The 61,255-nt window shown below is 43.7% G+C and overlaps 2 protein-coding genes across 4 annotated transcripts; both read right to left on the bottom strand.

The window, feature by feature from the left end:
- Positions 1 to 6,462: 6,462 nt before the first annotated feature.
- LOC144675992 (uncharacterized) lies at positions 6,463 to 39,224 on the bottom strand. Its single transcript, XM_078536508.1, has 4 exons — positions 39,004 to 39,224; positions 38,751 to 38,875; positions 19,695 to 19,817; positions 6,463 to 7,535 (listed from the first exon to the last, which is right to left on the bottom strand). The coding sequence occupies exon 4, from the start codon at positions 7,465 to 7,467 to the stop codon at positions 6,463 to 6,465; it is 1,005 nt and encodes a 334-aa protein (XP_078392634.1). The 5' UTR covers positions 7,468 to 7,535; positions 19,695 to 19,817; positions 38,751 to 38,875; positions 39,004 to 39,224.
- A 9,062-nt stretch (positions 39,225 to 48,286) lies between these two features.
- Positions 48,287 to 58,350, bottom strand: LOC144675991 (uncharacterized). Of its 3 annotated transcripts, none has more exons than XM_078536505.1 (7): positions 58,224 to 58,350; positions 57,418 to 57,789; positions 57,172 to 57,296; positions 56,613 to 56,735; positions 54,028 to 54,288; positions 50,960 to 51,186; positions 48,287 to 48,577 (listed from the first exon to the last, which is right to left on the bottom strand). In XM_078536505.1, exons 2-6 carry the CDS (start codon positions 57,467 to 57,469, stop codon positions 50,974 to 50,976), a joined length of 774 nt encoding a protein of 257 aa, XP_078392631.1. In that variant the 5' UTR covers positions 57,470 to 57,789; positions 58,224 to 58,350; the 3' UTR covers positions 48,287 to 48,577; positions 50,960 to 50,973. The 3 variants fall into 3 exon arrangements, with proteins under 3 accessions (XP_078392631.1, XP_078392632.1, XP_078392633.1); XM_078536506.1 differs by having other exon boundaries at positions 57,418 to 57,627; positions 58,224 to 58,319; XM_078536507.1 differs by lacking the exon at positions 54,028 to 54,288.
- Between the last annotated feature and the right edge of the window lie 2,905 nt (positions 58,351 to 61,255).

The following is a 61,255-nucleotide window of genomic DNA, read 5'->3' as shown; positions in this document are numbered from 1 at the left end:
TTAGACTGAAGATCATATGTATTCACTCTGAAAAACAGCTGCATTTACAATGTTGATTAGCTGTATTTACACTGATGATCAGCTGTATTTACACTGAATATCAACTGTACTTACAAGGAATATCAGCTGTATTTACACTGAAAAACTTTTGTATTTAAACTGCAAATCAACTGCATTTACACTGATGATCAGCGGTATTTACACTGAGGATCAACTCTACACTGAAAAACAGCTGTATTTAAACTGCAAATCAGCTTCATTTAAACTGATGATAAGCGGTATTTACACTGATGATCAGCTGTATTTACAGTGAATATCTACTGTATTTAGACAGAAGATCAGCTGTATTTACACTGAAAAACGTTTGTATTTAAACTGCAAATCAGCTGCATTAACACTGATGATCAGCCCTATTTACACTGGGCATCAGCTGTATTTACACTGAAAAACAGATGTATTTACATTGAAGATCAACTGTATTTTCACTGAAAAACAGCTGAATTTTCACTGATGATAAGCTGTGTTTACACTGATGATCAGCTGTATTTACACTGATGATCTGCTGTATTTACACTGAATATCAACTGTACTTACAAGGAATATCAGCTGTATTTACACTGAAAAACGTTTGTATTTAAATGCAAATCAACTGCATTTACACTGATGTTCAGCAGTGTTTACACTGAGGATCAACTCTATTTACACTGAAAAACAGCTGTATTTACACTGAAGTTTAGCTGCGCTTACACTGATGATCAGATGTATTTATGCTGAAAAACAGCTGTATTTAAAAGCAAATTCAGGTGCATTTACACTGAAAATCAATTGTACTTACACTGATGATCAACTATATTTACACTGATAATCAGCTGTATTGACACTGATGATCAGCCGTTTTTACACTGAAGATCATATGTATTCATACTGAAAAACAGGGGTATTTACACTGATGATCACCTGTACTTACACTGAAAAACAGCTGAATTTACATTGAAGAACAGCGGTATTTACATTGAAGATCAGCTGTTTAAACTGAAGATCAGCTGTATTTACACTGATGATCAGCTGTATTTACATTCATGTTCAGCTGTATATATGAAGACGTTAAGCTGTATTTACACTGATGATCAACTTTATTTACACCGATGATCAGCTGTATTTAAACTGAAATCAGCTTTATTTACAATGAAACACAGCTTTATTTAAAAGGATGATGATCTGCATTTACACTAATGATTAGCTGTATTTACACTGATGATCAGTTGTATTTACACCAATGATCAAATGTTTTTATGCTGAGAAACAGCTGTATTTAAAAAGCAAATTAAGGTGCATTTACACTGCAAATCAGCTGCATTAACACTGATGATCAGTGGTATTTACACTGATGATCAGCCCTATTTACTCTAGGTATCAGCTGTATTTACACTGACAATCAGCCTTATTTACACTGAAAAACAGCTGCATTTACAATGATGATCAGCTGTATTTACACTGAATATCAACTGTACTTACAAGGAAGATCCGCTGTGTTTACACTGAAAAGCAGCTGGAATTACACTTATGGTAAGCTGTATTTACACTGATGAGCAGCCGTATTTACAGTGAAGATCATCTGTATTTACAGTGACGATCAGCTGTGTTTCCATTGAAAGCAGCTGTATTTACTCTGTTGATCAGCTTTACTTACACTGAAGATCAGCTGTATTTACTCTGATGATCAGCTGTATTTACACTGATGATCAGCTGTATTTACTCTGATGATCAGCTGTATTTACACTGATGATCAGCTGTATTTACACTGATGATCATCTGTATTTACTCTGATGATCAGCTGTATTTACACTGATGATCAGCTGTATTTACTCTGATGATCAGCTGTATTTACTCTGATGATCAGCTGTATTTACACTGATGATCAGCTGTATTTACACTGATGATCAGCTGTATTTACTCTGATGATCAGCTGTATTTACACTGATGATCAGCTGTATTTACACTGATGATCAGCTGTATTTACTCTGATGATCAGCTGTATTTACACTGATGATCAGCTGTATTTACTCTGATGATCAGCTGTATTTACTCTGATGATCAGCTGTATTTACACTGATGATCAGCTGTATTTACTCTGATGATCAGATGTATTTACTCTGATGATCAGATGTATTTACATTGAATATCTACTGTATTTAGACAGAAGATCAGCTGTATTTACACTGAGAAATGTTTGTATTTAAACTGCAAATCAGCTGCATTAACACTGATGATCAGTGGTATTTACACTGATGATCAGCCCTATTTACTCTAGGTATCAGCTGTATTTACACTGAAAATCAGCTGTATTTACAATGATGATCAGCTGCATTATCAATGAAGATTAGCTCTATTTACACTGAAGAACAGCTGTATTTACACTGAAAAACGCATTTATTTAAAGTGCAAATCAGCTGCATTTACACTGATGATCAACGGTATTCACACCGAAGATACACTCTATTTACACTGAAGATCAGCTGTATATAGACTGATGATCAGCTATATTTAAACTGAAAAATAGCTGTATTTACAGTGAAGATCAGCTGTGTTTTCACTGAAAAACAGCTGTATTTACACTGATGATCAGCCGTTTTTACACAGAACATCAGCTGTATTTACACTGATGATCATATGTATTCACACTGAAAAACAGGGGTATTTACACTGATGATCAGCAATATTTACACTGAAGATCACCTGTATTTATACTGATGATTAGCTGTATTTACACTGAAAAACAGCTGAATTTACAATGATGATAAGCTGTATTTACATCGAAGATCAGCTGTTTAAACTGAAGATCAGCTGTATTTAGAACTAAAAACAGCTGCATTTACAATGATGAACAGCTGTATTTACCTTCATGTTCACCTGTATATATGAAGATGTTCAGCTGTATTTACAGTGACATTAAGCTGTATTTACAGTGATGATCAACTGTATTTACACTGATGATCAGCTGTATTTACACTGATGATTAGCTGTATTTACACTGAAGATCAGCTGTACTTACACTGATGATCACCGGTTTTTACACTGAACATCAGCTATATTTACACTGATGATCAGTTGCATTTACACTGAAGGTCATATGTATTCACACTGAAAACCAATGGTATTTACACTGATGATCAGCAATATTTACACTGAAAAACAGCTGAATTTACACTGATGATAAGCTGTATTTACATTGAAGATCAGCTGTTTAAACTGAAGATCAGCTGTATTAACACTGATGATCAGCTGTATTTACATTCATGTTCAGCTGTATATATGAAGATGTTCAGTTGTATTTACAGTAACATTAAGCTGTATTTACAGTGATGAACAGCTGTATTTATACTGATGATCAGCTGTATTTAAACTGAAGATCAGCTTTATTTACAAAGAAAAACAGCTTTATTTAAAAGGATAATGATCTGCATTTACACTGAAGATCATATGTATTCACACTGAAAAACAGCTGTATTAACACTGATGATCAGCTTTATTTACATTCATGTTCAGCTGTATATATGAAGATGTTCAGCTGTATTTACAGTGACGTTAAACTGTATTTACACTGATGATCAACTTTATTTACACTGATGATCAGCTGTATTTAAACTGAAATCAGCTTTATTTACAATGAAACACAGCTTTATTTAATAGGATGATGATCTGCATTTACACTGATGATCAGTTGTATTTACACCGATGATCAGATGTTTTTATGCTGAAAAACAGCTGTATTGAAAAAGCAAATTCAGGTGCATTTACACTGCAAATCAGGTGTATTTCACTGATGATCAACTATACTTACACTGATAATCAGCTGTATTGACACTGAAAATCAGCTTTATTTACACTGATGATCAGCTGTATTTACACTGAGGATCAGCTGTATTTACTCTGAATATCAGCTGTATTTACACTGAAAAACGTTTGTATTTAAACTGCAAATCAGCTGCATAAACACCGATGATCAGTGGTATTTACACTGATGATCAGCCCTATTTACTCTGGGCATCAGCTGTATTTACACTGAAAAACAGCTGAATTTTCACTGATGATAAGCTGTGTTTACACTGATGATCAGCTGTATGTACACTGAAGATCAGCTGTATTTACACTGAAGATCAGCTGTATTTACACTGAAGATCAGCTGAATTTACAATGATGATAAGCTGTATTTACATTGAAGATCAGCTTTTTAAACTGAAGATCAGCTGTATTTACAATTAAAAACAGCAGCATTTACACTGATGATCAGCTGTATTTACGTTCATGTTCAGCTGTGTATATGAAGATGTTCAGCTGTATTTACACTGACGTTAAACTGTATTTACACTGATGATCAGCAGTATTTACACTCATAAACAGCTGCATTTACACTGAAGGTCATCTGTATTTACATTGAAAACCAGCTGTATTTACAATGTTGATTAGCTGTATTTACGCTGATTATCAGCTGTATTTACACTAAAAAACGGCTGTAATTGCACAGATGATCAGCTGTATTTACACTGAGAAGCAGCATTATTTACACTGATGATAAGCTCTATTTAAACTGATGATCAGCTGTATTTACATTGAAAAACAGCTGCACTTAGACTGATGATAAGCTGTATTTATACTGATGATCTGAAGTATTTACACTGACAAACAGCGGTATTTATACTGAAGATCAACTGTATTTACACTGATTATCAGCTGCATTTACACTGAAGATTTGCTGTATTAACACTGTTGATCAACTGTAATTATGCTAAAAAAACACCTGCATTTACACTGAAGATGAGCTGTATTTACATTGATGATCAGCTGTATTTACCCTGAAAAATAGCTGTATTTACACCAAAAAGAGCTGTATTTACATTGATGATAAGCTGTATTTACACTGAGGATCAGCTGTATTTAAACTGAATATCAGCTGCAGTTGCATTGATAAACAGCTGTATTTACACTAATGATCAGCTGTATTTACACTGATGATCAGCTGTATTTACACTGAAAAACAGCTGCATTTACACTTAAGATCAGATGTATTTACACTGATGATCAGCTGCATTAACACTGTTGATCAGCTGTATTTACACTGACAAACAGCTGCATTTACACTGATTATCAGCTGTAGTTGCACTGAAAAACAGCCAGATTTATACTGATGATCAGCTGTATTTACACTGAAGATCAGCTATATTTACAGTGAAAAACAGCGCTATTAAAATGATGATCAGCTGTATTTACCCTCCATGATCAGCTTTTGTCGCGGAAAAACAGATTGAACACTCAGACCCTGGAGGTTTGTCTAGGAAGTCTTTATTAAAGTTGTGATATCACGGAGAGCCTAGTTGCATACAACGGAGCGAACCAGTCTCTGACTAACACCTCTTTACACACATAGATATAGCAAAAGATTCGTGACAGAAACTTGGGCAGTTACAAAAGTTTCAAATGGCTTCAAAGGATAGTGATCAGTGTTAATGGTTTAACGATTAGACAGGACAATGTCAAAGGTTTAGCTGTTAGACAGGACAATGTCAATGGTTTAGCCAATAGACAGTGATAATTGGTTACACATCCTGGGCAATGCACACACACAATAGTTTTTTTTCTTTCTTAGATTTTGCCACTGCATATGACATCTGGAGCCCCTTAGTCTGGGAAGGTAGCACTGGCCCTTTGATTTGCTAATTTATGTGCTGGCTGCATGACTGTTTGGGGACAGGTTACAGTAATTTCATTATACATGTACTTTAAGTTTATTTCTTTCACAAGTATCGGTGTATCTTATATCATTCACAATTGTACGTGTATTTTATTTCATTCACAATTATACGTGTATTTTATTTCATTCACAATTATACACGTATTTTATTCCTCCACAGCTTTATTTACACTGATGATCATCTGCATTTACACTGAAAAACAGCTGAATTTAAACTGATGATTAGTTGTATTTACACTGGTGATCAGCTGTATTTACGCTTAGAAGCAACTGTATTTACATTGATGATCAGCTGTATTTACACTGAAAAGCAGCTGCATTTACGTTTAAGATCAGATGTATTTACACTGAAGGTCAGCTGTATTTACACTGATGATTAACTGCATTTACTCTGAAAAACAGCTGCATTTACACTTAAGATAAGCTGTATTTACACTGATGATCAGCTTTATTTACTCTGAAAAAAGCTGTATTTACACTAAAACAGCTGTATTTGCACTGATAATCAGCTGTATTTACACTGAAGATCAGCTGTATTTACACTGTAAAACAGCTGTATTTACACTGATGATCAGCTGTATTTACACCAGTGTTTCTGCACAGATTTTCAGGACATTGCGGCCCATCACTTTCTTCAACAATACATTCTAAGAAAACCTGCCTTTTACCTTCCTACTGCATTTTCTTATGATTCATTGCTATCTGATGATGATTCACTGCTTTCTGATGATGATGATGATGATGGTGGTCTGGTTGTTGTTGTAGTTGTTGTTGTTGGAGTAGTGGTTGTTGTTGTGGTTGTTGTTGCCAGAGTTGTTGTTTTCGGAGTTGTTGTTGCCGGGGTTGTTGTTGGTGTTGTTGTTTGAGTTGTTGTTGTTGGACTTGTTGTTGGAGTTGTAGTTGGGGTTATTGTTGGAGTTGTTGTTGGAGTTGTTGTTGGAGTTGTTGTTGGAGTTGTTGTTGGAGTTGTTGTTGTAGGACTTGTTGTTGGAGTTGTTGTTGTTGCTGTTGTTGGAGTTGTTGTTGGAGTTGTTGTTGTAGGACTTGTTGTTGGAGTTGTTGTTGTTGGAGTTGTTGTTGTTGTAGGAGTTGTTGTTGTTGGAGTTGTTGTTGGAGTTTTTGGAGTTGTTCTTGGAGTTGTTGTTGTAGGACTTGTTGAAGTTGTTGTTGTCGGAGTTGTTGTTGGAGTTGTTGTGGTAGGACTTGTTGGAGTTGTTGTTGTTGTTGGAGTTGTTGTTGGAGTTGTTGTTGGAGTTGTTGTTGTTGGAGTTGTTGTTGGAGTTGTTGGAGTTGTTGTTGGAGTTGTTGTTGTTGGAGTTGTTGTTGGAGTTGTTGTTGTTGGAGTTATTGTTGTTGGAATTGTTGTTGGAGTTGTTGTTGTTGGAATTGTTGTTGTTGGAGTTGTTGTTGGAGTTGCTGTTGTTGGAGTTGTTGGAGTTGTTGTTGCTGGAGTTGTTGTTGTTGGAGTTGTTGTTGTTGTTGGAGTTGTTGGAGTTGTTGTTGATGGAATTGTTGTTGGAGTTGTTGCTGTTGTTGGAGTTGTTGTTTTTGGAGTTGTTGTTGTTGGAGTTGTTGGAATTGTTGTTGTTGATGGAGTTGTTGTTGTTGGAGTTGATGTCGGAATCGTTGATATTGTTGTTGGAGTTGTTGTTGTTGTTGTTGGACTCGACATTGTTGTTGGAATCGGTGTTGAGGTTGTGAAAGTTGTGTTTGTGCATTGCAATATGACACTGATGACACCCACAGCGCGATTAACTGTGACGAGGCTGATGCAAGTAGCAGTTTTCTACAGATGTACAAGGTGAGATTATAATTCAGTAACACTGCTCCAAATCACAGTGAATTTTGTAATAGTGAGTGAGCATCAGCAGTGGAATATTGAACTAATGGTCACACGCCTGAGTGCCGGGATAATGTAAACATCAAGGGGTTTTATTAATACAGGATATTGTTTACTTATCAGGGTAAATGTTACATTCCATATTAATGTGATATTGTGATCGTTTTACACTGAGGGAGAGCTTCCAAGCTGTGGGAGACTGAATCAGTGTTATTCCTTTTAGTTCCTTCAACTTCACTGTCAGCTGCAGGAATTTTCATTGGGAGCGATGGCAGGACTGCCCAGAGACAGATTGTAGACTCTGTCGCCTGGCATTTTCCCATTGTGAACAACACTGGGTATCAGGAATGCTGTTACATCCTGATATCCAGCATTGTTAAAACAGTGGAAGGGAGAGTGTAAAAAATTAAAGCGCTGTCTCCTTATTGGAAATGATCACTGAACTGATCTGACTGGATCAGAAAAATGAGATCACTGGAGTGCTGTTTTGGGCTGCAGTAGAGTGCTTCAGTTGGAGTTTGGTGACTGAGGGAGTTCAGTGAGGAGGGAGAAGGTGCTCCTTTTCTACCCTTCCTCAAACAGAAAAGAGGCGGCCTTGGTAAGTAGGTCCTGGTGAGTAAATTAGAAACGTAATATTTTTAAACAATTTGAATTTAACTGAGAAGCACCAAGCATAAAGGAAATTTAGGGCCAATATATTAAAGTAATATAAAGAATCCAAAATAGAATAAAATTAACATAAGGGAAGTAGAGTTAAGACATGGCAGGGCAGATCAGTCAAATGGAATGCATGTCCTGAAATATGTGCAAAGTCATGGACGCTACCGGTGTCCTAGACGACCACGTGTGCAGGAAGTGCTGTCAGCTGCTGAAACTTGAGCTCCGGGTTTCAGAGCTTGAGCGGCGGCTGGAGTCACTGTGACACATCCATGAGGCTGAGAGCTACGTGGATAGCACCTTCAGAGAGGTGGTCACACCGCAACTTGAGGGCAGGAGACAAATAGGGAATGGGTGACCACCAGGCAATCCAAGAGAAGTAGGCAGGTAGTGCAGGTGTCCCCTGGGATCCCACTCACAAATCGGTTTTCCATTTTGGAAGTTGGTGAGGGCACTGGTTCCTCAGAGGAGTGCAGTCAGAGCCAAATTTGTGACACCACGAACGGCTCGGCTGTACAGGAGGGGAGGAAGAAGAAAAGAAGAACAAAGCCAGAGGGGATTCATTGGTTAGGGGAACAGACAGGCGTTTCTGTGGCTGTAGACGTGACTCCAGGATGGTACATGGCCTCCCTGATGCCAGGGCCAATGATGTCACTGAGCGGCTGCAGGACATTCTTCTGGGAGAGGGTGAACAGCCAGGGGTCATGGTCCACATCGGGACCAATGGCTTAGGTAGGAAGGAGGGGGTGAGAACCTGCAATCAGAATTTAAGGAGCTAGGTAGAAAATTAGGCAGCAGGACTTCTAAAGTAGTAATCCCTGGATTACTTCTAGTGCCACGTGCCAGTGAACACAGAAATAGGAGGATAAGGCAGATGAATGTGTGGCTGGAAAGATGGTGCAGGAAGGAGGGCTTTAGATTCCTGGGACTGGCTCTGGGGGAGATGGCACCTGTACAAGCTGGATGGGTTGCTAGTGCTGTTGGGAGGGCTTTAAACTGACTCAGCTGGGGTGTGGGAATCAGGGCAGAGTATTCGAGAGAAATATCAGGGTGCACAGAATGCTGGGAGGGACAGGGAGCACTAGAATAGAGAATAGTAAAATAATAGGTAAAGTGGGGGTGAGGGAGAAAGTAATGAAATCTACATCAGGGTTACTGTGCATGTGTGTGAATAGACGGAGTGCAGTAAATCAGATTGGGGGAGTTACAGGCACAGATTGTCATGTGGAAATATGGGGGAGAGTTTTCACCCTGTTGTGCAGCTGGGCAGGAACGGGCACAGAGCTGATCACCACCCGCGCAATTAAGGCCCACCCAGCGTGACACGTGCCCAGTAGCGCTGAGCGGCCCCTGTGCAGTCGGGGGGAGGAGGGAGAATCGGGGCCAGCGCTCTTTCACACTTACGCATGAAAGAGCGCAGGAATCTCCCTGAGGCACAGAGCTACCTCGGGGAGATTAAGTTGAGTTTGACACTTCAAAGTAAAAAAAGTTAAAACACATTTGCACATTCTGCTCATGTGTTCAGCATCACATGTTTATCAAACATTTGAAAAATATTTATTAGTTTAATAAACCCTTCGTGACCGTGGACAAGGTTTTATGAGAAATGCCAGGGCCGCCTGGGCCTTTCACCTGCCCGACAACCTTAAGGTTGGACAGGCAGCCCCGTCAATGACTGTGTTCAGTTGCTGTGTTAATGGCCTTAACAGGCCTTTGACAGTTCAGTGGGTGCACAGCCAATTCCGGTGCCCACCCTCCAAACTGAAGATCAGAATGATGCGCGGTTACATTGGGACACAACCGCACGGCATTTTACACGTCAGCGTGCAGGCCCTGCCCCCGCTCACCGAACAGGAAATGCTGGCCATGATGTTGTAGCAATAACAGAGACCTGGCTCAAGGAAGGGCAGAACTGGGTGTTAAATATTCCTGGGTACAAGGTGTTCAGGATAGATAGGAAAGGAAGGAAAGGTGTAGGGGTGACAGTATTGGTTAAGGAGAGCATTGCAATGCTGGAGAAAGAGGATGTCCCAGAGGGTTCAAGGGCAGAATCTATTTGGCCAGAGCTAAGGAACAAAAAGGTTGCAATTACATTGCTCAGTGTAGTCTGTAGACAATTTATTTTTAAATTTGAATTGTAGTGGGGTCTGTGTCTATGTGTGTCTGCGTGTGTCTTAATTGGATTAAAGCCAGCTCGTCTGGGTGCTTTGATGTATAGAAAGAAACAGGTTTGAAATGGTAATTAGATAAACAGTAAGGAGGATAAAAGGTAAAATATAAATTTGCATTTAATGAATCACCTAGTATTGGTAACAGGAACTAACATTTTCTCTCCAGAAACAAAACTGCAAGCTGTCGCTTTCTTATCTGCCTTCACTTTCATCACTTGCTGTGATATATTTAAATGTTCCCTAGCCAAATCACATGTTCTGTTCAATCCTTCCCTGAAATTTGATACATAATCTAGGAGAATAGTTTCTGAATTTTGACCCACCAATTTCTCCTGAATCAATTTCAGTGGTCCCCTTACCTCATGACCATAAACTAGTTCAAAGAGGCAAAAACCAGTCGATGCATTAGGAGTGTCTCTAATAGCAAATAACAAACATGGAATTCCTGTATCCCAATCCTGTACATAATCCTGACGGTATGCTCTTATCTAGTTTTTAAAGTTTGATGCCATCTTTCCAAAGCTCTTTGTGACTCTGGATGATAAGCTGTTGACTTAAACTGTTTTACCCCCAAACTGTTCATTACTTCCTAAAACGGCTGTGACATGAAATTTGACCCCTGACCTGATTGTATTTCTTTAGGTAAACCATATCTCGTGGAAAATTTAATTAACTCCTCCACAATCTTCTTAGTTGCATTACTTCTTAGAAGTTTCACTTCAGGAAACCTGGTAGACACATCCATTATTGTTAATAAGTACTGATTTCCACTTTTAGTCTTAGGGAGGGGACCCACACAATCAGTCATGACCCTGGTAAAAGGTACTTCGAACGCTGGTATTGGAATTAATCGCTGCTTGTGGTTTCCCTGTTAACTTACATATATGACATGTTCTACAGGATTTGGTTATATCCCTATGCAATCCTGGCCAAAAAGGCACCTCTTTATCTTTTCCTGTGTGTCCCTAATTCCTAAATATCCCCCCATTGGAATTTCATGAGCAATCCTCAGAATCTCATTTCAATACCCAACCGGGATAACAATCGGATGCTCCTCCCTCCAGCTTTCATTTGCTGAGACATGATCCAGCTTCCATTTTCTCATTACAATATCACCCTTAAGGTAATAACATACTGGAATAGATTTTGCTTCTGTTTCTTGAGTAGGCTGTCTGATAGAAACGTTTTAATTGCAAATCATTTTACTGTAACTCCACCAGCCTCCTTGAGTTAAACACTTCAGCTGAATTGGCCTCCATTCCTTCCTCCTGAACAATGTTATCAAATATAGTGCCAGCTCATTGGATTTCAACACCTTCTCCTTGCCTTTGAACTGCCTGCCCTTCTTATTTGTCTCCTTTCAATCTATGAGCCTGTGATTTCATTACCAAACCATCTGGAAACAACCCAGGATGCTCTCTCTGTAACACCTCTGTTGAAATCACTTCTACAGGCTGATCAACTAACAAAGGCATCACCCAAATCTGTGACCCAGCTATATCATTACCCAAAATAAATTGAACTACTGCAATGGGCAATTTTTCCGCTACTCCAACAATAACTTCACCCTGACTTCCATTTGCTCTTTAAATTTACCTTCCACAAGGGGATAGGTTTAGCATCTCCATGATCCCCGCTTATTATCACCTGCTCTTGCAATACTCTCTCTGAACAACAAATGTCACTATCCTACAATATTAAGGATTGACTAGTCCCTGTGACTCTTAAAATTTTTAAATCTTCACCTACTCCACCCTGTACACATGGTAAGACTTTTCCTTCACACAAAAAAGGGAAGAATTGTGCCCTCGGTGTGCGGGCTTGGCGTGGGCAGGCAGGGGCGTTTGGGAAGTCAACCCCCACCTGCAATCGGGCCCGGAAGGCAATTTCACACTGGCGGGCCAATTAAGGCCCACCGAGCGTGAAACGTGAGCAGCAGCGCTCAGCTGGTGGGACGAGTGTGAGCTGGGCAAGCGCGACCTTTGCATGATTGCGCACTACATAATCTCCCTGAGGCAGAGAGCAGCCTCAGGGGGATGAAGATATAGGAGGAATAATTTTAAAAATAAAAATGTAATGAAACATGCCCCTTCATATGACTCTGTCACATGAGCTGGGGCATGTTATTAATGAAAAGTTAAAGTTTTTATTTTATTTTTACTTGCTTTTGGAAACCTCCTCCCGCCCGTGGATGAGGTTTCCAAAAAATTGCAAAGGCTACTTGGCCTTTTCGCCTGCCCAGCAAGTGTTAGGTTGGACAGGCAGTGAAAAGTTTCTTTTAATTAACTTTTTAATGGCCTTAAGAGGAGTTTTAATTCCCGGCGGGTGTGCTGCTGACTCTGGCACGTACCCGCCAACTGAAATAGCGCGTGAGTGGGCAATGATGTAATAGCGCGTGAGTGGGCGATGATGTAATAGCGCATGAGTGTGCGATGATGTAATAGCGCGTGAGTGGGCGATGATGTAGTAGCGCGTGAGTGTGCGATGATGTAATAGCGCGTGAGTGTGCGATGATGTAATAGTGCGTGAGTGGGCGATGATGTAATAGTGCGTGAGTGGGCGATGATGTAATAGCGCATGAGTGGGCGATGATGTAATAGCGCGTGAGTGTGCGATGATGTGGGGTCACACTCGCCTGACCTCATGGCATGTCATTTTACACTCGCTCAGGTCGGGCACGCGCCCACCCACCGAACAAAACATTTTGCCCAAAGTCTTTAAACATTTCTGCAATTTGCCCCTCAGAATTCTCTTGGGTGAATTGTGCACACATTCCCACTTCTTTACCCATCACTGATTCTCCCTGTTTTACCTGTACACAAACCATTAGTTTTTCCTGTGCCTGAACCTCAGAACCCACAGCACTTTTACTTCCAGAACTTTTCTGCACCCCAATAATTCCAATAGGTTTTCCCTGTAATTGCCAACACACTGAATTTGTGTGCCCCACTTTATTACAATGAAAATATCTCAATTTTCTAATGTCACTCCTCCCCTCAGCACCTTCCTTTTCATTCTGAGATAAAGCTTTCTGGGAATTTCCAGCTCGTCTTTCTCTTCCCTGCTCACCCACCTTCCTTTCACCTTCCCACTTTCTATCCGTTTTGGATTTAAAAGGGTGATGGATAAAGGTTTAGCTTTATGAACTAACTCATAACCATCAGCTATCTCTGATGCTTGTCTTACCATGTGTTCCTCCACATGAGTTCTCACTACCCAAGGAATCGAACCTTTAAATTCTTCCAAAAGAATTACCTCTCTAAGAGCTGCATATGTTGTCTCTATCTTTAACATCTGTATCCACCAGTCAAAATTACGTTGTTTTACTCTCTCAAACACAATATCAGTTTGCCCAGGCTGTTTTCTCGTATTCCTAAATTTATGCCTGTGTGCTTCAGGAACCAACTCATATCCACTCAAAATAGCCCTTCTCACTACATCATAATTCACCAATACCTCTTCAGATAGCCAAGCGTATACCTCAAGAGCTCTACCCACCAACTTAGACTGTTACAATAATGTCCAATAATCCTGTGGCCATTTGATCTGTTTAGCTATCTTCTCAAATGAAATAAAGAATGCTTCAACATCTCTTTCCTCAAGCTTTGGAAGAGCCTGTACAAATTTAAAGTTATCCCCACTGGGTTTTAGGTTAAAGGTTTTATCACCATCAGAATCCGAGATCTCTTTTTTAACTTCGAGCATTTTAAGCAGGTTTTCTCTTTCTCTCTTGCCTGCAATTCCAGTTCCAGCTTTCTTTCTTTCTCCTGCCTCTCTGCTTTCTCCCTTTGAAATGCCCTTTCTCTTTCCTTTGCTTCTAATTTAAGTTTTTTTTTCAGTTCCTTTACTTGTTCAAGCTCAAGCATCTCCATTTGAAACTGAAGTCTCACTACCTCCAGCTGTGATTCACTAATGTTGGGTTTCACTTCCAACTGTAGATGCTGTGCTTTACCTATAATTATATCTGCTTTCTTCACCCCGACAGGTAACCCTAATTTTAACTTATCTGCCAACACTCAGTTTATTCTTGGATACCTTTCTGTAACCCAATCAGAGTTATCTCTTCTACTCCCAGACAAGTCTTAGCAATTTCCAAAGCCATCTTACAGTCTCACCATCTCTAAAAGAGCTCACCAACTCCTGAATTCAAGGTGCCTCTCATACTTGTAACATTAAGATTCAACAGTTCCAAACCAATCAGGGAATTACAAATATTATAAAAACAGAATTACCTGGAAAAACTCAGCAAGTCTGGCAGCATCGGCGGAGAAGAAATCAGTCAACGTTTCGAGCCCTCATGGCCCTTCAGCAGAACTGAAGCATAGTTTCAACAAGGGAGAAATATAAATTGGTTTAAGGTGGGTGGGGGGGGAAGAGACACATTGAGGGTGTGGTGTGAGCAGATAATCAAAAGATGTCAGAGACAAAAGGGTCAAAGAGGTGTTGAAGGTGGTGGTCTTTGTCTGAGAAAAGTGCTAATTAAGAATGCAAGACAGGATATTCAAAGTACAGCTCTAGTGGGGGTGGGGTGGAAAGACTAAAGGTTTTAGTTTTAGATTTAAAAATAATGGAAATAGGTGGGGAAAGAAGAATCTATATAAATTATTGAAAAAAAAAAGCGGGTGGGGGGGGAAAAGAAACGGGGTGGGGATGGGGGGAGGGGAGTTTAAGATCTAAAGTTGTTGAATTCAATATTCAGCCCAGAAGGCTGTAAAGTGCCTAGTCGGAAGATGAGGTGCTGTTCCTCCAGTTTGCGTTGGGCTTCACTGGAAAAATGCAGCAAGCCAAGGACAGACATGTGGGCAAGAGAATGTCTGTCCTTGGCTTGCTGCATTGTTCCAGTGAAGCCCAACGCAAACTGGAGGAACAGCACCTCATCTTCCGACTAGGCACTTTACAGCCTTCTGGGCTGAATATTGAATTCAACAACTTTAGATCTTAAACTCCCCTCCCCCCATCCCCACCCCGTTTCTTTCCCCCCCCACCCGCCTTTTTTTTCAATAATTTATATAGATTCTTCTTTCCCCACCTATTTCCATTATTTTTAAATCTAAAACTAAAACCTTTAGTCTTTCCACCCCACCCCCACTAGAGCTGTACTTTGAATATCCTGTCTTGCATTCTTAATTAGCACTTTTCTCAGACAAAGACCACCACCTTCAACACCTCTTTGACCCTTTTGTCTCTGACATCTTTTGATTATTTGCTCACACCACACCCTCAATGTGTCTCTTCCCCCCCACCCACCTTAAACCAATTTATATTTCTCCCTTGTTGAAACTATGCTTCAGTTCTGCTGAAGGGCCATGAGGGCTCGAAACGTTGACTGATTTCTTCTCCGCCGATACTGCCAGACTTGCTGAGTTTTTCCAGGTAATTCTGTTTTTATTTTGTTTTGGATTTCCAGCATCCACAGTAGCTTTTAGCTTTTTGTTTTTATAATTACAAATATTATCCCACCAAGAGCCCCCAATTGTTATGGCGCTGTCGTTGGTAAATTGAGTTGTTTAAATCCCAGAGGGAAACTGAACAACTGTCATAACCTATATTTTCAATTGGTATCTTTGAGATGCAGCTCTGAATTCAGGAATAAGACCACCAAGGCTCAAGAGGCTTTTTATATAAAACTAAATTAAACATTTATTAATTTAACAACAGATTAAACACATACACATGTTTCTACAAATTACTACCATAATAATTTTTTAACAAATCCCCAAATTAATCACTCCCTGGTAAATTGCCACCAAGGCAACAATAACCCAAAGGGGCGAATTTTCTCCCCACGGGGGGAGGGGGGTTGGGCGGGAGCAGGCTTAGACGGGCGCACAGCCTATTGCTGCCCGCAATCGGCTGCGTGCCGCCATTTTGCATGGGCAGGCCAGTTAAGGTGTGGGTGGGAGGGGTGGCGGGGGTGGGGGTGGGGGTTAGGCTGTCTCAGGGAGATGAAGATATAAAAATATAAAAATGAAGAATTTTAAGATCTTAAAAACATGTCCCCTCTTGTGTGTCTCTATCATCTGAACAAGGACATGTTAGAAATTAGTGTGAATCCACCCGTGGATGAGGTTTCGCAATAATGGTAAAGGCCACGTGGCCTTTTTGCCTGCCCACCAACTGTACGGTTGGACGGGTAACGAAAAATTAAATTCAATGACATTATTCATGTCCTCAATAGGCCTTTTAATTGTCGGTGGCCATGCTGCCAAGTCCTGCACACGCCCACTAACCAAAATATTGCAGGAGTGTGTGATGACATCAGGACACTCGCCCAACATCATCACGCGTCATTTTGCGTTCATTCAGGTTGGACGCGTGCCCACCCACTGAGCTAAAAATCCTGACCCAGGTTTATCCTTCTCCCTGTATTTGAGCAAGGGTATAACATTTGCAAACGTCCAGTTCTTTGACACCATCCCTTTGTTTATGGGGCAATTTCTACCCTTCATTCCTGCAGCTACTGTGGATGCATCCATGTAACCAAGTAATTTATCTACTTTAATTACTGCCGGCCTTTCTAGTACCTCCAAATTTGCCCCAGTACCCTAACAAGTTGATAAAGTTGTTAAAAAACATACAGGAGCCTCCCTGTACATGGACGATGTCGCCGTCTTCTGCTCGGATCCGCTGTCGGTGCGCAGACTGATCCACATCTGCGACTGGTTCGAAATGGCCTCGGGAGCCAAGGTAAATCGTGGGAAGAGCGAGGCCATGTTCTTTGGGAACTGGGCTGACCGATCCTTTGTCCCCTTCACCGTCAGGGCTGACGGCCTGAAGGTGCTGGGGATATGGTTCGGAGGGACCAGGGCATGCGTTAGAAACTGGAAGGAGCGAGTGTCTATGGTGAAAAGGAAACTAGGCATGTGGGAGTGACGCTCCCTCTCCATTGCGGGTAAGAACCTGGTCATCAGGTGTGAGGCACTCTCGCTGTTGCTGTACGTGGCGCAGGTCTGGCCCATTCCTCACTCCTGCGCGATGGCGATCACTCGAGCAATCTTCCGCTTTATCTGGAGGTTGAAAATGGATCGTGTCCGCAGGGACGCGATGTACAAGCCTCTAGATAAAGGGGGAAAAAAACGTGCCCAACATCGCCCTCATACTGATGGCCACCTTTGTGTGTGGCTGCATCAAGCGGTGCGTAGACCCTCAGTACGCAAACACCAAGTGTCACTACGTGCTGAGGTTCTACCTGTCCCCGGTGTTGCGAAGGATGGGTCTGGCCACGCTGCCGCGGAACGCTCCAAGTAGTTGGACCGTGCCGTACCACCTGTCCCTCATGGAAAAATTTATGCAGAGAAACACCTTTGACCACAAGTCCATCAGGCAGTGGTCGGCACGTAACATCTTAGAGGCCCTGAGGGAAAAGGAGACGGTGGATCCTGTGGGATGGTTCCCCGAGCAGACTGTCAAAGTCATTTGGCAGAATGCCTCATCGCCAGAACTTTCCAACAAGCACCAAGATGTAGCTTGGCTGGTGGTGAGAAAGGCCCTCCCCGTCAGATCCTTCCAACATGCCAGGAGTCTCACCCCCTCGGCACGTTGCCCTCAAGGTGGCTGTGGTGGGGAAGAGACAGTTGTTCACCTCCTTGTGGATTGTGCCTTTGCAAAGAAGGTCTGGAGAGAGATGCAGTGGTTGCTGTCGAGGTTGATCCCGAGCAGTTCTGTGACACAGGACTCTGTGCTCTACGGGCTGTTCCCAGGGACTCACACCGAGACAAACATCAACTGCAGCTGGAGGATCATCAACTCGGTGAAAGACGCGCTTTGGTCTGCCCGAAACTTGTTGGTCTTCCAGCGCAAAGAGTTGTCCCCGCCCGAGTGTTGCAGACTGGCACATTCCAAAGTCCAGGACTACGTGCTGAGGGACGCACTAAAGCTTGGGGCAGCTGCCGCAAAGGCGCAATGGGGAAGGGTCGCTGTCTAAGACCTTTCTGCCACAGTGCACCGAGGGACTGGGAACTGTTTAAATCCCCTCGGACTGTACAGCTCGAAATGAATGTCTGTATTGAATACTAATTGTATTATAATTGTATTGAAGCACCTCAGAGAGCAACATGATGTATATTGATAACTCCAATCCCATTGTCTGATTGTCTGCATTGACCAGATTGAAATGATTGTAATATTCATTAATTGTATTGATGCACCTTGTGGTACATGTTGTAAAAGTTGAATCTGATTGGACTTATGTGATGGTGATTTTGAAATGGTTTGGAATGTTCTTCCAGATATTTGATGAATGAAGTATATTTTTCAAAAACAAAACTTCTGAGCAGTTCCACTAGGCTAATTCCTGGGAAGAAGGGCTTGTCTTATGAGGAAAGTTTGAGCAGGTTGGGCCTGTACTGATTGGAATTTACAAGAATGAGAGGTCATCTATTGAAACATATCAGATTCTGAAGCGGATGGACAGGGTAGATGCTGAGAGGATGTTACCATTCGTGGGGGAATCTAGAACTAGGGGGTACGGGGAATTTGTGCAAAAGAGACTACAGGCATCAGAATTTTGAATGAGCTGATTTTTAGCTTGGAGCCAAATTGGTCTGTGGGCAGTCTAGTGCAGTTTCAGTGGATGGGAAGAGGGGTAGACTCATGGACAAGGCTACAGAGTGAGGATGGAGCAGTGAAGACAACTGCTTCAGTCTTCACAATGTTTAAATGAAGCAAATTGTAGCCCATCCAGGACTGAACGGTGGGGAAGCAGGCTGACAGCACAGAGATGATGGAAGGGTTGTGAGAGGTGATGGAGAGCTAGAGCTGGTGTCATGAGAAGACATGTTTGAATTTGACACCATGTTTTCAGAAGATGTAGCCAAGGGGCAGCATGGAGATGTGGAAGTGTGGCATACATCCCACACGTAACTGTGCAGAGGCAGGGAGTGAAGCCATTGCTGGAGATGCCAGGTCACTATCAGGTCAATGAGAGAGGAGCCAATGGAAGACGGTCCTGTCCAGATGGACAATGGAGGAGATTCATTGTGAAGGCTCCTGCATCAAAATCAATGGTGTAGTTGATTGTATAATTGCCCAGTCACTGATCCAAGCTTGTCCCATGTTGGCACCATTGCCTCCCAAAACTGTCCCTACACCACTGAGACACAGTGAGCTGCTTTATTGGCTTCTGCTGTGTGAGGGCCAATCAGAAATATTAACCAACAGTGGACTAAATCTCAAATACTCCATGGGTGGTCGTTGTACATTTTACTGTCAGACGAAAGCTCCCAGTGAAAGGATTAATTACAACGGAGAAGCGAATGACTAACATTGGAATACTCACAGCGTCCGGGATAGGAATCAGTGAACAATTTGCCGGATCCAATCCAGAGCTTCTGTTGCACACAGTTTCCTGGACATCAACAGTTAAGTTGACGCGGAATATACCTTCTCCGAAATCCTGAACCTAACCAAAGGAGTAGAGTCACAGTTAATGAAGAGTTTTTCACATCACGTTTATAAATAATGAAATGGTGTCAGACAAAAATATTCAGATTTTCCAGGACATTATTATGCACTTGGGAAATGTCTTGGGATATTTCATTATTTTAAAGGTGCTATTCAAATTCATATTATTGCATTGCAATCAGTTAGTAGAAGCATGTACAGAATTGTTGTGGTGATTATTTAACTTGGGTAAATTCCATATTGCACAGAGTGATTCATAGATGATTTATTAACATATTCAGATATTTATTAACATATTCAGATATTCACATGGCCAATAACATGAGTTGATATTTCCTGGTGCTGGACTTTACAGGGATGCGGAATCATAATGGTGACGTTCTGGGATTAATAATCTAGAAGTTTGGATGATGAGGCTCCTCATCTGCACATTGATTTATTGATGGATTAAATAACCCCTCATTTTATTCAAACAGGAATCCCATCACATTTATTAAATAAAATGAAGAAATAAGATACAACTCTGCTAAAAGGTACTAATTAAACAAAAGGCTCGGGTTTTTAACCAAACCGGATTTCACTAAAATATGTCAGTGAGATAAAAGGAGCAAATCCATCTTTCCCCAAGTTGTGTGAATAAAATAAAAGCTGCAGTTGTTACTAACTGAATTGTCCAGCCTCTAGGAGCAGGCTGGGGACACCGACTGGGCCTGGAGTCAGACACCATTGGACCTCATTTGTAATACATCTCCATGTCATTATTAGGCCAGAATCATCCCCTCCCACTGGATCATCCACCCACATTGGCAGAAAAACACGCCGACATGTTTCACTACGGCATATATAAGGCATGCACCTGGTGAGCTGTACTTCACTCAGGACTTTGAGGTTTGTTTGCCTATCTTGCTTCAGTCAGCGCTGGTGGTCATCAGCGCCAGGCTTCACAGGCAGCACCACATCACTTTTAGGGGGTCTCACGGGCAGGTCTCTGCCTACCAGACCAGCCATATGTGGCTGGCTTTTCACCAGCTGCAGGGCAAGGTCTTGCTTGGGGAAGGAGGAGAAGTGGCCTCAGGCAAGGGAAGAGGCTGCAGGGCGAGGGCTATACTGGGGAAGGGGGGTATCCCAGGGTGTGTGTGGGGGCACATGTTGATCTGTGCAAGTGGCCTCAAGAGGGTAAGGGCTGAGGGGGCAGTCTCCGGAGGAGATGAGGCTAGATGGAGATGTGAGGGTGTGTGTGTGTGTGAGAGAGTGAGTAGTGATGTCCCTTGAGTTGGCAGTGAGTGAGATGCCAGTGAGTGTGTGGTGGGCTTGTGAGTGTATGAGTTTAGAGCGATGAGATGGTTGCCTTACCCTGGCTGCATGGATGAGATCATTCATCCTCTATCTGCATTGGATGGTCAACCTCTTCTGTGCAGCATTGGCACTGACCACCACTGCCATTGCCTACCAAGTTGGTGGGGTAATGTAGCTGCTGGAGAGGGGGTAGAGGATATCACAGTGGCCTCCACGGTGTACAAAAGGCACTCGAGGGCTGCAGTCTTCTTGCCTTTCGGGGCCATGTCTTCTCTCCTGGGCAGGAAGCACTGAGCGCGGCTGCACTTTAGATGTGGTGCCTGGCATGATGGAGCACCCAGGTGACGGTGTGGCAGGTAAATCAGAGCCCGCCTGCCATCGAAATGGCGTGTGTCCTGGGAGCGCATATCTAATGCGGCGGGTTTGGGGCGATACAGCATGAAAAGCCCCCACTGCGGCCGATGGGTAAAACGTCATTTTTCCCGCCTGCTACCTCACTTAGTGCAAATCTGGGATGATTCCAGATGATTCTGTGTCCCTCTCCACAGCAGCCAACTGACTACTGAGGAATTCTAGTATTTTTGGGGTTTTTTTCAGGTTTACAGCATCTGCAGTATCTTGTTTTTGTTGTGACGATGGAGAGAGTTGGATTTGAACAATTTGAGAATTGGTCTTCAGCAGCAGCGATCACCTTCTACCCGCTCTGGAGTCAAAGTGCAGCCTCACAGCAGGTCAGCAGGTGTTTGCACAGGGAGATCCCATTATAATGTTTACGAAAGGAATTCCAGGGTTACTAGTTCACATGAGAAAATTGTTGACAAGAGGAAGTTGGACAGAAATCACATATTAGTTTAAAACATAGAATTGGTATGATCGCGATGGGAGGAGTGCGCAGTTAATCCTAGCCCCACTTCTCCACAGGACACAACATAAGTATGTGTTTAATTCACTCACCAAAATGGCAACTTTTTTAACTTTGCTACTGCAATACACAGAATAAATGAGACTTTAAACCCAATAAACCCAAAATTATTGATTTATTATAAAAGAAACTTTGCAAACCTGGTTAACATATAGTTTGAAATCTGGAAGTGTAATGACTTAGCCCCTTTTGCAAAATCCCAACACCTCCCCGCCAACCCACAAACACACGTAAAAAAACAAAGGACACGACAAATAAGGTCTCTGCAGAGATTGGTGTAAGGAAACACGCTCAAAAGGATAAAGTTCGAAAAGGTCGTGACACTGGTGATCTGACAGAATTCTAGTCACATTAGATGTGAAAGTTCTTTCATATGGCTCTTTGGTGAAACATTGCCTTTGTTAACTCTCGCTTGTCACAACTTTGTAGGCTTTCAAAATGTTGATGAGTTATTTTGAAATGAGAGTTTTGTGCCTGAAGGTTGATAACCGCACTGAACTGCAGACAATACAGGATGAGAGGAAGAGAAAGAGAAACAGGAGGAGAGAAAGGGAGAGGGAGAGAAGCAATCTTCCTTTACAATCTGCTTCCAAGGCACAACTCACACAGAGTGAGTTCAAATAAAATGTCCAGAAAGGAATCTTCCAGGCCAATTTCAACCAATGAACACAAGGCCACTGCTTGGTAACAGCAGTTTTTTTCCTCTCTAAATCAAACAGACAAAGTAACTCTTCTCTCCTCTGGTGTCCTGCTGGTCAGCTAGCTGAAATACGTGCCGGAATTTTCCGTGCCAGCTAGTGTCGGGCATGTTCAGTGGTATGAGCAGGCAATATGGTGAGAAGGTCATAAATCAGTTTCACTACGTTGTGAAATCAGCTTGCGGTCATCCATTCAGCCCATCGATGGCAGGCCGCGTTTCTCCCCATCGGAAGTCAGGACCCTCATTCTAATACATCAGTGTATCATTATCAGGCTAGCCCGCCAGACTCACCCTCCCCCTGCTGGATCGTCCATCCACATCTCACCGACGTGTTTTACAACAGCGTATAAAAGAGGTGTGCTTGGTGGCCTGCCGTTTGAGGGGGACTCAGAGGTGAGTGCTCGGTGATGTTCAGGAGCACTCGCGAGGGCTGCCTGTTGGATTTCAAGGTTGAGGCGCCTTGGGTGGGGGCAAAGGCTGCCCTACGGTTGAGGTGAATTTGAGGGTGGGGACAAAGGATGCCCTGTGGTTGAAGGTGGTGCACAAGCACATGTGGGGTTGGGGTGGGGTAGGTGAGGGAAGCAGCCACACATCAAGGAAACCTGTATAAAGTGACCATTCCTCTACAGCTGAGACAGTTCAGGTGCAGCCACATTGATATGGTTGGAGTCGGGTCTCTAGCTTATCTGCCCACTCGAGCAACACAGAGGCATCAAAGTGTCACCAAACGCTCCAGAGCTTTTCACCCCTCAGGCACAGACTGCAAACTAATGAGTGTTTTAGTGAACTGTAGAACAGTTGGCCAACTGGGCAAGTTGTAGAACCCTCTAGCAAAAGGTGCCCATGGGGCAGTCACTGGTGGAGGTGCTCACAGCCCCTTTGCAATATCATTACCCCGGTTTGGACCAGTCTCCCCCATGGTAACAGTGCAACCTTGCAGTGCGGGTTAGGAGAATGCCTGTGCCTGATCTGAGGGCACAGCCTGCAGTCCAGTGGGCAAAGCTGCTGCCAGTCGGTCAGGTGGAGTGGGGCGGAGGTGGGTGGGGTTTCGGGCAGCCATGCAGCGCACTAAACTCTGGCCATCCAAGTGGTGACCAGCACTCTCCGGGATGTGTTAAGGGACCTTCAGACTTAACCAAGAGAGGTTCTTAGTGCATCCAAACTAACCCACGTGTCCCTCTCTTTCACCCTGCAGGAGGGGTACATCAGGATCATGGAGCCTGGTGAATTAGCTGTATGCCCATTGGCTCACAGAGAGTTGAGATGACGGTGGAGAGAGTGACCGATTCTCCTGGCTGTGCAGAGGGAGGAGCAGCACCCTCTGGAAGAAGGTTCAGCACATGCTGCAGAAGAGCCACAGCGATCTGTCACTGGTCAGCGCTGAGCTAGACCCAGGGTCTACAGACACCGTCTTTCATTCCTGCAGATGACGGAGATCCAGTGTTGCTGAAGACTGAACATGTCCAGGGAACTGGTCAGTCACATCTGCCCCAGCTGCTGCAGGATTTGGAGCCACAGGGACATGGAGGGCATCCACTGCCAGTGGCTGTGAAAGTGACCCCGGCGCTCGATTTCTACACCAGTCACTCCTTTCAGGGCCCCACAGGTGACCTCTGTGGGATCTCACAAGCCTCCACCCACAAATGTATCCATGAGGTCACGGATGCCATCTTCACGAGGGCAACACAACTTTATGCATTTCGCCCAGGACCAGGACAGCCAGGATGCAAGGGCCATTGGATCTGCCCAGGTCTCGGGTTTCCCACAGGTGCAGGGTGCCATCTACTGCACTCATGTGGCGCCCAGGTCTCCATAACAACACACGGTCAACTACATTAACTGCAAGGGGTTCCATTTGCTGAATGTGCAGCTGGTGTGCAACCACCAGAAACACATCCTGCAGGCGTGTGCACAGTTTCCAGGGAGTGTGCACGATGCCTAGATCCTCACACAGTCACAGATCCCTGGAGTCTTCTAGGGTCCACAAAGGCTGCAGGGTTGGCTCTTCGGGGTCAAGGGCCACCCACAGAGGTCGTGGCTGATGACACCCGTGCGGTGGCCTCAGACTGCAGCAGAGCGACGCTATAATGAGGCTCATGCTGCAGCTCACAACTTGGTGGAGCAGATCATCGGGATGCTGAAGATGAGGTTCCGGTGCCTGGACCGGTCTGGTGGAGCCCTGCAATACAGTCCACAGAGGGTGTCACACATCATCATCGCCTGCTGCGCCTTTTACAACCTGGCACTGCAACTGGGAGAGGAGCTGACTGAGGAGGAGATGGAGGAACTGGAGGTCTCCTCCGATGAGGAGGATGCTGACGAGGGATGAGGGTGAGGAGGTCCTTGGAGGTGACGATAATGCCGATGAGGCCCTCGCTCTGGCCAGACGAGGCAGGCTTGCTCAGGAGTCCCTCATAGCTGCCAGATTTGTGGAGGATAATGACAACACTCATTGAGGAGACACCATAGATCCGCACATTGCATCTGTGAATGTTTGACTCCAGTCTGGCTTATGGCAGTGCGAATACCCTCTGTGAGAATGCTCCTGTCATGGAGACACAGGGGAGGCTCTAATAGTCACTCGATCGCAGGAGGATGGTGACAACATGCAGTGAGGACCCTCCATAGATCTTCACACAGCCTCTGAGAATACCTGACTCCTGTCTGGTCAAGGGCAGCTTGCTTGTGCTCTGTGATCAGGGTCATGTCATGGAGACGCAGCCATGAAACTTTAGACGCATCTGATCCCTTGTCCGCCTTCAGCACCTCAGCCCTTCAGGAGCTGGTGCACAGCGTCACTGGTCACAGATGCTGGTGTGATGGGGGCCAGCCCCACCTTAAAGGTGCTGAGAGCACACAGAGAGAATGAGGGAACTCTGTGTCGCCTGCCCACTACATTCTGGCAGCAATGACCAGCACCATCGAGGTGCAGGTATCAGTAATGTGTCCAGGGAGTGTGAGGCTGGACCATCACTGTGGTCTGAAGGCTGCACAGACACAGGGAAGAGGTCCTGGACTGAGACACCTGCTCAACGAAACCATTCCTTAGCACATTCCGATATTTACCAGAACAGGAGAGGATCTGGGCTGCAGCAAACATGAAGAGGATGATTTTCATTTTGCCTGGATAGACAGGGTGAAGGACACTTGGATCCTGTTCTTCTCTCTGTCTCGGCTCTGCTTCTATTCAAGGTTTCTATACATCAGAGCACACAAAACATTCGCACTCATTACAGAACAATGCGGTAACCTGACCACAATCACTGCACAGACTTCACTCCCTTCATTGCCTTCAAACTCTCACCAGTTGTTAACTTTGTGTCCAAAAGTATCACTGGGTGCTGAAATTTGTTTTGTAAGGTACAATGTGAGTCAATTTCTCCCTTTCATAATCAATATGATCCAGGCTCCAAATTATTCTGGTAATGTTGTAAATTATTTATAATGAACTGCAATGGAATAAAGTGGTGAATTCTCAAATTTAACACATAAACTCTGAGTTAAGGTGCTTAATGGTCACTGTTTGGTCACTGGATGTTTCAGTCTGTAGCAACAGTACCTTACAGCTCCGATTGCAGTCCTGGATGTTTCAGTCTGTAGCAACAGTTCCTTACAGCTCCGATTCCAGTCCTGGATGTTTCAGTCTGTAGCAACAGTTCCTTACAGCTCCAATCCCAGTCCTGAATCCTGAATCCTGTTCGCTGTTTATCAGCTGTGAGCTAGAATTTCCTGCCATCTGTACCCAATCATTGGCAACAGTAACTCCAGTCACCCAGATTCTACCCTCTGCAATTCTCTCCCTGAATTGTTCTGCCTCTACACCACCCTCTTCCATTCATTCCCACTGTTCAGCAGGGGTTTTTCTGTCTTTCAACATCTCCCTTCCAGCTCATCATTCACTTTCCTCTTGCATCTGGGCAGCTCCTTTGGTCGTTTTTCTACATTAAAGGTGTTATATCGATGCAAGTTATTGATATCACAAGAATGTTAAACCTACTTATTTTAGACCAATGTACGAAAGGTCTTGACATAGCCTAGCACAGAGGAAGACGGTTGTGGTTGTTGGAGGTCAGTCATCTCAGCTCCAGGACATCACTGCAGGAGTTCCTCAGGGTAGTGTCCTCGGCCCAACCATCTTCAGCTGCTTCATCAATGACCTTCCTTCCATCATAAGGTCAGAAGTGGGGATGTTCACTGATGATTTCAGTGTTCAGTGCTGTCTGGTTCTTAGGAAGAAACAGTATGATTCAGTAAAGATATTCAGAATGAGAACTGCTCATGTTCTGTAAACATGGATTTCTCTATTGACCTTCTGGACTCTTTCTGCTGGCACATGGGTATAGTGGCCTTAACTGGACAAAATACAATTGTTATGATCCTGTTAGGGACTGTTAACATTGAAAGGAGGAATGCAAATACCCAGCAATTTACTGGCTGAATTACATCACAGGACTTTATGTTTCTAAACAAAAGCAAACTTTATTGTGTACAAAAAGAAATGAAACAAATCAAGGGCCACTGTCTGAACATGATTGTTGCGAAAGGCCATTCTATAAACCTAGTTCTACTTGTTACTTCTCCTGAAGGTTCATTCACCTTTCCTCGGCCCAACTCAAAAGGCATTTCACCGCTCTCCAGACTCGACTTCAACCCCCCCTCAATGTTCCAACTTTCTCCACAAGACTCATGGGGCAGAATTTTGCAGCTGTCGGGCGGGCTCAGCGGGGGTGGGTGGGAAGCGGAGCGCTGCCCGCGATCGGGTCCGGACCACGACCTCACGCTGGGCGGCTCCATTAAGGCCCCGGCCAGTGTGAAACGTGTGCTGCAGCGATCAGCGCTGCCCGTGTCGCCTGGGGGAGGAGGAGGGCGAGCGGGATTTTTGAGCGGGTGCGTGCTGGAATAGCTCCCCCTGAGGCACAGAGCGGCCGTCTCAGGGAGGCGAACAGTTTTCAAAATAAAAAAATAAAGAATTTTAAGGTGTTAAAAAAAAGTCCCCTCATGGGAGTCTGCCCCATGAGCAGGGAACATGATAGAAATTAGAATGAACAATTTTAATGATGGATCGAAACCTCATCCCACGTCATTTTATACTCGTTCGGGTCAGGCTCACGCTCACCCGACAAGCAAAATATTCTGCCCATGGGGATCGTTCCATTAGCATTTGGCTAAGTCCAATTTCCTACATGGCCCTGATGACTCTGGACTCTTCAGGTCCTTGTCCTGGCTTTGGAGCTACCTAGGCTGCTTTGTCCCAGTCTGCGACCACAGCTTCTGTACCGCTGTTTCCAAGTTAACCATTCAAGCTGTCTATTATCTGCAATAAGGCTCTGTGAAGACCACTGCAGGTTTCTTCCCCTAGTTTTAAGTTACCACAAACCATCCAGTTTTCTCCCTCACAACTTCCAAACTGAGCTTGGGCTCCTACCTGCATTCCACGTGGTGAACGATAAAGTTAATATTTCCCCGCTTAAATGCAGACCTAAATAACATTCATTTCCTTTGGCTCTCCCCACTCAGTGAGTTGCGGCCTACACAAGACCAAGTCCGCTACTGCCTCTGCCTGTTCCCAAGCTGAATTGCTTGCTTCTGTCAGCAAACACATAGGGATAAATTAAACAAAAAAATCCTCCATCACCACATCCAATTTCTATGACAATGTGACATGCTCAAACAGAAATATAAACAAATCATTTCATCTTCAATGCTACCCTTTGATTCTGTAATGTGAATAATATGTATTGCTGGTGCAGATTTACAAATCTTTCTCCAGGCACCCTGGCTCCATTACAAGCTTAGCGATGGATCATGCATTGTTCAAGTATTTCACTACCAACTAGACTGGTCAGGTGGACAGGAAAGTGGCAAATGGAATTCAACCCAGAGTTAGATGAGCAAACACCATTGGTTCAGGAAGCCTATTCAAGTGGATAGAGCAATGAGGAATGCAGTGATAGTAAGGGACAGTATAGTGAGGGGGGGTTGACATTGTACTTGGTAGCATGGAGCACCAGTCCAGGTGGCTAGGCTGACTGCCCAGTGCCAGGGCTCGGGACACCTGAGGGTGGAGAGGAACTTGCAGTGGGTGGTGGCGGGGGTGGTGGCGGGGTTGGGAGTAGGGGGGTGGGGGGGCGTGCGGGTGGGTGGGGATGGGTGGGGGGTTGGTGCAGAGAACCCAGTTGTCATGGCCTATGTAGGTACCAACAATATAGGCAGAACTAGGAAAGAGATTCTGCATAATGTGTGTGAGGAGCCAGGCACTAAATTGAAAAGCAGAACCTCAAAGGTTATAATCTCTGCATTACTACCTGAGCCACATGCAAATTGGCATAGAGTACATAAAATTAGAGGGATGAAAACGTGGCTCAAAGACTGGCATGGGAGAAGTGGGTTCTGGTTTATGGGGCACTGGCACCAGTGCTGGGGAAAGTGGGGGCTGTTCCATCAGGACAGTTTATACCCAACCCAGGCTGGGACCAGTGTTCTTGTGGACCGCATAACTAGGGAAGTAGAGACAGTTTTAAACTAAATAGTGGGGGCAAGGGATAAAATGTGGAAAGATGTGGTAAATCAGATAGTAGAGACAAGGTAAGAGAAGAGAATGGTAATATGGAAAATGAGGGTCAGAGAATGGCAGGGAGGGACCGAGAGGAAAAAACCCTAAGAATACATCGACCGTCAAGACTAAATGTTACAAAGGTAACAAAAAGAAAAAACTATCTGAATGCACACAGCATTCATAACATAGTAAACAAATTGATAGCACACATTGAAATAAATAAGTATGATCTGATAGCAAATACATAGACACTTCTGCAGGGTGACAAGGATTGGGTCCTGAATATTGAGGGGTACATGACATTCAAGAAGAATAGGAAGCTAGGTAAAGGTGGAGGGGTAGCACTGTTAATCAGGGGTGGCATTTGTGCAATATTTAGAGATGACCTTGGTACAGGAGATCAGGGTGTAGAATCGTTTTGAGTGAAGATGAGGAACAGTAGGGGTAAGAAGTCACTTGTAGGGGTCATCTACAGGCCCTCTAACAGTGACCACAATGTAGGACAAAGTATACAAGAAGAAATATTGGGGATTGTGATAAAGAGATGGCAATAATCATGGATAATTTTAAACTACATATAAACTGGAAAAATCAGATTGGCAGTAGTAGCCTAAATAAGGAGTTCATAGAATGCTTCTGAGATAGTTTCTTAGAGCAGCATGTTCTAGAACTAACCAGAGAGCAGGTTATATTAGGCTTGGTATTGTATAATGTGACGGGATTAATTAATGACCTCAGTGTAAAGGCATCCCTAGGTAGCAGCAACCACAATATGACTGAATTTTACATCCAGTTTGACGGAGAAGAATGAGTTTTAAGACTAGGTTTTTAAACTTAAATAAGGGCAACTATGTGGGCATGAGAGCTGAGCTGGCTGAAGTGAACTGGGATAGTAGACTAGGGGATAGGTCAATATAGAAGCAGTGGCAGACATTTAAAGGGATATTTCAGAAGACTCAAACTATGTATATTCCTATTAAAAAGAAAAATTCTAAGGCGAGGACCCAGCATCCTTGATTAGAAGTTAAGGAAAGCATCAAACATAAGGAAAAGTATATAACAACACAAAGATGAATGGAAGGTCAGATGGTTGGTCAGAATATAAAGAATGGCAGAGAATGACTAAAAGGTTAATCAGGAGAAAGAAATTAGAGTATGAGAGGAAGCTAGCTAAAAATGTAAAAACGGATAGCAAGAGTTTCTACAGGTATTTAAAAAGGAAAAGAGTAAGTAAAGTGAGCATTGGTCCTCTACAGAGTTAGAATGGGGAGTTAATAGTAGATAATAAGGAAATGGCGGATGAAATGAACAAATATTTTGCTTCTGTCTTCACTGTAGAGGAGACAAAAAACATCCCAGTGATAGCTGTAAATCAGGAGGTGGGAGGGAGAGAGGAACTTGGTGAAATTTCAATCACTAGGGAAGCAATACTGAGCAAACTGATGGATCTGCGGCTGACAAGTCCCTGGGTGCTGATGGATTTCATCCTAGGGTCTTAAAAGAGGTGGCTAAAGTGGTAGTCAATGCGCTGGTGTTAATTTTCCAAAATTCACTAGATTTTGGAAAGGTTCCATCAGATTGGAAAGTAGCAAATATAACCCCTCTATTCAAGAAGGGAGGGAGGCTGAAAACAGGAAGCTATAGGCTAGTTAGCTTGATGTCTGTCATGGGGAAGTTATTAGAATCGATCATTAAGGAAGTTATAGCTGGACACAAAGAGAAACTCAAGGTAATTGGGAAGAGTCAGCAAGGTTTTGTGAAAGGGAAATCATGTTTAACCAATTTATTAGGTTTCTTTGAAGGAGTAACATGTGCTGTGGATAAAGGGGAATCTGTGGATGTACTGTACTTAGATTTCCAGAAGGCGTTTGATAAGCTGCCACATCAAAGGTTATTGTGGAAAATAAAACTCATGGTGTAGGGGATAACATATTAGCATGGATAGAAGATTGGCTAGCTAACAGGAAACAGAGAGTATGCATAAATGGGTCATTTTCTGAATGGCAGGATGTGACAAGTGGAGTCCCACAGGGGTCTGTACTAGGTCCTCAACTTTTTACAATTTACATCAATGACCTAGATGACGGCAGTGAAGGTACGGTAGCTAAATTTGCAGATGACACAAAGATAGGTAGGGAAGTATGTTGTGAGGAGGACATGAGGTTACAGATGGATAGAGACAGGTTGAGTGAGTGGGCAAAGAACTGGCAGATGCAGATTAATGTGGGAAAATATGAAGTTGTTCACTTTGGTATTATTTAAACAGAGACCAACTGCATAATTCCGAGATGCAGAGGGATCTAGGTGTTCTAGAGCATGAATCACAAAAAGTTAGTATGCAGATACAACATGTCATCAAGAAGGTTAATGGAACGTGATCCTTTATTACGAGAGGGATTGAACATAAAAGTAAGGATCTTATGCTTCAGTTATACAGGACATTGGTGAGACCACACCTTGAATACTGTGTGCAGTTTTGGTCTCCTTATTTAAAGAAGGATGTAAATGCATTGGAGGCGGTTCAGAGGAGGTTTACTAGATTGATACCTGGAAATGAGTGGGTTGTCTTTAGAGGAAAGGTTGGACAGACTGGGCTTGTTTCCACTGGAGTTTAGAAGAGTGAGGGGTGGTTTGATTGAAGTATATAAGACCCTGAATGGCCTTGACAAGGTGGATGTGGAAAGGATGTTTCCTCTTGTGGGTGAGTCCAAGACTAGGGGGCACTGGTTTAAAATTAGGGGTCGCCCTTTTAGGACAGAGATGAGGAGGAATGTTTTCTCTCAGAGGGTTGTGTGAGTTTGGAACTCTCTGCCTCAGAAGGTGGTGGGGGCGGGGTCACTGACTATTTTTAAGGCAGAGGTAGGTAGATTCTTGTTAGGCAAAGGAATCAAATGTTATTGGGGTTAGATGGGAATGTAGAACTCGAAATGCAAACAGATCAGCTAAGGTCTCGTTGGATGGCAGAGCAGGCTCAAGGAGCCGAATGGCCTACTTCTGCTCCTATTTTGTATATTTATATATTCGTATGAAGTGTGAGGTGATGCATTTGGGGAGGTCAAACAAGGTAAATGATTACACAATGAATGGAAGGACACTGAGAGGTGAAGATTAAGTGAGGGAACTTGAAGTGAATGTCCACAGATCCCTGAAGGTAGCAGGGAAGGTTAATAAGGTGGTTAAGGCTGCATATGGAATCCTTTCATTTATTAGCCCAGGCAGAGAATATAAGAGGAGGGAGGTTATGCTGGAATTATATAAAACATTAGTTAGGCCACAACCTGAGTCCTGTGTGCAGTTCTGGTCACCTTGTTACAGAAAGGATGTAATTGCATTCGAGAGGGAACAGAGGAGATTTACCAGGATGTTGCCCGGACAGGAAAATTGCAGCTATGAGGAAAGATTGGGGAGGCTGGGGCTGTCCTCCTTGGAACAGAGGAGGCTGAGGGGAGATTTGACTGAGATGTATAAAACTGTGAGGGGCCCGAATAGAGTGGATGGGAAGGGCCTGTTTACTTTAGCAGAGGGGTCAGTGACTAGGGGGCATCAATTTAAAGTGATCGATAGAAGGATTAAAGGGGAGAGGAAGAAAAGTTCTTAATTTTCACCCAGAGGGTTGTGTGGATCTGGAACTCACTCCCTGAAAGGGCAGCAGAGGCAGAAACCCTAAACCCATTTAAAAGGTATCTGGATATGCACCTCAAGTGCCGTAACCTGCAGGGCCAGGGACCAAATGCTGGAAAGTGGGATTGGGCTGGGGGGGAGGGGCTCGTTCCTCAGCCAGTGCAAACACGATGGGCCGAATGGCCTCTTCCTGTGCTGTAAATTTTCTACAGCCAAGATTTCTCAGTCGGCGTGTGGGGTTGGGCCTGACACGCTGGTGTAGAATGTCACGCGATGATGTCGGGTGTGCGTCCTGATGTCATGGCGCAGCCTCGCGATGTTTCATTCGGCGGGTGCGCGACAGAATCGGCTGCGCGCCCGCCGATTATTGACAGGCCTATTGAGGCCATTAACAAGGTCACTAATTTCATGTTTACTCTGCCCGTCCAACCTTACAGTCAGCGGGACAGGCGAAAAGGCCCAAGTGGCCTTGACGTTTCTTTAGGAAGCCTGATCCACGAGCGGGATGAGGTTTCCTGAAGTCTTAACAACTGAAATGAAAAGTTTTTCAGAAAAATAAAAACATGTCCCATCTCCATGTGACACAGTCACATGAGGAGACATGTTTCAATACATTTTTGCTACATTTATTTATGTTTTTCAAAAGCCTTTCAATCTCTGTGAAGCCGCAGGGAGTTTGCTGCTCTCTCTCTCTCTCTCACGCGCATGTGCGGGCAGCGGGGAGGGGGATTCCCTGAGCCGGGAGTGAGCTCTTTCCCGCATGCACACGGAAGGAGCACACTCATCTCCCAGGCTACAAATGGTAAGCAAATGATAACAACATTTTCCTGACACGTCCCCTCATGCGACACTGTCACATGAGTTGGGACATGTCCATCACTTTCACTGAAACCTTTATTAGATATTTTAAAACCCTCATGAAACCTCATCCCGCCCGTGGATAAGATTTGATGCCTTTTCCAATGCCCACCAGGGTCTCCCGGCCTGCCCGACAACCCTAAGGTTGGACGGGCAGGTCCATTAATGACCTTAATTAGTTTTTCAATGGCCTCAATAGGCCGTTGACAGGTCAGCGGGCGCACAGCTGATTTGGCTGCGCCCCCACCCACCTGAAAATGGAATTGTCGTGGGGTGACATCGGGAGTTCCACCCAACATCATCCCGCGTCATTTTACACGTCAGCGAGTGGGTCCCACCCCCGCTTGTTGACCGGAAGATCCTCCCCCATGTTTCCTTCTAAGTTAATGACCCCAGGCTTGTTTGAATTGCATTTACATCAGAGTTATTATCAGTTTCTCAATCAGATCTCCACTTATCTTACATTGAACATTTTAACCTCCAACCTAAAAGTTATATTCCTGAAACGAACAGTTATATTCTAAAGCATATGAATTATGACCCAGATTTTCACAATACAATTTTCAATACACTACTTCCCTCCCCTTAAGGAAATGAGAAGCACAGCGCGTTTCAATGATTTGTTTCCACAAGTGTAAACACTAAACTTACGCGTAACTTGAACACTCAGCTTCACCAGAAGCACTTTTACATATCCTGCTTTTGCATTAATTTAACAACACGCTCAGGCATAGCCAATGTGATAAAAGAGTTGTTCACCAACTGAAATTTGTTCACTTCATAACACAATCACAACCTTTGTGAAGGTTTTCTTTTCTCAGTAGGATACTGTCTTGACATCAGGTGCGATCTCATTCAACACTTGTTCTTCATCTGTGATGTTGATGTCAGAATCGGAGTCAATGCTTATGAATGGTGTTCTCAGCACTTTGAAGAATGACATGTTTGGTGTGATGATTTGTGAGCTGTTCAGCAGGTCACCATTAATCCTTTTGCGTTGGTCACAGAAAATGGCTGGATATAACAGGGGCTTGTTGCTTTCGAACATGACCATCACGTTTCACAAGCACTTTACACCCTGGCTTTCCTGCTGTAGCTCTGAATTTCATCTTTTGTTCTGCAATTACTCTCACTCGACCCTTCTGTTCCCAGTCGCACTCACGCCTGTGTTGACCAGTAGCTCAGTAAGAGACGTGTGCAATCGGATGTGCTAATGTGGATGGAGCTGGAGGCTTTCCAGTATTCGAGTGGGAAGTCACTATGTAATTGCGAAGAAAGTGATACAGTTTTTGCTTCTCAGCTGTAGCTGTATCTATTACTTTTTTTTCAAGGTACACATAAATCTCTCGACATCTCTATGAACTCTTGGTCAACGGGATGTGATTTTTCAATGAGTGAAAACCGGGTAGTTCGTGACTTTACTGAGTTCATCACAGTTAATGGGGGTCCATTGTCGCTTCTTAACACTTGTGGGGGTGGGGGGGGGCTCCAAACAAAGCAAAGACCTGGTCTAGCTTTGGGATTCCTGCTTTCAGTGAAGTAGGCGTTAACTATTTCGAAGATGGGGGAGCGTTGTCATCATCATTGTCAAGAAGCAGCTGTCCACCAGTGGGCAAATCTCTGAAATCAGCACGAGCCACAATCTATAGTCCTGGAGGTCCCGTTCAGACATCTTAAGCAGATCATGAAGATTTGACGTTGTGGCTGCTTGACATAGCAAAGACTGATTGATCTTGTGCCCTACTATGTGGTCAATTCCTGGGAACCACACCTATCCCTGTGGAATTGTTTTGGGTTGAAAATTCCCTGGTGATTTCATGTGCTCAGTCAACAACAAGTCCCCTCAATGCTTGTGGAAGGACAATGCAGTTGTTGTGGAGCACGAGACCCGACGGGATGGTTATGGTGAGCTCATTCTGAACATTGTGAAGACCTTGCAGTGTGTAAACAATTTTACCTGTAGGCGCATTCTCTCCATCACAACTTTCCAATTTGGTGATTCCATAGCCGCCAGACACAGTTGCAACACCTCATCTTGTTTCGTTCTCAATTTGATGACAGCTAGTTTTATTAACCTTTGCACCACATTTAGGTTTACATAGTTAAGATGTTATATGGCAAACCTTTCCCTCATGACAAGTAGGACTGACTTGGCAAAGGAAGTTGTGAAATTGCGTGTGTGACTGCAATGATGTGCTGGTTTGTTACTGTGTGGCTCTGAAAAGTGTGTTGCATTCCCCAGATATGACATCAAATGCAGCACTCACTCTGGGAAACCGGGAGATGTGATGTACTTGGATTTCCAAAAGGCACTTGATAAGCTGCCACAGCATAGTTAATACACAAAATAAGAGAAGGTGGTGTAGGGAGTAATATATTAGCGTGGATAGAGGATTGGTTGACTAACAGGAAGCAGAGTTGGGATAAATGGGTCTTTTCCAGGTTGGCAAGCTGTAACTAGCGGAGTGCTACAGGGATCAGTGCTGGAGCCTCAGCTATTTACAATCTAGATCAACAACTTGGATGAAGGGTCGGAATGTATGGTGGGTAACTTTGCCGATGACACCAAGATAGGTAGGAAAGTAAGTTGCCAAGAGGAGGTAGAGAGGCAAAGGGATATAGACAGGTTAAGTGAGTGGGCAAATATTTGGCTGATGGAGTATCATGTGGGAAAATGTGAATTTGTTCACTTTGGCAGGAAGAATAGAAAAGCAGTATGTTATTTAAATGGAGAGAGATTGCCGAACTCAGTGATACAGAGGGATCTGGGTGTCCTGGTACTTAAATCACATAAAGTTAGTGTGTAGGTACAGCAAGTGATTAGGAAGGCAAATGGCATGTTGGTGTTTATTACACGAGAAATGGAATATAAAAGTAAGGAAGTTTTACCCCAGCTGTACAGGACCTTTGGTGAGACCACATCTAGAGCACTGTGTGCAACTTTGGTCTCCTTATTTACAAAAAAGTATATAATTGTTTTAGAAGCAGTTCAGAGAAGGTTCACTGGACTCATTCCTAAGATGAAGGGGATGTCATTTGTCTTATGAAGAGAGGTTGAACATGTTGGGCTGATACCCACTGGAGTTTTGAAGAATGAGAGGTGATCTTATTGAAACATATAAGATCCTGAGGGGCCTTGAGAGTGTGGGAACCTGGAGGATGTTTCCTCTTGTGGGGGAGGCTCGAGCTCCAGGGCACAGTTTAAGAATAAGAAGACTCCAGTTTAACACTGAGATGAGGAGCAGCCTTCTCTCTGAGAGGGTCATTGGTGTTTGGAATTCTCTTTCCCAGAAAGCAGTGGAGGCTGGGGTCTTTACATTTATTCAAGGCTGCATTAGACAGGTTTTTGCAGGGAGTCAAGGGTTATGGGGGGGCAGACAGAAAAGTGGAACTGAGACCACAACCAGATCAGCCAGGACCTTATTGAATGGTGGTGTAGGCTTGAAGGGCCGAATGGCCGACTCCTGCTCTTATGTTCCTATGGTTCTTTGAATAAAACTGGCATTTTACAATTCCCCAGAGCTTTCAATGTTTTGTCACTGATGTAATGGAAAATGTTTGTGTTCCTGGTTTGTAAAGACCGGGGTAATCCTGAACTGGTTGGATGTTTTGTCTCCAGTGATATTGTTCCTGTCTCTCAGCTTGAGAGGAGCAGCAGCTACAGTAAAAGGTCAGTAACTGAGAGGGAACTTCAACCAGGAGGGGCCTTTCACCAACATGTTTAAACACGTCATGAAGAAATACAGAAAGCAGCCAGACCACCATTGTGTTGTGGTGTAGGGGGGCGCTCGGGATGAGCCCCTCTGTTGGACGGCCTTAGGTTGGTCACCCACACTCTGTCAGAAAGGGAGAGCCAGGTGGGCTGTTGGAACTCAGCCACCCCACAAGCCCAGCCTGTCACTGGCTTCCTGCTTTCAACCAGTTAAACTGCCTCCCCACCCCCATCACATCAGGAAACTGGGGGAGTTGGACTGTAGGAAAGCAAAGCTGCCAATGCAGCAGCACTTGTCAGGGGATGGACAGCGGTGAGGCACATCTGGACGTGTTTGGTGGAAACAACATTAAAATATTAACCTGCCAAAACACACACAGCATTCGAGACAGAGACAGGGAAACAATAGCAGAGAGGTGATGGTGAGGGGAGAGATGAAACATTGCAATAGATGGACGTGGATTCAGATTCACAGTCAAGAAGCACATCAGCCACAGAGTGAGAGAACCTCGAACAGATAACGTGCCATTTTCCAATAAACACTGAAAAATAACTTGCAGATAAACACTCAAAGATACTTGACTCTGAAACTGCTTCACTTTTCTTCGAACACTTAAAATTGCGTGACATCGGGGAGCCTCTGAGCTTATCCTATTTGTCCAGTCACAGGATGAAGGTTGTCCCCTCATGCCTGAGGAAGAACTGGGGGTGGGAGGAGGGAAGACCCCTCATCGCTGCCCACGTTGGGACCAATGTTGAGCAGCAGTTTTTGCAGAATTCTATTTTATTTCAGCTTTGCAGCAGCTGCAGTATTTTATTTTGGTTGTGATGATGGTGAGAGCTGGATTTGAACAAACTGAGAATTGCTCTTCAGCAGTGTCTAGTGACCGGAGCCTGTTCCTACCACCTCCTGGAGTCAAACTGCAGCCTCACAGCAGGTCAGCAGGTGTTTGCATAGGGAGATCCCAGTATAATGTTTACAAAGGGAATTTCAAGGTTAATAATCCATGTTGAAGCAATGACCAAAAAATAGTGACAAGAGGAAGTAATTCAGGTGGACAGAAAATTATTTGCTTTCAATAAAATATAATAAATTGTTCCATCATAAAATTACTGATCAAAAATGCTACGAATTGTTATTTTATATCACTTGGCAGTAAATATGATTTCCACAGTAAAACCCCTGCCTACACAAAAGAAAGAATTCATGACATTCATTACGATGAAAGGGACAAAAGGGAATGAATTGGACTTGGTGCCACTTACCCTTGTCACTTCACACTTCACTTTAGCCAAGAGGTTGTTCATCGTGAATTCTTCATTCACTTTTGCAATTGTAGCTTTGATCACCATCCCAATCTGTGAAAATGTAGAACTTGCACATGGAATTCCTGAATTTAAAAGCAAAAAGTTTCAAGGGTGAAGACATTATTGACGATGGGCCATTTGGGTTAACACCCAATGATCAGAACAACAAACTGCTCAACGAAACCATTCCTTAGCACATTCCAATATTTACCAGAACAGGAGAGGATCTGGGCTGCAGCAAACATGAAGAGGATGATTTTCATTTTGCCTGGATAGACAGGGTGAAGGACACTTGGATCCTGTTCTTCTCTCTGCCTCATCTCTGCTTCTATTCAAGGTTTCTATACATCAGAGCACACAAAGCATTCGCACTCATTACAGAACAATGCGGTAACCTGACCACAATCACTGCACAGACTTCACTCCCTTCATTGCCTTCAAACTCTCACCAGTTGTTAACTTTGTGTCCAAAAGTATCACTGGGTGTTGAAATTTGTTTTGTAAGGTATGATGTGAGTCAATTTCCCCCTTTCATAATCAATATGATCCAGGCTCCAAATTATTTTGGTAATGTTGTAAATTATTTGTGATGAACTGCAATGGAATAAAGTGGTGCTCTTTCAAACTAAATTCAAGAAACTCAAGAGGCATAGAACTTACTGGTCACTGTTCATTCACTGGATGTTTCAGTCTGTAGCAACGGTACCTTACAGCTCCGATTCCAGTCCTGGATGTTTCAGTCTGTAACAACAGTACCTTACAGCTCCGATTCCAGTCCTGGATGTTTCAGTCTGTAACAACAGTACCTTACAGCTCCGATTCCAGTCCTGGATGTTTTAGTCTGTAGCAACAGTACCATACAGCTCCGATTCCAGTCCTGGGTGTTTCAGTCTGTAGCCTGCCTTTGCAATACACCCTACCTATCAATTATCATCCCACCTAATACCTTAATCATTTCTGCTGCTACCGATATTTTGTCAGCATCCTCTTCCTTAGTAATCACAAAGTACTCCTTAAGTATCCTAGGATTGCCTGTGCCTGTAAGCATTACATCACCCTCTTTATCACCAGTGGGCCCCATCTCTCCTCTAAATATCTGTTTACTATTTACATTCCAGTCAAAGGCTTTTTGGGTTCCCTTTTATGTTCACTGACATTCTATTCTCATATTCTCTCTTTGCCAGTCTTATTTTCCTCTTTATTTCCTCTTTCAACCTATTGTTTTTGCCTGGATCTTGCTTGAAGGATTCACCTGACCTACATCATGCGCTCTATTTTTTTGTTTCATCATATTCTCTGCCTCTCTTGTTATCCAAGAAACTGTTGCTTTCGTTCTCCTATCTTTCCCTCTTATTGGACTGTACCTAGCCTATAGCCAAAGTGGCAGGATTTCTGGTGATTTTTACACATAAAGAAGGTTAATTATTATCACACATTTTCCCCTGATGTTTGAATACAACGTCTCAATCAATTGTCTCACTCCCACTATCACACACACAAAGACTAGATACAGATGAAGTTAAAGCCACAATTATTAAAATGGAATTGATGGCTCAGTTTCTACAACAATGCAGGTCTTATGTTGCCTTGGTTGAGTTGATCCTTTATTTGGAAATTATTCTTTTAGAAACAAAGGATTCTCATAAAGCTGTGAAGCCTTGTGTAGATGAATAGCCAGGAGGTTGGTTCACAGGTGAACTTGGAAGCTGGAACAAGTACCACGCTTTGGCTGCATTAGATGACTTTCAGTTATAATGGTTCCACTGTTTCAGATGTTTTCTGGCGATTTGGATGTTTCTTACACACACATACTTGCTTTGTTCCACATGTATTATACTGTAGTCCCTGAAAGTTAGTTTCAGTCACATGACTGCAGGCTTAACACTTCTGGGGTCCAGTCCACCACAATACAGTGACAGTTGACAATGGTCATTCACTCTTTTCTCTGCTCCACCTTGAGCTCAAATTTGTTCAATATGGCACTGGGACACCAACAGATTAGAGATCCCATATTCCTCAAAGGCTGGTTCATCTTTAAACAATGAGATGTTGAAACATCACAGGTGGCTATGGAAGTCCCTTATTCAGGTCCATGTTTAACTAAATGATAGCCACAGAATCGAATCCCGTCCAGAGTTTAAATATCCATAGTCACACGTTAAGTTTCAGCCATCTTAACAGAGTTTGTGGTCACTTTCACTAAGTACGGTCTTACAATCCATAATATCCAATTCCCTCATGTTGTACTGAGTGTGACACTAACATTATCCTAATTTATATTTGGGTATACAGGGACATAGAAAGGTTAGGTGAGTGGGCAAAGATCTGGCAAATGGAGTATAATGTGAGCAAATGTGAATTTGTCCATTTTGGCAGGAAGAATAAGAAGAAGCTTTTTATCTAAATGGTGAGAGATTGCAGAGCTCTGGGATGCAGAGGGATCTGGGTGTCCTAGTGCATGAATCACAAGAGGTTTGTATGCAGGTACAGCAGGTTAATAGGAAAGCTAATTGGATATTATTGTTTATTGTGAGAGGAATTGAATACAAAAGTAGGGAGGTTATGCCTCAGTTGTACAGGGCATTGGTGAGACCACATCTGGAGTATTGTGTATAGTACTGGTCTCCTTATTTAAGGAAAGATGTAAATGCTTTAGAAGCAGTTCAGAGAAGGTTTACTAGACTAATACCTGGAATGGGTGGGGTGTCTTACGAGGAAAGGTTGGACAGGTTAGGCTTGTATCCACTGGAGTTTAGAAGAGTAAGAGGCGACTTGATTGAAACATATAAGATCCTGAGGGGTCTTGACAGGGTGGATGTGAAGAGGATGTTTCCTGTTGTAAGAGAATCTAGAACTAGGGGTCACTGTTTAAAAATAAGGGGTCATTCATTTCAGACAGAGATGAGGAGAATTTTTTCTCTGAAGGTTGTGAGCCTTTGGAACTCTCTTCCTCAAAAGGTAGTGGAAGCAGAGTCTATGAATATTTTTAAGGCAGTGTGGATAGATTCTTAGAACCATAGAACCATAGAACACTACAGCACAGAAAAACAGGCCATTGAGCCCGTCTATTCTGTGCCGAAATATTATTCCGCTAGTTCCATTGACCTGCACCCAGTCCATAACCCTCCAGACCTCTCCCATCCATGTATCTATCCAATTTATTCTTAAAACTTAAGAGTGAGCCCGCATTTACCACGTCAGATGGTAGCTCGTTCCACACTCTCATCACTCTCTGAGTGAAGAAGTTCCCCCTAATGTTCCCCCTAAACCTTTTCCCTTTCACCCTAAAGCCATGTCATCTCGTGTTTATTTCTCCAAATCTAAGTGGAAAGAGCCTACTCACATTTACTCTGTCTATACCCCTCATAATGTTGTAAACTTCTATCAAATCTCCCCTCATTCTTCTACGCTCCAAGAAATAAAGTCCTAACCTGTTTAATCTTTCCCTGTAACTCAACTCCTGAAGACCCGGCAACATCCTAGTAAATCTTCTCTGCACTCTCTCAATTTTACTGATATCCTTCCTGTAGTTAGGCGACCAGAACTGCACACAATACTCCAAAGTTGGCCTCACCAATGTCTTATACAACCTCAACATAACATCCCAACTCCTATACTCAATACTTTGATTTATGAAGGCCAGTATGCCAAAAGCTTTCTTTACAACCTTGTCTACCTGTGACGCCACTTTCAGGGAATTATGTATCTAAACTCCCAGATCCCTTTGTTCCTCCACACTCCTCAGTGCCCTACCATTTACTGTGTATGTCCTACCTTGGTTTGTCCTTCCAAAATGTAACACCTCACACTTTTCCACATTAAATTCCATCTGCCATTTTCTGGCCCATTTTTCCAGTTGGTCCAGATCTCTCTGCAAGCTTTGAAAGCCTTCCTCGCTGTCCACAATGCCTCCAATCTTAGTGTCATCAGCAAACTTGCTGATCCAATTCACCACATTATCATCCAAATCATTGATATAGACAACAAACAACAATGGTCCCAGCACAGATCCCTGAGGCACACCACTAGTCACAGGCCTCCAGTCTGAGAAGCAATCATCCACTACCACTCTCTGTCTTCTCCCACACAGCCAATTTCGAATCCAGTTTACAACCTCTCCATGGATACCAAGTGTCTGAACCTTCTGAACTAACCTCCCATGTGGAACCTTGTCAAAGGCCTTACTAAAGTCCATGTAGACAACATCCACAGCCTTTCCTTCATCTACTTTCTTGGTAACCTCCTCGAAAAACTCTACAAGGTTCGTTAAACACGACCTACCACGCACAAAGCCATGCTGACTATCCTTAATCAGCCCTTGGCTGTCCAAATAATTGTATATCCGATCTCTCAGAACACCTTCCAATAATTTACTTACTACTGACGTCAGGTTCACTGGCCTATAATTACCTGGTTTACTTTTGGAGCCTTTTTTAAACAACGGAACAACATGAGCTACCCTCCAATCCTCCGGCACCTCACCCGTGGCTAAGGACATTTTAAATATTTCTGCCAGGGCCCCTGCAATTTCTACACTAGTCTCCCTGAAGGTCCGAGGGAATATCATGTCAGGCCCGGGGGATTTATCTACCTTTATTCGCTGTAAGGCAGCAAGCACCTCCTCCTCTTTAATCTCTATATGTTCCATGAAACTACTGCTTGTTTCCCTTCCTTCCCTATACACTATGCCAGTTTCCTGAGTAAATACTGACGCAAAAAAACTGTTTAAGATCTCCCCCATCTCGTGAGGCTCCACACATAGACGACCACTCTGATCTTCAAGGGGACCAATTGTGTCCCTTACTATCCTTTTACTCTTAATATACTTGTAGAAACCCTTTGGGTTTACCTTCACATTATCTGCCAAAGCAACCTCATGTCTTCTTTTTTCCTTCCTGATTTCCTTCTTTAGTATTTTCTTACATTTTCTATACACTACAAGTACCTCATTTGCTTCTTGTTGCCTATACCTGCTATACCCCTCTCTCTTCTTCTTAACCAGATCGCCAATATCCCTTGAAAACCAAGGTTCCCTATGCCTGTTAACTTTGCCTTTAATCCTGACAGGAACATGCAAACTCTGCACTCTCAAAATTTCACCTTTGAATGCCTTCCACTTACTGAAAACATCCTTGCCAGAAAACAACTTATCCCAATCCGCTCTTCCTAGAACCTTTCTCATTTCCACAAAATTGGCCTTTCTCCAATTTAGAATCTCAACTCGAGGACCAGACCTATCCTTATCCATAATTAACTTAAAACTAATGACATTGTGGTCACTCGACCCAAAATGTTCGCCTACACATACTTCTGTCACCTGACCTGTCTGGTTCCCTAATAGGAGATCAAGTATTGCATCGTCTCTCGTTGGTACCTCTATATATTGATTTAGAAAACTTTCCTGAACACATTTGATAAACTCCAAGCCATCCAGCCCTTTTACAGTATGGGAGTCCCAGTCAATATGTGGGAAGTTAAAATCTCCTACTATCACAACTTTCTGTTTCTTACATCGGTCTGCTATCTCTCTACAGATTTGCTCCACCAATTCTCTCTGACTATTGGGCGGTCTATAATACAACCCTATTAGTGTGGTCACACCTTTCCCGTTCCTCAGCTCCACCCATATGGCCTCTGTAGACGAGCCCTCTGGGCTGTCCTGTCTACACACAGCTGTGATATTTTCCCTGACTAGTAATGCCACTCCTCCCCCTTTCATCCCTCCCCCTCTATCACGTCTGAAACAACCGAACCCCGGAACACTGAGCTTTAATTCTTGATTAAAAAGGGGGTGAAAGTTTTTTGGGGATAGATGGAAGGTTACAATCAATTAATTTAAAGTAGGTGAGAGAATGGGTTAGTTTTTAAGTTCAGGGAAGTGGAGTTGAGGCCACAATCAGATCATCCATGATTTTATTGAATGGCAGAGCAGGCTCGAGGGGCCAAATGGCCTACTGCTGCTCCTAATTTGTATATTCATATAGTAATTAAAGTCCCTGATGTCACCACTTTATCGTACTTCCATGTCCACGTCCACACTACAGGTTTATCCTCTATCTGTCACCCCATGTAACATGATCATACCCTTCCTGCTTCACAACTCAAACCACATGGATTCTGCCTCTGCCCCTCTTGCCAACACTACAATGTCTTCCCAAATCAATACTGCCACCCTACTTCCCTTTTTTCCTGTAACTTTTCTGAATGTTTGTATGTGTGAATGTTAAGTGCCCAGTCCTCACCATTTTTAAGCCGCATTTCAGTTATTGCCACTACATGATATTGTGACATGGCTATTTGTGCTTGTAGCTCACTAACCTTATTCACCACACTTTGTGTGTTTACGTAAATGCATTGTAATTCCGTCTTTGCATTTCCCAGGACCCTTCTTACTCCTCTCCTGTCTAATATGGCACTCCACCCTTCTCTAGTTCTGCCCAACACTCTCACTAAATGTCCCTTATTCCTCTTTACCCTATGTAGGTACCCACCCCACCCCCTCCCAATTTATTTTAAATCCTCCCCACCCAAACCAGTAAACCGCCCCCTTCATGAGGACATTGGCCCCAATCCCATTATGGTGCAACCCATCCCTTTTGAATGAGTGTTTCCAGCCCCAGAACCAGTCCCAATGCCCCAAGAAGCTGAAGCCCTCCCTCCTGCACCATGCTTAAACCACACATTGGCTCTCGATATCTCCTCTCGCTGACATGTGGCCCGAGGATTAACCCAGAGATTACTGCTTTGAAGTTCTGCTTCTTAACTTCCTCCTTATCTCCTGAAGATCTGACCATAGAAGCCTGATACCTGCTCTCTGTATGTGAAGGGGATACAGAAAGACCAGTATTGATGATTAAGCTGTGTACGTGCTACCTGCTATCTTAAGGCTTATGTGTTTATATCATTAACACAAGCGCTGCAGGAAATGTACCCTCTGCAGTTCACAATTACCAAATGCAGCCTTAAAATTAACAATTGACCCAGCGTCAACTGTCACTGGCAGAAGTTAGAGTTTTGACTCTCCACCACCCTTTGTGCATCAAAGTGTTTCACTGAGCAAAGTCTAATTTTTCAACCATGTATCCCAGCCCTAGACTCCCCAACCAGCAGAAATAATTTCCACCAATCCACCCTCTCAGTTCTCACTAATATCTTGAAAACATCAATCGGACCATCCCCTAACACTCTACATTCCAGGGAATTCCATGGAATCATACAGTTACAGCACAGAAGAAAGCCATTCAGCCCATCGAGCCTCTGCAAAGGGAAATTTAGTTCCCAAATAATTTCCCAATGTGACTCCATTTGCACATTTGAAAATTAATGTCACTCCCGATACCAACAGAAACAAAACAGCAATAAAGCAGCACGGGGGCGTCCAGTATATGCTTATTAAAGTTCACATATTATAGATCAACACATAATACAGCATGAAAAATGTTAAAGTAATTTTAAAGTACTTTGTAGAATGTTATCATTTCATGTACTTAGAACCATAGAAAAGTTATAGGACAGAAGGAGGCCATTTGGCCCATCTTGCACATGCCAGCCCGAGGACACCCAGGTGCCCTGTCTAACCCCACTCCCATAGGTTCTGTAGGTTTTAGCCAAGCTCTCCATATCCCCCACAGGCAGAAGACTCAGGGCGGGGTTTTCCATGCCCGCTGGTGTTGGGCGTGTTCAGTGGCGTAAGCGGGCAATATGGTGAGAAGGCCAAAAATCAGTTTCACGGCATTGTGAAGCCGGTTTGTGGTCACCCTCTGAACCCTCTGATGGCAGGCTGTGTTTCCTACCATCAGACACTGGGAATCTCATTGTAAAACACCTGCGTATCCTTATAAGCCCAGCCCACCAGAATGATCCCTCCCTGCTCACACTGGATTATCAGAGTGTGTCAGCAGGAGTGCATGACAAGGTCTTTCACAACAGTGTATAAAAGCTGTGCAGCTGGTGAGCTGCACTTCACTCGGGACTTTGAGGTTTGGTTGCCTACCTTGCTTCGGGCAGCGCTGGTGGTCATCAGCGCCAGGCTTCACAGACAGTACCACCTCACTTTGAGGGGGGAATCATGGGCAGGTCTCTACCTACCAGACCAGCCATAAAGCCAGGCCGGCTTTTCAACAGCTGAGAGGGCTAAGACTTGCTTGGGGAAGGGGGAGAAGTGGCCTCAGGTAAGGGAAGAGGCTGCAGGGTGAGGGCTGTACTGCAGAAGGGGGTATCCCAGGGTGTGTGTGAGGGCACATGTTGATCTGTGCAAGTGGCCTCAAGATGGTGAGGGCTGAGGAGGCAGTCCCCAGAGGAGATGAGGCCAGATGGAGATGTGAGGGTGTGTGTGAGAGAGAGTGGTGATGTCCCTTGAGTTGGCAGTGAGTGAGATGCCAGTGAATGTGTGGTGGGCTTGTGGGTGTGAGTTTAGAGTGATGAGATGGTTGCCTTACCCTGGCTGTATGGATGAGGTCATTCATCCTCTATCTGCATTGGATGGCCAACATCCTCTGTGCAGCATTGGCCCTGATCACCGCGGCCATTACCTACCAAGCTGGAGGTGTAATGTAGCTGCCTCTCCTGCGGCCAGAGCAGGGGTAGAGGACATCACAACGGCCTCCACAGTGTCCAAAAGGCACTCAAGGGAGGTGCCACTAAACCTGGAGACCTGCAGCCTTCTTGCCTTTTGAGGCCATGTCTTGTGTGCAGCAGCCATGCGCTGGGAGAACTGAGAGGTGTGCACGTGGCTGGGAGAACTGAGAGGTGTGCACGTGGCTGGGAGCACTGAGAGGTGTGCACGTGACTGGGGGCACTGAGAGGTGTGCACGTGACTGGGAGCACTGAGAGGTGTGCACGTGACTGGGAGCACTGAGAGGTGTGCACGTGACTGGGGGCACTGAGAGGTGTGCACGTGGCTGGGAGCACTGAGAGGTGTGCACGTGACTGGGAGCAATGAGAGGTGTGCACATGGCTGGGAGCACTGAGAGGTGTGCACGTGGATGGGAGCACTGAGAGGTGTGCACGTGGCTGGGAGCACTGAGAGGTGTGCACGTGGCTGGGAGCACTGAGAGGTGTGCACGTGGCTGGGAGCACTGAGAGGTGTGCACGTGGCTGGGAGCACTGAGAGGTGTGCACGTGGCTGAAATTTAACCATGGTCCCCGGTGTGATGAAGCGGTGAAGTGATGGTGTGGCTGGCGAATGAGACCGCACTCACCATGGAAACGGCATGGACAGGGAGCATTCTCAGAGGAAAGGGAACTCATTTGCAGCCTCATCCACTCTTTCTGCCACCCCCAACTGTCTCAGGAACCTCCCCATGAACCTGGAATTGGCCAAGAGCTGGAATTTTAATGGTGACACATGAAGGAAGAGTTTGCATTTTATTTCCTTGACCTGTTGCATTGCAGTAGCTCCATGATGCATGTGACATCTCCAGATGGTTAAGACATTGGAGAGTTTGCTTCTTGTGTATTTTTACTGAACTGAAAGAGCTTCAGTGAAACAAGAATTAGGCAGCAAAGTTCCATTTATTATTTGGGTTTACGTTGACTTCTGGCATCAAATATCTCACATGATTCAGTTGGCGAGGTTCAGATCACATGTCAGACATTGCTAAGCAGTGAGAATAACTTGAACACCAGTATAACAAGCTATAGTATGATTACTGATAATTAAATAGTAAGCGACTTATAATTAAATGTTTTAAAGTTATCAGTTTAATCCAGGTGGAATTTCCTTCCTGTTTATCTCCTCCCTCTGTCCTGATGTCTCCGTTCACTCTTCAGTTTTCTTTTGAAATCTGTTATAAATCAGCAAAATTCACTCAATGAGAATTCCTAATAGTTTCAGCTGAAAATTGGTTAATAATTTTTCAAGGAGGTTCTTGGCGAATATTTTCAGTTAGTGAATGAGGTGAAAAATCTCTTCTCAGTAAAAGAAATGTGAGTTTGTGGTGGACGTGTGTAGAATGGGGCTGATGTTGGGAAGGATGTGTTTCTCCTGGGACAGTTATGGTGACAGCATTGAGTTAATGTTTAATCCTGGGAGTATCGTTTGTTCGTCTGCAATAATCAAGCACAGATACATGAAACGCTTCCACTCTGTTCACACACAGCCGCGTGAATGAGAGAAGGTTAAAACAAATGATTTCATTCTTAAAGAATCCCTCCAATAGGGGCAAATGCTGGTAACACTTGATTGCACTTAATGACCCCAGTGTTTTCAAGGGACAGGGGGCGTGTGCTTGTGGAGTTAAAACCCAGGTAGGTTCTGGGTGCGGAGGTCCTGCTGAATTTAATGCAGGAACTGGTTCTTGTTTTGTTTACTCAGTGCCTGCTTGACAGCCAATCACAGTCACAGGTTGGCCGGTGGGATGTCCACCCATGGAAGCAGGAAAATGCCCTGGCAATTGGGATCCGGGAAGGACCGACACTCCAAAGGGGAGGGAGCGGGGACAATCGGGAAGTGGGGAGGACCAGGAGACATTGTAGGTTAGGAAAGTGGAGGGGTCGGCTGATTGTGGAGTGAAGATCTGTTTGATGTACTGGAGGTTCTCCTGCTCCTGCCCATGAGGAGCACTGTGATCTGTTCCCCCAGCCCTGGGGATCCGATTGGCCTGTGTTAAATTTAAATCGCTGCCAAATTCTCAGCAATGGAACCTCATCCAAACATTGCAGTCACACGCTCACTCCTCCTGAGTGGGAAACCCGCTGCGGTTAAAATGGTAACGGCGTGTTGGGGTGGGGTTTCATACGAGTTTCCCCTGTCCGTCATGCCAGGGTTCAAATTCCTCTCAATGATTCATGCAGCCTCGCCTGAGGCAGGGAATTGAGTGAGAATGGAAAAGCAAAGAATGTTCAGCCTGGAAATGAGGGGACCACGCAGAGATATAGAAAATAACACATTCGTAGTATAACTTCATATAAAAAACCACAGTGAGTATCAACATTTAAGAACAGGTTCTACAAGAGGCTGATGTGGGGGGAATAGCAAAAAGGAGTTTTGGTTTGATAGCACATTTCACAACCTCAGGATTTCTCAGAGTGCTTTCCAGCTAATAAATTGCTTTGGAACTGGACTCACTGTTGCAACACATGGGCCTGAATTTTTCAGGGGGTGGGCAGGCTCATCAGGGGTGGTTGCGGAGCTGATCGCCGCCCGCGATTGGCTGCACGCCGCCATTGTACGCGGGCGGGCCCATGAAGGCCTGCCCAGCGTGACACCCAGCCGGTAGCGCTCAGCGCTCCCTGTGCGGGTGGGGGGAGAGTCGGGGCCAGCGCTATTTCACACATGCGCGTGACAGAGAGAGAGAGAGAGCAGCAAACTCCCTGAGGCACCGAGCTGCTTCAGGGAGACTGAATCACTGCCGAAATTATTAAATAAATGGTTTAAAAATTTAATTAAACATGTCCCCTCATGTGACTGGGTCACATTAGATGGGACATGTCTTTATATTTTGGAAAAAATATTTATTTATTTAATAAAAGCTTCGGGCAACCTCATCCCGCCCGTGGATGAGGTTCCCTAAAAAAACGTAAAGGCCGCTTGAGCTCTTCACCTGCCCATCAGTCTTAAGGTGAGACGGGCAGCGTTAACAATGACCTTAATCACTTCTGTAATGGCTTTAATAGGCCGTTTAAATATCGGAGGGTGTGCAGCCCACTCTGGCGCCCGCCCGCTAAATGAAACATTGCGAGAAGCGCGATGACGTTGGGGCACACGCCCGACATCATCGCGCGTCATTTTACACACTGACGTTTCAGGCCTGACCCCACACACCGACCGAAAAATCCTGCCCACTAAACCCAGCAGCCAACGTGGTCATCGTGAGCTCTGACTAATAACAATACAATAAGGAATCAATTATCTGGGGAGGGGGTTGTAGGGTTCGCTGAGAGATAAATATTGGTCAGGATACCCTACCTAAGACCCCTGCGATTGTCCACAGGATCTCTCACATCCTGACTCAAGAGTGAGAGTGCTACCAACTGAACGAGAGCTAACATCTGATAAAAGATAGGGTGCATGGAATTAGGTTATAGTTCATGTGGACAATAAACATCAACACATACCAATGGCCTATTTTGGCCAAGTTGTCATTTTATGTCATTCTGTGACACAAAATTGGGATAAAAATAAAGACAATTTATCCTTCAAAAAGTGACAAATAATCTCTGGCAACACTTACTCAGTATTTCACCAGCTCCTCCTGCCTCGCGAGTTTAATTTGTAGATTCTTTTAGGGTAATAGTCACGTGTTCCTCGCCAAGCGTTGCCCTTTCCTCTTGTCCGGTCAGGCTTGTTTCCTCCTGCTTTGTAATTCCTTCGTTTTGAGTTATGTTTTCTCTCACTCCAAACGGGTTTTCTCACTTTGAACCCACGGTTCTTCCTGTTACTTCTGCGATTTATCTAAATCAAAGTGTGTCATTTATATCTTTAGCTCAGGGAAAACATAATTGTCTTCATGTATGCAGTTGTTTTCAAAACAGAATGTTAACATTAAATACCCAAAGGACCCACCTCAGTGCTTACCATTCAGATCTTACTTACAGTCAAACCTATGAATTGTCCAGTTTCAGGCTTCAATGGTCCTGTCCTATGTAAACAGGTTTAAATCTGCCCAGATGGCAGTGTGTCAATTTAGCTCAGTTATACAGCTCCTTCCTGGTGAACTAAATAATCTTAGGATCTATCCCCCCTCCAGGAGCTGAGTATATAATCTAGCCTAACACTAAAGCCTGGCTCTGATTATTTATAGATTAAGTGAATGTGCAAAACTGTGGCAAATGGATTTCAATGTCTGATAATGAGAGGTCATCCACTTTGAGGCTAAAAAGGATAAAGCAGGAGACTTTCTGAATGTCTAGAAACTACTGGAGCTCCAAAGAGGCTTGGGGTCCAGGTACAGAGATCATTAAATGTCCTGAATATCCTGGTACAGGAAATACTCCCAAAGCCTAATTCTTTCGAGGACTAGAATACAAGGCGATAGAAATCATGCCTCAGCTTTACAAAGGGCTGGAGTTACTGTGTTTAGTTCTGGGCCCTATACCTTGGGAAGGATATACTGTCTTTGGAGGGAATGTGCAGTATCAATTAACTAGAATGATAGCTGAACTCCGAGGGTTCAATTACAAAAAGAGATTACTCAAACTAGTGATCTATTTCCTAGAATTTAGAAGGTTCAGGGATGATTTGAACCAACAGGGCAGATAAATTATTTCCACTGTCTAAGACTAGGGGGCAGAGTCTAAAAATGAGAACGAGACCTTTCAGGAGTGAATGTAGGAAACATTTCTTCACACAAGCATAGAACCATAGAAAAGTTACAGCACAGAAGGAGGCCATTCGGCCCATCTTGTCCATGCCAGCCCGAGGACACCCAGGTGCCCTTTCTAATCCCACCTTCCTGCACCCGGCCCATAGCCCTGCAGTTTACAGCACTTAAGGTGCAGATCCAGGTACTTTTTAAAAGAGTTTAGAGTTTCTGCCTCTACCACCAACTTGGGCAGCGAATTCCAGACACCCGCTAACCTCTGCATAAAATAGTTCTTCCTCATGTTCCCCCTACACCTTCTGCCACTTATCTTGAATCTATGTCCCCTGGTTCTAGAATTCTCCATCAAGGGAAACAATTTTATCCTGTCCACTCTATCTATTCCCCTCATAATTTTGTACACCTCAATCAATTCACCTCTCAACCTTCTTTGTTCCAAGGAAAATAACCCCAACCTATCCAATCTCTCCTCGTAGCTACACTTTTTTAACCCTGGCAACATTCTTGTAAACCTCCTCTGCACTCTCTCCAGAGCTATTACATCCTTCCTGTAATGTGGTGACCAGAACTGCACACAATACTCCAGTTGTGGCCTCACCAGTGTTTTATACAGTTCCAACAGTGGGAGAAGTTTGGAACTCTCTTCTGTAAACAGCTATTGATGCTTGATCAATTGCCAATCTTAAATCTGACATTGATTTATTTTTGTTATTGAATGGGTTTGGGGGATATGGGCAAAGGCAGTTAGAATGTATATCAGGCATAATCTCATGGGATGGTGGAACAGACTCGAGGGGCTTAATGGCCTCCTCCTGTTCCCACGTTCTTGTGCTTCCTAACAGCACTGTGGGTGTACCTACCCCACACGGACTGCAGTGGTTCAAGAAGGCAGCTCACCACCACCTTCTCAAGGGCAACTAGGGATGGAAAATAAATGGGGGCCCAGCCAGTAAAGTCCACATCCTGTGAATGAATAAAAATAAAAATAAAAACCTTCTGGGCTGGAGTTCCAAAGATCCACAACCCTTTGAGTGAAGAAATTTCTCCTCATCTCTGTCCTTAATTGTCGACCCCTTATCCTGAGACTGTGCTCCCATATTCTAGACTCCCCAGACAGGGGGATCAGTATCCACCTATCAAGTACCTTCAGAATCGTGTGTGTTTCAATGAGATCACCTCTCATTCCTCTAAACTCCTAAGTGTACAGGCCCAATTTCCACAGTCTCTCATCACAGCAAAGAAATCAACCCCGTCAACCTTCACTGCACTGCCTCCAATGCAATATTTCCTGCCTTATATATGGAGATCAAAACTGTGCACAATATTCCAGGCGTAATCTCACCAAAACCCTGTAAAATTGTAGCAAGACTTCCTTATTCTTATACTCCAAGCCCCTCGCAATAATTGTCAAAGAAATGGAAACCAGTGTAAACACCTTGGAGCCCTACAAAGTCCTGAACTCACACTACACTCCTTTAAGTCCTTTATGCATGGAGGCTGAAACTTGTGGCCATTGGGATTCTTTGATGCACATTAGACATAGCAAGTTGAAGAAAATGTAATTCAGGGTGGAGAAATGTGTATCGTGTTGTTTCTAGGAGCTCCCTTGTAACCATGTTAATTCCATGAGAGTCAGGAATGGAGATTGCCTCAGTAATATCAGTGAAGAATGTTGTACAAGCAATGCAGATAGTGGTTGGGACACTGCCTGCTCTCAGGGAATCAATGAAAGCCTGCATGGCTCTGAAAGTTGAGCTACATGAATAAATTTCTCCTGAAAGGTGCTCAATTTTTCATGCAAATCTTTCTGCTGCCAGGACTCTGCATTTGAAGAGGCTGAAAGTGTAACTCTCAGTGAGAAGTCACCACACTTCAACTGCTCAATCTTTCCTGCTGAGGTTTTGCACTGCACCATACTTATTGCCCTGGTCCTCAGGAACTTTCTGTATGAAATTCAAAAACAAAAACATTACCACCCTTTCGGTTTCCTCCGATGATTCGCTGCTTTCTGATGATGATGATGATGTTGTTGTGGATGCTGGAGTTATCGATGGAGTTGGTGTTGGAGTTGTTGTGGATGCTGGAGCTGGAGTTGGTGTTGGAGCTGGTGTGGATGCTGGAGCTATCGATGGTGTTGGTATTGAATTTGGTGAAACTGGCTCACTGCATTTGACTTCAACATTCTGGATCTTGCCAGCTTCAAATATGACCCAGCTCGTGCAAGTAGCACTTTTCTACAGGTTAGAGAGTGAGATTGTAATTCAGTAACAGCGCTCCAAACAGAGCGAATTTTGTAATAGTGAGTGAGTATCAACAGTGGAATATTGACCCAATGGTCACACACCTGAGTGCCAGGTCACACCATCGACTGTGTACACTTGCCCTTACAGTCACACTGGTGACTGTGTACACCTCCCATCCTGTAGCACCATCAGCTGTGTACATCTCCCTTACAGTCACACCATCGACAGTGTACACCCCTTACTGTAACACCATTGACTGTGCACACTTCCCTTACAGTCACACCATCGACTGTGTACTCCTCCCCTTACTGTAACACCATTGACTGTATCTGCTTCCCTTAAAGTCACACTATTGACTATGTACAGCTCCATTAGAGCCATACTGTCGACTGTGTACTCCTCCCTTACTATCACACTATTGACTGTTTACTCCTCCCTTAGTCACACCATCAACAGTGTACATTTACCCTTACTGTAACACCACTGACTGTGTCTACCTCCCTTACCGTCACACCATCGATTGTAAACATCTCCCTTACAGTCACACCATCGACGGTGTACACCCTTTACTGTAACACCATCGACTGTGCAAACCTCCCTTACAGTCACACCATCGACTGTGTATACCTCCCCTTACTGTAACACTATTGGCTGTGTCTACCTCCCTTACCGTCACACCATCGATTGTGTACACCTCCCTTACAGTCACACCATCAACAGTGTATACCCCTTACTGTAACACCATCGACTGTGCAAACCTCCCTTCAAGTCATATCATTGACTGTTTACACCACCTCCCTTACAGCCAACCCATTAACTATGTGCAGCTCCCTTACAGTCACACCATAGAGCCTGTACCCTAACCACATAAATTTGTGCTTAATCTACCACTCCCTGACTTCTTACTCATGGTGAACTTTAGGGTGTTTTGCTCTCAGAGAAGCTTAAAAATCATCCTCCAAACCATAATATCACCTACCTGCATTATCCCTACCATTGCTGAAACTTTATTCCTATTTCCTCACTTCCAGATTCAACTCCATCAATGCTTGACTTGCTGGCCTACAGAAGCACCAACTGGCCAAGATCCCATTGCCTCCATCTTGTACCGTGTGTGGCGTTGCCCTGGATAACCTTCCCATCCTCCAGTGTATCGCTCTGAATATCGTTTTTTCTCATTTGTAAATCCCTCCATTGTCTTTCTCCATGTTGTATCTCCAACTACCTGCAGCCTCACATCCTGGGCAGCACCTCCCACTGGCTCTCATCCACTGTCGCAGCTCTTATCTAACTATTTCACTATCAGGAGTAGAGCTATTCTGTCCTGTACTTTGGAGTCCTCTTCCCAAACTCTTACGTCTTGCTTCATCTTCCCCCATCTATAAACACCCTCTCAAAACCTTCCTCCTCAGGGATTTTGAAAAGATGTGAGGCTTTTAAAATCAGTGCCCTAGGAGGATAGGGGGGTTGCTATGAATATCAGTGGTGATGTGTGACTGGGACTTGGTACAGGATGGAAGTGGTTGAGATTTGGGTGACTACCTAACATTACTCGGGGGGAAAACAAGACAATTCCTTCTCAACATCACAGAGACAGGAACATCCAGCGTACAACAAGGGCAGGGATGCATTGTACACTACAGTTTCTGAAGAATGCTTTCACACATGAGAGGATAGTAAAAATGGTCCCCTTCAATAAAACAAAACTTTGCAATTATTTAAGAAATTACATTAAAGATAGACTGGAAATAATGCCAAAAATGTAGTTGGGTGCTTTATTGGATTTTGCTATATGGGGGCTAGTGATAGCTATCAACCAGGAAGCTTTGTGTTATATATCATTTTCCCCTCACTGTTGCTCAATACATTCACTACTCTCCAGATGCGGCTAATTGCAAATCCAAATATGACAAATTCCATTTCTGATTAGTAAATTAAAAATGAGTGAGAAGACAAGGTCAAACAAGTTCCTTGGGCAGCTATTCATATTCACACAATGTATGTACATAATATTGTAGCATTTTTTGTGCATTGATTGAAAAGATAGTAAGATAAAATGTAGTGTTTTGGATCATTGGGAGTATTTTACCTCCTCAGTTATTGGTACAAATAGATGTTTGTTAATAAATGTGCACATTGGCCTTCTCAAGTGAAAGTTTATTTTTTTCGACTAAAGTTAATGCAGGTGGCTAAAACAATGTAGCCCTGACCAAACCTGTGGCTAGTCAATGGTTTCTATTTGCAACACTGTACTAAAGCCTCCAGTCCCCATTTTCATTACAATCGAGAAAGGAGTGAGAAATGTTAATACTTACAGCATCTGGGAGAGATTTCAGCCGACACGCTGCTCGATCATTTTTGGCATCTTGGCGCCGTGTGGTTTCCTGGACATCAAATATTAAGTCTACCTGGAGCAAATGCTCTCCTTTAGGAATAATCTGATAGGAAGAGTTAGATTTGTGTCATTTAAAGGAGACACATTGACAAGAGTTTGGGATAACATGTAGAAATAATGACACAGTGCCAGACAGAAAGTGTTGGAACTTTCCATGTATCGTGTTAGGAACTGGGAGAATGTTTGGAATTATTGTGACGATCAATCTCCTGCACATTGCACTGGGAAAATCAGAGAATTTGTCCCTTCTCTTACCTGCCTTTGTGTTGTCATTTCTCTCTCCCTCTGCCCATAACTTTTATTATTGCTTCTTTTTCTGTCTTCAATTTTCTCTACATGATTATTTTCAATCTTTTTATAGTGCTATCGTTTCATGCAGTAACATTTTTAAGATGTTAAATAAATAAAATTCATACCCTGAATGAAAATGTGTTTCTAAGTCAGAGTCAAACAAGGGAAATGGGTTTTGTGACACTCACGGCATTTACGTTACACCTGGTCTTAGTGAAGTTACAGTCAGTTGTAGACCTTCCATTCCACTTTTTAAGTGAAGCAGTTAGTGCCTCGGAAACCACAGGAAAGTCCCAGTTTTCACACGTTTGTTCTAAATCCAAAAGCAAAGCGATTTGCAGATCAATATATTTTCAATTCATCTTGACATGAACCGACACTGGCTGCTCATCATCAGAAAAAATATTATGACAATAACTTTAAACAGTGCTTACCAGAACCATAGAGGGTTTGGACTGCAGCAAGGGTGAAGAGAATAATCTTCATCCTGGATGTTGTGGACTAAGGTCCCCCCTTTCTCTTTGCCTGTTTTTGGGTTGTATTCCGTGTTTATATACTTCAGGTCATACAAGTCATTGTAGGTTAGTGAGCAGTGATGTAATCAGACCACAATAACTATGCCAGCTTGCCTCCCTTTGCTTACTCTGTGGGTGTCACAGTTCAGACAATTAAACACTTCCAATAAGTAGAATTTGTTGCTATACTTCATTTATGGTAATTCCTTCAAATGTCATATTTCATCAACCCTTTTCAAAATGGTACATGTTGTGATTCCCTAAATGTAGTGAAACAGTCTTTGCGTGGCACTGTAAGATATAATTAAGGCAATAAGTTGTCACACAAAATGAGCACCGTAACCATTTAATGATTGAATCAGGAAACGTTCCTGAAGATGGGAAAGCTACTGGCCGAAACGATGTTGTTAAGAGAAGGGTTATGGGACATTCCTTTGTATTGGTGTTCTTTGGAACTAACTGGACAGATGTATGGATTATAAACTTGACAAAAGATAACTTGTTAAAGAGAATTCACCTATCACGAATTGGAGGTCATGTTCAACTAAAATGGATTTTCTGAGGACATTATTGACCTGGTCATTTGAGACTGACAATGTACTTGGGTTTTCATAAGTTATAGCGAGGGAAGTTATGGAGGTGGAGCAGTCTTGTGATTTAATCAATGCCTGTTCCTCTATTTGAGAATAAAACACACTTCAACATTCATTTAACCACAAACTCACCAATCACGCTCAAAATCTTTGCTCCTTTTCGGTAGAAATACACACATCTCTATTCATGGGTCAGTAGGTGCAGGGACTGTTGCTTAGGGAAGTTGGTTCTAGTATTATTATAAAGACGCCACAGACAAAGCTTTATTTTTCACCAATTACCAAATATGCCATGTGGGTAGAACAAAGAACTCTTTAAAGAGGAGCCAATCTGTTAACCAAGTCAGTTTTCCTGGCACTGATCCAAACCACATTACTGCAAACATTTAAAGCAAGCTTTTTTTAATTGTTTTATTTGGCCACTTGTACTGTTCCTGCATCAAGCAACAATAAACACATCATATTTTGCGAATGATGCCAGTTGTCATGTGACTTCCGAAGACTCGCTGATTATCCTTGACGTTCTTCCCACGGCAGTATTTCCGACCGAAGGCTCAGTGAAGGTTTGTTCAAGGTGTTTGAGATCCTGAAGAGTTTAGATAGAGCAGACAAAGAGGAGTGGTTTCCCAATGGCTGAAGGATCAACAATCAGAGGCCACAGCTTTAAAGGGATTGGGGAAAACTTTCTTATGCAGCATTAAAAAGGATTTTGGAGTGCACAACCTCACCCAAAGCTGGATGGGGCTGTGGAAACGAATTCCATAGGAGCTTTCAAAAGGGAATTGGATAAACACTTGAAGCTGAAAAATGCAGGGCTTGGGGGCAAAGAGTGGAGAGAGTGGTTCTGATAAGATTGCTCTCCAAAAGAGCCGGACTCAAGGAACTGAATGGCCCCCTTCGGTGTTCAACTGTTTCATAATTCACTCAACCTCCTTCCTGACCTCCAGTTCAACATTTGAATTTGGGACCAAGAAAGATAGCTAGGTGTTCAAGACAAAAAACTTAAACTTAACATGAATCAAACCCTTGGTCCAGATGGACTGTATGTTACAAGGAGTGAGAGAAGGGACAGCAGATGAGCTCTTACACATGCCTGATATAAAATGCTAGGAATGCTCAGTGGTCATGCAGCAGCTGTGTTATTGAACAAGTGGAACTTACTGAAGCACAAGGTATGAGCAGTGGAGCTTTGAACAAGTTGCTGTGGAATGGGGAGTCAGGATAGCAGGCCTTTCAGGAGAATGATGGAATCATGGGGCCAAAATGTTATCAGTCAATTGGGCAAAGCGGTTGTAATCCATTGCTGAGCAGAGCCAGTTCGATTGGAGGTAACCAGCACACAAGCAAGAGAAGCTGCATTGGATCACCCAAGTCTGTCAAAAGTGAATCAGAAACATTCACGGTGAAGGAAATGGAACATCAGCCAAGGGAATGGGGTGCAAGATTCACCAGTGCTGCTTCAGAGCCATCACTGGGCTCCCCCATGTCCAAGGAATCACTGACTGTACACGTGTGCACAGGGACATTAGGAGAAGGAGCAGGGGTAGGACATTCAGCCCCTTGAGCAACACTGTCACTTAATAAGATCATGGCTGATCTGATAGTAACCTCAAATCTGCATCCCACCTAGCCCCGATAACCTATCACCCCCTTCCCTACCAAGAATCCATCCACCTCTACCTTAAAAAATATTCAAAGACTCTGCTTCCACCTGGGGAACAGAGTTCCAAAGACTCACAACCCCAGAGAGAAAAAATTTCACCTCATCTCCGTCTTAAATGGGTGACCCCTTATTTTTAAACAGTGACCCCTAGTTCTAGATTCTCCCACAAGAGGAAACATCCTCTCCACATCCAACCTGTCAAGATTCCTCAGGATCTTATATGTTTCAATCAAGTTGCCTCTTACTCTTCTAAACTCCAGCGGATACAAGCCTAGTCTGTCCAACCTTTCCTCATAAGACACCCCACCCATTCCAGGTATTAGCCTGGTAAGCCTTCTCTGAACTGCTTCCAACACATTAACATCCTTCCTTAAATAAGGTGACCAATACTGTACATGGTACTCCAGATGTGGTCTCAATCGTGCTCCGTATAACTGAAGCATAACCTCCCTACTTTTGTGATCAATTCCCCTTACAATAAACGATAACATTCTATTAGCTTTCCTAATTACTTGCTGTACCTGCATACTAACCTTTTGTGATTCATGCCCTAAGACACCCAGATCCCTCTGCATTTCAGAGCTCTGCAATCTCTCACCATTTAGATAATAAACTTCTGTTTGATTCTTCCTGCCAAAATGGACGAATTCACATTTTCCCATTTTATATTCCATTTGTCAGATCTCTGTCCACTCACCTAACCTATCTATATCTTTTTGTAGCCTCCTTATGCCCTCTTCACAAATTACTTTCCTACCTATCTTTGTGTCATCAGCAAATTTGGCATCCATCCCATCCATCCCTTCATCCAAGTCATTGATATAAATTGTAAACAGTTGAGGTCCCAGCGCTGATCCCTGTGACACACCACTTGTTACACCCTGCCAATCTGAAATAGGCCCATTTATGCCTACTCTCTGCTTCCTGTTAGCTGGACAATCTTCTATCCATGCCAATATGTTACCCCCGATACCATAAGCTTTTATTTTCTACAATGACTTTTGATGGGCACTTTATCAAATGCCTTCTGGAAATCTAAGTACAGTACATCCACCAGTTCCCCTTTATCCACAGCACATGTTACTTTCTCAAAGAGCTCCAATAAGTTGGTTAAACATGATTTCCCTTTCACAAAACCATGTTGACTCTGCCTGATTACCTTGAATTTATACAAGTGCCCTGCTATAGCTTCTTTAATAATAGCTTCTAACATTTCCCTTATGACAGATGTTAATCTAACTGACCTATACTCTCCCACTTTCTGTCTCTTTCCTTTTTTGAATAATAGAGTTACATTTGCTATTTTCCAATCTACTGGGACCTTCCCTGAATCAAGGGAGTTTCAGAAAATTAAAACTAATGCATCGCCTATCTCACTAGCCACTTCTTTCAAGGCCCTAGGATGAAGTTGATCAGGACCCAGGGATTCGTCAGCCCGCAGCTCCAACAATTTACTCAGTATCACGTCCCTAGTGATTGTAATTTTCCAGAGTTCAGCACT

This window comes from Cetorhinus maximus, unplaced genomic scaffold (assembly GCF_964194155.1).
Source record: "Cetorhinus maximus unplaced genomic scaffold, sCetMax3.hap1.1 HAP1_SCAFFOLD_1262, whole genome shotgun sequence".
NCBI lineage: Eukaryota > Metazoa > Chordata > Chondrichthyes > Lamniformes > Cetorhinidae > Cetorhinus > Cetorhinus maximus.
The sequence above is the reverse complement of the archived record's forward strand: the minus strand, read 5'-3'. Positions and strand labels throughout refer to the sequence as shown.

Excerpts from the sequence above, each read along its gene's own strand:
- LOC144675992 (XM_078536508.1), bottom strand. The coding sequence starts at position 7,467 with ATGCACAAACACAACTTTCACAACCTCAACACCGATTCCAACAACAAT.
- LOC144675991 (XM_078536505.1), bottom strand. The coding sequence starts at position 57,469 with ATGAAGATTATTCTCTTCACCCTTGCTGCAGTCCAAACCCTCTATGGT. Across the intron at positions 54,289-56,612 it reads TGAAATCTCTCCCAGATGCT|AAAAGTGCTACTTGCACGAG; the intron begins GTAAGTATTAAC and ends TCTAACCTGTAG. Across the intron at positions 51,187-54,027 it reads CGGAGGAAACCGAAAGGGTG|ATAAATCGCAGAAGTAACAG; the intron begins GTAATGTTTTTG and ends ACTTTGATTTAG.